This window comes from Denticeps clupeoides, unplaced genomic scaffold (assembly GCF_900700375.1).
Source record: "Denticeps clupeoides unplaced genomic scaffold, fDenClu1.1, whole genome shotgun sequence".
Classification (NCBI taxonomy): domain Eukaryota; kingdom Metazoa; phylum Chordata; class Actinopteri; order Clupeiformes; family Denticipitidae; genus Denticeps; species Denticeps clupeoides.
In genome coordinates, this window is record NW_021629705.1 from 86,272 (window position 1) to 158,360 (window position 72,089).

The 72,089-nt window shown below is 42.9% G+C and overlaps 1 protein-coding gene and 2 long non-coding RNA genes across 5 annotated transcripts; all 3 read right to left on the reverse strand.

The window, feature by feature from the left end:
• Positions 1-9,555: 9,555 nt before the first annotated feature.
• Positions 9,556-13,708, reverse strand: LOC114772235 (uncharacterized). Of its 3 annotated transcripts, none has more exons than XR_003743924.1 (3): positions 13,680-13,708; positions 12,052-12,188; positions 9,556-9,626 (listed from the first exon to the last, which is right to left on the reverse strand). It is a non-coding gene; the product is annotated as an uncharacterized LOC114772235 (long non-coding RNA). The 3 variants fall into 3 exon arrangements; XR_003743925.1 differs by lacking the exon at positions 9,556-9,626 and adding an exon at positions 11,199-11,216; XR_003743923.1 differs by lacking the exon at positions 9,556-9,626 and adding an exon at positions 11,367-11,392.
• A 21,932-nt stretch (positions 13,709-35,640) lies between these two features.
• LOC114772234 (uncharacterized) lies at positions 35,641-52,905 on the reverse strand. The gene is made up of 4 exons (XR_003743922.1): positions 52,894-52,905; positions 38,242-38,265; positions 36,630-36,766; positions 35,641-35,790 (listed from the first exon to the last, which is right to left on the reverse strand). It is a non-coding gene; the product is annotated as an uncharacterized LOC114772234 (long non-coding RNA).
• A 17,237-nt stretch (positions 52,906-70,142) lies between these two features.
• Positions 70,143-71,172, reverse strand: LOC114772233 (cadherin-18-like). Its single transcript, XM_028965237.1, has 2 exons — positions 70,938-71,172; positions 70,143-70,721 (listed from the first exon to the last, which is right to left on the reverse strand). Exons 1-2 carry the CDS (start codon positions 71,170-71,172, stop codon positions 70,213-70,215), a joined length of 744 nt encoding a protein of 247 aa, XP_028821070.1. The 3' UTR covers positions 70,143-70,212.
• Positions 71,173-72,089: the final 917 nt, after the last annotated feature.

Sequence of the window (72,089 nt, forward strand, 5' to 3'; positions counted from 1 at the left end):
GATGAAGTATGAAAAATCAAACTTGATAGTTTAAAATACCCAGTTCCCCCGTTTGTAACAGCATTTGAAATACAAGAACATTTAAACATTTTTTAAATCATGCTGTTTATTTATATATTTTATTGTGCTGGCTGTCATATAATGTGTCATATAAAAATATTGGCCTTATACCTACTAAGTTTGTTTTTGTATTCAATAGAATGTATTGAAGTCCAACACCTGTCTAAACTGGATGAAGTGTCATAATAAACGTCCTGAGTGGAAACGTCACAACAGTCATAACTAAAATCCCAAACAGGGAGAATGCACAACACTGTGCTTTAATCGCTGTGCTGTAATAAATGAAAATATAGAAGACAAACCCTTTCTGTGGCTCACATTGTTTTTAGCTGGAACACAACTCTTACCTCGGCAATGCAGACGTTGCATTGGTCCACCATCTTCTAATAGGGGGGAGCTGACCTTGTCCAGGGTGCTACTGCAACAACGCAAGGTGAACCTTCTCTATGCAATCCTGACTTTTGGCCCTTTTTAAGGTATTTATAAAAAAATAAATAAAAAAGTGTAAAAATAACACCCAATTTATGTCATCTTATGCCTCATACAGTGAAAAAAAAGCACGCTGCAAAAGACCCAGTATGCAAAATAACTCATAATGGGCACAAAAGCAAGCACAAAGAGACAAAAAAAAAAAGAAAAGAAAGAAGGTGTAGACATTAAAAACACAAAATCTAGCCTCCCAAGATCATTTATCATTGTCTTGTATGTTGTATATTTTCAACCAAGTCCATTTTTCTGATCTGGCAGCGTTTTTTAAGAGGATCTGTGTCTGTGTCTTGAATATATCCATGAAAATATTGGCCAGTTCAGCATGTCTCTAACTCAAGTGGGGAACCTCAGCACCAGGGTTGAAGACATCAGAAAAAGGACAGACTGAAAATCCAGGGGACTTGGTGTAAATCTTGCACCGCACAGCACCACACAGCACCGCACCGCAACGCACCGCACCCATTTCCCAAAGCAGCAGGTCTCTAAGGGGAAATAAATTCTTAAAAATTCTTCTGAAATAAATATGCAAATAAAAATGGTGAAATATGAACCCGGATTAAAGTGACACCACATCAGGGTCATGTGTGCATCATGAGGCTTCAATACAGACAAAACAAAACAAAATGAGGGTCCTGCAGTGCAATCAGTTCCAGTCTCGATGCGGTGGGAAAACCTGACCTTGTAAATGAGTGAAAAAGAGGGGGGATCTTTACTGCCTTCTAGTGGACAGAAGGAATCATTGCAATGAAGAATTCTTAAAGTTGTACTTTCCCTCTATTAAACATTAAAAGGTAGATAATTGACAGATGATATTTCAAGAATGAATCTATGCAACCTCTAAAAATAATTAAAATGAATAAAATTGAGTTGCTAAAGGCTTGTTTAAGTTTTTGGCAAAAATAATTACTTTTTATTAATTTAATAATAATTTTACTCACAAATATATCAAACATGTATAGGCAAAGGTGCAAATATGAAAAAAAGTTTATGTTTAAAGAAATGTTTGTTTAAATATGTGGCTCCTGATTGGCTGCTCAGAGCTGCTACATATGAAGGTATGTTTATAACAGACTGTTGCTAAGCGACACAGAAAGTGACAGAAAGTGACATTTTCTGGACTCTTGCTTTTCTGTACTCTTGCTTTCTTCAGACGAAAAATTTAATTTTTCACCCCAAAAGCCTTTTTAAAGGCTAAATACTTTTACTGTTTTAGTGCTATTATTAATTGTTTTTACTGTTTAGACTTTATAACTAATTTAGTTTGTAGTTTCTGGTTGAGAGATTAGCTTAGCACCATTTAGCTTAGCATCATTTATTACCTGTAAAGCTTTCTTTTCAGGAGACAGAGAGAGAGATTTCTTTAAGAGAAGGATGGGCCGGCCTCGGAAGAAGCCCAAGGAGCCAACAGTCACCAGGAGGCCACTGCGCAAGATCCTCCCAAGGGTAGCAGGTCACACTGGTAAGACATTAAGAAATAATACAGTGTTTTCAGTATTCTACTGATTTCTTTATGTTTCTAATTTCTGAGAGGTTTGTTGTGAGTTTTTGATCACTCAAGATCAATTAAAAACCCAGAGGTGAAGCCCACTGTAAATCCAGTATAAACATATATGGTCAATTTTAAGGTATCACAGTCAGTAAATTAAAAAAAAAAAAATCTCAATGTATTCATGTCACTGTACTACTCAGGTATACCGTTGGCATGTGTGAGGGTCACCAACTCCCCTCCAGCTCTGCCGTGGAGCAGGCCCTGTATGCGGCAGGTGCAGGATGCTCCACAGGCACCCAATCAGGAAGCTAATCAGGAGATCAGACTTCCTGAGGACGCTGTAATGGAGCTGAGCTCCATTCCTGGCATCTGGGACCTGGCTGTGGAGATGGGCTTCCTGCCTCCATGCAGCAGGCAACAGGATGGTCTTGCCACACCTCTGCCCAGTGTGGTTCCAGTCACCTCCGTCACCGGCGCTCATCAGCCCTCCACCAGCACATCTGAGAGCGAAGAGGAGCGCTGGATTCTTCGGGTACGCCACCATCTTCAGGAGCCCTACTACAGAGAGGTGGCGCGAAGAACTGCACTTCAAAACCAGATGGAGGACAGTCCAGCAGCAGACAGTCCACAGGGACCCAATCAGGAAGCCAGTCAGGAGATTGGTCTTCCAGAAGACGTCATCGAGGAGCTGAACTCCATTCCTGGCATCTGGGACCTGGCTACGGAGATGTGCTTCCTCCTTCCACCTTACTAGTACCACTATTAGTAACACTAGCAGTACCAATAGTGATCACTAGTACAGGTAAGTATTAAGGTAAGTATTTAGTAATGGGCGACACAGTGACATTGTGGTTAGCACCTTGTCTCGCAGCAAGGAAATTTCCTTCTGTGTGGAGAATTGCCTGTATCTCCCCGTGCCAGCGTGGGTTTTCTCCGGGTTCTCCGGTTTCCCCCACAAAACAACTAGGCCAATTGGAGATGAATTGGACACAATTGGAATTAATTTAACCTGTAAATTGCCTGTATATGAGACGGGGCGTCTCTGTCATTTATCAAGAAAACCTCGCACATACACTACCTTTCCTCACACATCTACATACAAACCTCGCACATACGCCATATATTCCTCACGCTTCTACATGCAAACCTCACACATACGCCATATATTCCTGACGCTTCTACATGCAAACTTCGCACATACAAACATCTATTTTGTTGAAATATGTTCTAGGGGGCGCCTCATACTTAAATACTTAAATAATTAATAATAGTAGCAAAAAAAGCCAAAAAAAAAGGCTCTGGTGGTGGCACACCTGACTTTCATGATCAGGGCGGGGTTCAACTCCCTGTGGAGTCTGTTTTCAGAGTGGCTGTTTGCTAGTGTTTAATACGCAATTTAAAAAACACTTCCTGTTTACTTGCATTACATGAGGCTACTCCCTAATCCAGCATGATTTACCTTCAAAAACGATTCATACTGTCTCCTGTATCTGTGAAATTCTTTTACGGTGACATTAAACTTCACTCGCCCAAGCAGGTTGGTGGTCTATAAAACCAGCAGTTAATGGTAATAATGTTTCTCACTTGGAATGTTGATTTTATGTCCCTCTGACTCGTTTCAGTAGTTCTGGAGACAATCCTGGAGCGCTGTGGGGAGAGGACTCATCCCTGAGGACAGTCCATGTGCGAAACCTGGATCCTGATGGCCAGCAAAGGTTTTGAAGGTGGAAGAGGAGATGCAGTCTGGATGTCCTGTTTGTGGAAGACATAACATCTAAATTAAAAATTAAATCTTTAAATGTCTGTTGTCTTTCACTATGTGGACAAACAACTGTTAGATGATGAGCAAAAATGAAGATAATTGCATTTAAATTAAAGTAGTTAAAAATAAAGAAATAAAGAGCCTCCTTAAAGAGACCTATGGGCTCCAGTTCAGCATTCAAAACCATCATCCCCCCAAAACTGTTTGAGAAACTCAGCAAGATGACGTTAGTGGCGTTTCCCTCCCTCTTTCTAATTGTTCACGTTCCTGACCTAGACCAGGACGTAACAGTGCATTAGCGAATAGCAGCGTGCTAATCACTGTTATAATGTACGGATTTTGTGTTTATAATTTTTCTTTATGTTTGCTGATTTACATTTTTGTCTATTTATCTTAGTTCTCAGGACATACTGAAGATGCAATAAATGGCTGTTAAAAAGGGAATTGCTTGTGTCTCGTGATTAACTGAGCAGAGTTACAGGCCCCGTAATTATAAGGCTGCAAGTTCAAATCCTGAACCGCCAAGGTGACACTGATGTGCAACTGAGCAAAGCACCGTCCCCACAACTGCTCCCAGGGTGCCTTTCATGGCTGCCCATTGCTCACTAAGTGTGATGGTTCAAAGCAGTGGACACATTTCATTGTGTCACCATGTGCTGTGCTGTGTAACATGGGTGGAGGTGTTTCCTGCAAAGCGTGCCATGGGTGGGCAGTAGCAAAGGCTTTAATCAATGAAATTATCCCTTGGTGGGGCATTATTTCAAGCGACATTTTGTTAATGAGGCCTTAAATGAACTAAGTGCCATGTTGGGGTTCAAGTTGAAAACACACTGTGCATCCACAGTCTGGGGGTGGATCTTTTTCAATAAACTCTTTTCAATAAACTCATCTGGAAACTTCTTCCGCGGTCCACACCTTCCTTCCTTGTGTGGTGAAAATTTTCTTCTACATGTGTCAGGAATGGATGTCACTAGACTTAAGAGCATAGCCTCTGATTTTGTCAGGTTGATTCTATATCCAGAGAACAAACTAAATAATAAAAATATTCAGTAAAACGAGGGATAGATATTCATGGTTGGGACAGAAGTAGCAATATGTCGTCCAATTACAATGATATCTTGGGCATCCTTTCATTAATCTGGGAATTAATCAGGAATTAGTGCATCCACTCTTATGACCTGCGCTAGTGGTTCAATAGTCAAAGAGAAGAGGGCTGAGAAGATCATCCTGCCTATTTCCACGGTTGAGAGCAAAACTACTGGATTGTAGTTCAAACTGCTGCAACTGGCCTATTATACAGAACTTAAATCTATTTAATAAAATTCTCCCCCAAATCAAATTGTTTAAAAGCAAGAACATGTAAGACCATTCAACTCGGTCAAATGCCTTCTCTACATCAAGGGAAAAAACCAAACCAAGGCCAGGTCCCTGTAACTCTGTGAGACCTGAAGAATATTTAGAAGTCCTCCTCTTTTATCGTAGAAACTGAAAATAAATAAAATAAATTTGAATTTTTAATAAATCCATCTGATCTTGTGGGGTAGCACTTTCTCCATCCAAATAGCTAGTATTTGAGAGCAGCTTCTGATCTGTATTTAGGAGAGCTATTGGCCTTTTCTTAAATAAGAGAGCTATTAGGCCTTTTCAAATAGATCTCTTTTCTTAAGAGATATATTTGCCTCCCTGAGGGTTGGGTGTAAGATTCCACTTTCAAATGATTGATTCATAATGGCCACAGGGGTTCCAAGAGGACAGTATTAAACCTTTATAAATCTCGCACCAAAATCCATCCTGCCCCGGGGTCCTGCCTGAAGACCTGGCATTCAATGTGGGCATTCAGTCAGTTTTTGGGCCTCAGTGACCTTGGTAATTTTAAATTTTAAATGCCTTGGTAAAAATAAAGCTCTCCATTAGAGTGGAACTTAGCCATCTGAATTAGTGATAGAAGTAATATTTTGAGAATCTGCCCTTCTTCTACAGATATGGACCTGGTTTATTCCCAGACTCATATAACTTCTGCCTAGCAAATCTAAATTGTGCTCTGAGTTCTGAATGAAGAGTGTGTTCAAAGCATCACAAGTGTCTTTCAATTCCTTAAATAAAATTAGGGTTGTGGCTGTTATATGTTCCTTCTGTAATTTGGCTGTCAGGGTCTTGTATTGTTCATTGTTTGTGCTTTCTGGCCGCTTGTCACGATTAGGTGAAGCTGGAGACTCACCTGCCACCAATCTGCATGACACCAGGGCGGTTATAAGGCGCTTCTGAGCAGCCATTCGGGGCTGTGACATTTTATGTGGACCGTGCAACGTATTATTAGGTTGTTTTCAGTTCCGCAATCGCCACACCCCGCGGTTTGTTTTTGTTCTCCCCCTTAGTTTTCACTGTTTTAGGCCCTCGCGCCGTTTTCCTTTGTGTTTAATAAATCGCAGTATATTCCGCCTCTGCGCTTCCTTCCCCCGTCAGCTCGCGGACGTGTCACCGCCAAATAGGAAATGTCCAGACCCCAGGAAAAAGCCTTACAGGTCTCCCAAAGGATCATGGGATTATCAATCGATGACGAATTAATAGAATCCTAAATTTCAAATTAAAGTATGAGATAAATTTATCATCCTCTCTTCAGAGAATGAATTAATCAACTACAGGGGAGCATGATCACATGACATGACATTGCCAATAATACAGGAAAGATAAGCAAGCAGAAAGAGACAAAAAAAAAAAAAGAAAGACGGTGTAGACATTAAAAACACAAAATTTAGCATTCCAAGTTTTAATTATTTATCATTGTCTTGTATGTTGTATATTTACACCCATGTCCATTTTTCTGATCTGGCAGTGTTATTTAAGAGGATGTGTGTCTGTGTCTTGAATAAATCTATGAAAATATTGGCCAGTTCAGCATGTCTCTTACTCAAGTTGAGAACCTCAGGACCAGTGTGACATCAGAAAAAGGAAAGACTGAAAATCCGGTGGACTTGGTGTAAATCTTGCACAGCACATCACCGCACCACACCCATTTCCCATAGAAGCAGGTCTCTAAGAGGAACAGCTTCTGAAATAAATATGCAAATTAAAAATGGTAAAATATAAACCCGGATTAAAGTGACACCACGTCAGGGTCATGTGTGTATCATGAGGCTTCAATACAGACAAAAGAAAACAAAATGAGGGTCCTGCAGTGGCATCAGTGACTGCTGCTCCAGTCTCGATGCGGTGGGAAAACCTGACCTTGTAAATGAGTGAAAGAGAGGGGGATCTTTACTGCCATCTAGTGGACATAAGAAATCATTGCAATGAAAAATTCCTGAAGATGTACTTTTCCTCTATTAAACACTAAAAAGTAGATAATTGAAATATGATATTTCAAGAATGAATCTATGCAACCTCTAAAAATAATTAAAATGAATAAAATTGAGTTGCTAAAGGCTTGTTTAAGTTTTTGGAAAAAATAATTACTTTTATTAATTTCATAATAATTACAATCACAAATATATCAAACATGTATTTAGACCAAAAATCTTATTTTCAGTTCTGATAGGCAAAGGTGCAATTGTGAAATAGTTTAGGTTTAAAGAAATGTTTGTTTAAATATGTGGCTCCTGATTGGCTGCTCAGTGCTGTTACATATGAAGGTATGTTTATAACAGACTGTTGCTAAGCGACACAGAAAGTGACAGAAAGTGACATTTTCTAGACTCTTGCTTTTCTGTACTTCTGTGCTTTCTTAAGAAGAAAATATAACTTTTCACCACAAAAGCCTTTTTAAAGGCTAACTATTTTACTGTTTTACTGCTATTATTAATTATTTTACTTTTTAGACTTTATAACTAATTTAGTTTGTAGTTTCTGGTTGAGAGATTAGCTTAGCATAATTTAGCTTAGCATCATTTATTACCTGTAAAGCTTTCTTTTCAGGAGACGAGAGAGAGATTTCTTTAAGAGAAGGATGGGCCGGCCTCGGAAGAAGCCCAAGGAGCCAACAGTCACCAGGAGGCCACTGCGCAAGATCCTCCCAAGAGTAGCAGGTCACACTGGTAAGACATTAAGAAATAATACTGTGTTTTCAGTATTCTACTGATTTCTGATTCTAATTTCTAAAAAGTTTGTTGTGAGTTTTTGATCACTCAAGATCAATAAAAAGATTAAAAAAAATTTTAAAAATTAAAAACCCAGAGGTGTAGCCCACTGTAAATCCAATATAAACATACATGGTCAATTTGAAGGTATCAAAGTTAGTAAATAAAAAAAAAAATCTCAATGTATTCATGTCACTGTACTACTCAGGTATACCGTGGGCATGTGTGAGGGTCACCAACTCCCTTCCAGCTCTGCCGTGGAGCAGGCCATGTATGCGGCAGGTGCAAGATGCTCCACAGGCACCCAATCAGGAAGCTAATCAGGAGATCAGACTTCCTGAGGACGCTGTAATGGAGCTGAGCTCCATTCCTGGCATCCAGGACCTGGCTGTGGAGATGGGCTTCCTGCCTCCATGCAGCAGGCAACAGGATGGTCCTGCCATGCCTCTGCCCAGCGTGGTTCCAGTCACCTCCGTCACCGGCGCTCATCAGCCTTCCACCAGCACATCTGAGAGCGAAGAGGAGCGCTGGATTCTTCGGGTACGCCACCATCTTCAGGAGCCCTACTACAGAGAGGTGGCGCGAATAGCTGCACTTCAGAACCAGATGGAGGAAGAAATGATGAACAGCGACCCGGCAGCAGACAGTCCACAGGAATCCCAGGAGATTGGTCTTCCCGAAGACGTCATCGAGGAGCTGAACTCCATTCCTGGCATCTGGGACCTGGCTACGGAGATGTGCTTCCTTCCTTCACCTTACTAGTACCACTATTAGTAATACTAGCAGTACCAATAGTGATCACTAGTACAGGTAAGTATTAAGGTAAGTATTTAGTAACGGGCGACACGGTGACATTGTGGTTAGCACCTTGTCTCGCAGCAAGGAAATTTCCTTCTGTGTGGAGAATTGGCCTGTATCTCCCCGTGCCAGCGTGGGTTTTCTCCGGGTTCTCCGGTTTCCCCCCACAAAACACTAGGTCAATTGGAGATGAATTGGACACGATTTGGAATTCATCCTAACCTGTAAATTGCCTGTATATGAGGCGCCCCCTCTGTCATTTATCAAAGAAAACCTCGCACATACACTACCTTTCCTCTTACGTCTACATACAAACCTCGCACATACGCCATATATTCCTGACGCTTCTACATGCAAACTTCGCACATACAAACATCTATTTTCTTGAAATATGGTCTAGGGGGCGCCTCATACTTAACTTAAATACTTAAATAATTAACAGTGGTAGCAAAAAAAGCCAAAAAAAAAAAGGCTCCGGTGGTGGCACACCTGACCTTCATGATCAGGGCGGGGTTTCAACTCCCTGTGGAGTCTGTTTTTCAGAGTGGCTGTTTGCTAGTGTTTATATACGCAATTTAAAAACACTTCCTGTTTACTTGCATTACATGAGGCTAACTCCCTAATCCAGCATGATTTACGTTCAAAAACGATTCATACTGTCTCCTGTATCTGTGAAATTCTTTTACGGTGAACATTAAACTTCACTCGCCCAAGCAGGTTGGTGGTCTATTAAAACCAGCCGTTAATGGTAACTAATGTTTCTTCCACTTGGAATGTTGATTTTATGTCCCTCTGACTCGTTTCAGTAGTTCTGGAGACAATCCTGGAGCGGCTTGTGGGGGAGAGGACTCATCCCTGAGGACAGTCCATGTGCGAAACCTGGATCCTGATGGCCAGCAAAGGTTTTGAAGGTGGAAGAGGAGATGCAGTCTGGACCTGGTGCTTTCCTTGTGTCCTGTTTGTGGAAGACATAACATCTAAATAATGAAAAATTAAAAAATGAAATCTTTAAATGTCTGTTGTCTTTCACTATGTGGACAAACAACTGTTAGATGATGAGGCAAAAATTGAAGATAATTGCATTAAATTAAAGTAGTTAAAAATAAGAAATAAAAGACCTTCCTTAAAGAGACCGATGGGCTCCAGTTCAGCAATCAAAAACCATCATCCCCCCAAAACTGTTTGAGAAACTCAGCAAGATGACGTTAGTGGCGTTTCCCCCCCTCTTTCTAATTGTTCACGTTCCTGACCTAGACCAGGACGTAACAGTGCATTAGCGAATAGCAGCGTGCTAATCACTGTTATAATGTACGGATTTTTGTGTTTATAATTTTTCTTTATGTTTGCTGATTTAAATTTTGTCTATTTATCTTAGTTCTCAGGACATACTGAAGATGCACAAAATGCCTGTTAAAAAGGGAATTGCTTGTGTCTCGTGATTAACTGAGCAGAGTTACAGGCCCCGTAATCATAAGGCTGCAAGTTCAAATCCTGAACCGCCAAGGTGACACTGATGTGCAACTGAGCAAAGCACCGTCCCCACACACTGCTCCCAGGATGCCTTTCATGGCTGCCCATTGCTCACTAAGTGTGATGGTTCAAAGCAGAGGACACATTTCATTGTGTCACCATGTGCTGTGCTGTGTAACATGGGTGGAGGTGTTTTCCTGCAAAGCGTTGCCACGGGTGGGGCAGTAGCAAAGGCTTTAATCAATGAAATTATCCCTTGGTGGGTCATTATTTCAAGCGACATTTTGTTAATGAGGCCTCAAATGAACTAAGTGCCATGTTGGGGTTCAAGTTGAAAACACACTTGGCATCCACCAGTCTGGGGGTGGATCTTTTTCAATAAAATCTTTTTTCAATAAACTCATCTGGAAAACTTCTTCCGCGGTCCACACCTTCCTTCCTTGTGTGGTGAAAATTTTCTTCTACATGTGTCAGGAATGGATGTCACTAGACTTAAGAGCATAGCCTCTGATTTTGTCAGGTTGATTTTATATCAAGAGAACTCACTAAATAATAAAATGATTTCAGTAAAATGAGGGATAAATATTCGTGGTTGGGACAGAAACAAACAATATGTCGTCCACTATACAATGATATCTTGGGCATCCTTTCACTAATCTGAATACCAGGAATTCTAGTGCATCCGCTCTTATGGCCTGTGCTAGTGGTTCAATAGTGAAAGAGAAGAGGCTGAGAAGATCATCCTGCCTATTTCCACGGGTTGAGAGCAAAACTACTGGAATTGTAGTTCAAACTGCTGCAACTGGCCTATTATACAGAACTTAAATCTATTTAATAAATTCTCCCCCAAATCATCTGGCAGCATTATTTAAGAGGATGTGTGTCTGTGTCTTGAATAAATCCATGAAAATATTGGCCAGTTCAGCATGTCTCTTACTTAAGTGTGGAACCTCAGCACCAGGTTTGAAGACATCAGAAAAAGGAAAGACTAAAAAATCCGGGGGACCTTGGTGTAATCTTGCACCGCACCGCACCGCACCCATTTCCCATTGCAGCAGTCTAAGAGAAACAGCTTCTGAAATAAATATACAAATAAAAGTGGTGAAATATGAACCCGGATTAAAGTGACACCCACGTCAGGGTCATGTGTGCATCATGAGGCTTCAATACAGACAAAGGAAACAAAACGAGGGTCCTGCAGTGCCATCAGTGACTGCTGCCTCCAGTCTCGATGCGGTGGGAAAACCTGACCTTGTAAATGAGTGAAAGAGAGGGGATCTTTACTGCCATCTAGTGGACAGAAGAAATCATTGCAATGAAAAATTCCTAAAGATGTACTTTTCCTCTATTAAACACTAAAAAGTAGATAATTGAAATATGATATTTCAAGAATGAATCTATGCAACCTCTAAAAATAATTAAAATGAATAAAATCGAGTTGCTAAAGGCTTGTTTAAGTTTTGGAAAAAATAATTACTTTATTAATTTAAAAATAATTACACTCACAAATATATTAAACATGTATTTACACCAAAAAATCTTGATTTTCAGTTCTGATAGGCAACGGTGCAATTATGAAAAAGTTAGGTTTAAAGAATTGTTTGTTTAAATTTGTGGCTCTTGATTGGCTGCTCAGTGCTGTTACATATGAAGGTATGTTTATAACAGCCTGTTGCTAAGCGACACAAAAAGTGACAGAAAGTGACATTTTCTGGACTCTTGTTTTTTCTCTACTTCTGTGCTTTCTTCAGAAGAAAAATTGAACTTTTAACCCAAAAGCCTTTTTAAAGGCTAACTACTTTTTCTGTTTTACTGCTATTATTAATTATTTTACTGTTTAGACTTGATAACTAATTTAGTTTGTATTTTCTGCTTAGCTTAGCATAATTTAGCTTAGCATCATTTATTACCTGTAAAGCTTTCTTTTCAGGAGACGGAGAGAGAGATTTCTTTAAGAGAAGGATGGGCCGGCCTCGGAAGAAGCCCAAGGAGCCAACAGTCACCAGGAGGCCACTGCGCAAGATCCTCCCAAGGGTAGCAGGTCACACTGGTAAGACATTAAGAAATAATACTGTGTTTTCAGTATTCTACTGATTTCTGATTCTAATTTCTGAGAGGTTTGTTGTGAGTTTTTGATCACTCAAGATCAATAAAAAGAAAAATTAAAAACCCAGAGGTGTAGCCCACTGTAAATCCAGTATAAACATATATGGTCCATTTGAAGGTATCACAGTCAGTAAATTAAAACAAAATAAAAAATCTCAATGTATTCATGTCACTGTACTACTCAGGTATACCGTTGGCATGTGTGAGGGTCACTAACTCCCCTCCAGCTCTGCCGTGGAGCAGGCCATGTATGCGGCAGGTGCGGGATGCTCCACAGGCACCCAATCAGGAAGCTAATCAGGAGATCAGACTTCCTGAGGACGCTGTAATGGAGCTGAGCTCCATTCCTGGCATCCAGGACCTGGCTGTGGAGATGGGCTTCCTGCCTCCATGCAGCAGGCAACAGGATGGTCCTGCCATGCCTCTGCCCAGTGTGGTTCCAGTCACCTCCATCACCGGCGCTCATCAGCCCTCCACCAGCACATCTGAGAGCGAAGAGGAGCGCTGGATTCTTCGGGTACGCCACCATCTTCAGGAGCCCTACTACAGAGAGGTGGCGCGAAGAACTGCACTTCAAAACCAGATGGAGGACAGTCCAGCAGCAGACAGTCCACAGGGACCCAATCGGGAAGCCAGTCAGGAGATTGGTCTTCCAGAAGACGTCATCGAGGAGCTGAACTCCATTCCTGGCATCTGGGACCTGGCTACGGAGATGTGCTTCCTCCTTCCACCTTACTAGTACCACTATTAGTAATACTAGCAGTACCAATAGTGATCACTAGTACAGGTAAGTATTAAGGTAAGTATTTAGTAACGGGCGACACGGTGACATTGTGGTTAGCACCTTGTCTCGCAGCAAGGAAATTTCCTTCTGTGTGGAGAATTGCCTGTATCTCCCCGTGCCAGCGTGGGTTTTCTCCGGGTTCTCCGGTTTCCCCCACAAAACAACTAGGCCAATTGGAGATGAATTGGACACAATTTGGAATTAATTTAACCTGTACATTGCCTGTATATGAGGCGCCCCCTCTGTCATTTATCAAGAAAACCTCGCACATACACTATCTTTCCTCTTACATCTACATACAAACCTCACACATACACCATATATTCCTCACGCATCTACATACAAACCTCGCACATACGCCATATATTCCTGACGCTTCTACATGCAAACTTCGCACATACAAACATCTATTTTGTTGAAATATGTTCTAGGGGGCGCCTCATACTTAAATACTTAAATAATTAATAGTAGTAGCAAAAAAAGCCAAAAAAAAAGGCTCCGGTGGTGGCACACCTGACCTTCATGATCAGGGCGGGGTTCAACTCCCTGTGGAGTCTGTTTTCAGAGTGGCTGTTTGCTAGTGTTTAATACGCAATTTAAAAAACACTTCCTGTTTACTTGCATTACATGAGGCTACTCCCTAATCACTTGGAATGTTGATTTTATGTCCCTCTGACCAATTTCAGTAGTTCTGGAGCCGGTCCTGGAGCGCTGTGGGGAGAGGACTCATCCCTGAGGACAGTCCATGTGCGAAACCTGGATCCAGAAGGTTTTGAAGGAGGAAGAGGAGATGCAGTTTGGACCTGGTGCTTTCCTTGTCTCTTGTTTGTGGAAGACATAACATCTAAATAAGAAAAAAAAAATTATCTTTAAATGTCTGTTGTCTTTCACTATGTAGACAAAGGACTGTTAGATGATGAGCAAAAATGAAGATAATTGCATTTAAATTAAAGTAGTAAAAAACAAAGAAATAAAGACCCTCCTTAAAGAGACCTATGGGCTCCAACTCATCATTGCCCCAAAACTGTTTGAGAAACTCAGCAAGATGGGACTGAGCACCTCCCTCTGCAACTGGACACTGGATTTCTTGTCAGTCTCAGGAAGACTAACCCACCCACCCACACACCACTCAGCGTCCACTGTTCCATGGTAGAAACTGTAATCAGTACCTGGGAGTTCACATCTTACACAACCTCACCTGGACCACCAGCACCACCTCCATCGGCAAAAAAGCCCAACGGTGTCTGCACTTTTGCGGCCAACCTGCCTCCACACATCCTCACCGTGTATATCTAACTGTATCTCCGCGTGGCTGCCAAGGAACATCTCACCCTCTGCTACAGGACCTCTTCCACAAGAGCTGCATCAGTAAAACTTCCAGTTTATTTATTTTCTTATTCCATTATATCTATTTGTTTTCTGCATTAATGTAAGCGGAGCCTCATCATGTCATATCTCTATATGCTGTACAGTATAGAGCGGAAATGACAGTAAGGTTTACTTTGACTTCGACTTGAGAAATGTCAATGTAGAGCTCGCTGTCCTGGTCCAGGATTTGGGGAAGCAGCTAAATGAACTGACTGTAAAATTCCTACAGGGACAGCGTGTGGTTTTGGGGGAACAAGACAAGTTGGTGCTGTGGAACATTCATCACTGTGGAACTGACATCGCTGAATGTCTGCAGACGCTTTATCAGCCTGGCGGCTGGCAGATCCAGCTGGATGTTTCCAAAGTGCTGTATGAAGCTCAGATGAAAAGGCTGATGGCCAGAACCAGAGGGAAGGGCAATTTAGCACAGGAGGGACAGGTCAGCGGCACAAGTGGAGCTTGTGGGGACAACATGGTCAGACCAGCAGAAACAAGAATGTCACAGTAAGGCCTGGAGGGGAAATGTATCCAGACTAAAGGTCACAATGAAGAGCCTGATCCCTCCTCCGCAATACAAGAGTCCAGCCAGAGCAATGAGGTGTCCAATCCAGATGATCAGTCTGAAGAAGTGGAGCTGGACCCGGACCAGGCACGCGCTACAGAGATGATCGGTCACTGTGATCAACAGGAAAGGTGGCTGGGGCAAGACAACAGTGGTGAGTGAGGTGTTCCGTGTTCCAAATACAGGAGCGTCAGGAAGTGCTCGGCGCATGCCGTGATATCCAAAACTTGCAGCCCAATTCCTTGAGCAAGTGTCAGGTCGATCAGGTCGATGTAACTCACAAATAAATCACGCATTCTTTTCATGTTACGAAAACCGCCACCCATTCCTAAATTGATATTTTTTATCAAGGATTCATTTATCATTTATTACCTGAATTTTAAAACTAGTCAGACACACCTCAGTTTGTTTTGGATCACAGGATCATTTTGTGTTGAAGCTATTAATAAAATGTTTTTATAATTCTATTAATACAAAATAAGTGGTGCAGAAAACCCATTACAATTTAGGTGTGTCTGATTAGTCCCTTGCAGCAGCACAATTCTACGTTGGTTTTGGGTTACAGGGTCAGTTTATGTGGAAGCTATTGAAAGTTAAAAACAGAAGTCTTTGTGCTTATAGTGAATTTATGAATATCGGTCGAATATCCAACCTGGAATTAATTTCACCTCAATCGCTGAACAGGCAGCATCAATAAGTCCATGTGTTCAAGTAACTGAATACAGCACTCAAAGGAACGACAAAATTTAGAAAGTTAAATACTTCAGTCGTGGAACACGCTGCTCTGTCAAATAAACTAAAAATGAGCGTGAACTTACAACGTAGTCATAACATGTTAAAGTAACAGTAGCAGTAACATCTCACAGTCCAGAGTGGAAATGTTGCAACAGTCTGAAGAACACTGCACTTTAATTACTGTGCGGTAATAAATGAACACACAGAAGATCTAAAGACAAACCCCTTCAGTGGCTCACATACTTTTAAGCTTGAACACACCTCTTAACTCGACAATGCAGAGACAATAGGCTGCGGCCCACCATCTTCTAAAAGGAGCCTGCTGACTGAGTTCAGGATGCTCCTGCATCACAAGATGAACCTTCTTGAACCTTCTGCCTGATTCCCAAAGAAATTGTTTTTAATGCACTTTCCTCCAACCTTCCCCATGCCCCCTTACCAGAGGGCAGGACCTGGGGCGCAATCGCAAGGGCAGAACTGTCTGTGGAGAACCTATGGTCTATTGGAGCCACACGTCACTGCGGAGAAGACTGGCTGGAGAGGAGTCAGGCCAAAAGAGGTCGTACTGGGAGAACGAGGATTGTATGTGGTGCAGGAAAAGGCAACGAGTGTTGGGAGCGCAGGGGTCAAAGAGCATCGGTGTCAAACATGAACAGGTACGAAAAATACAAACTTACTCGGCTTGAGGCAGTATCAGTCAGAAAATCACTTACATCACACGGGAAATAAGCAGCGTGTTAGTTTGCATCTGGTGTTTGTTTATTCCACCATTTTATGGAGTGCCATCTTCATTGTGGACCTGGAGCGGTACTGGGGTTGGGGTGGCACGGGTGACAGCCATGAAACTCCTAAAGAAGCAAAAAGTGGTGCTAGAGAATATTCACCATCAGCAAATAATCACATAAAATATTTTAAGACAGTTCATTTTTAAAAAGTATAAATATAGCACCCAATCTACACCAGCTCCCCTTTTTAAGGAAAAAATAAAGCACGCTGCAAAAGATTCACACCACTTCTCATGGGGTGGGCTGCAAGGTAAGTTAAAAAAGAGAAGGGCGATTGTCTTAAAATACCACCAAAATAACTCATAACTGGGAGAAAAGCGAGCAAAAACAGACAAAAAACACAAAAGAAGGTGTACACGTTAAAAAAGCCAAGATGAGTCCTGATGTTATGTTGTTCTGCTTTATCTAACAGTCAGATGCTTTGGATGAGCGTTTGTAATGCCAGAGAGGGACAAGGAGAGAAGACGAGATGCAGAGATGCAGGACAGGAAAATGGTTAATTAAAGCCAATATCACATCACATTAAACATCACAAAACCTCTAGTCAGTCCAACATAAAAGGGAAGAAAAATGTCATTTTTATTAAATGGTAATTGACTAACCATTGACAAATTTTTAGTTAATTTGGCCTTTGGTCATTGGTTAACACACCTAGCACAGAGCAGCAAAATAGAAAACAGGCCAACAGGTTTCTTGTAACTCGCATAAGAAGTTAGAATGCTATATGCTTATGCTACCACATTAGCCTGCTTCTGAAGCAGGGCTATGTCTTCTAACATTTAGTTACTGGCTATGCTCTTTAGCTAGCAATTGCTAACATAGAATGGTTGGCTAAGGATAACTGATGAAGGTTAATGGGAAAAAAACAATAATGTTGGCTACAGGCTTTCTGTAGCCAGTTATCATTGGTGTTAATGATATTAGCATTTTAACTAAATAAATGCAACGCTAAACCGTAAACAGGATATCACGCTTGCAAGCATTCTTCCTCGCTAGTTCACAGTGACTTCCTGCTAGGCTGACACCTAGTGGGCTGGGGTAGTTATTACCCTGGTTGGATTTAGTTTGCTTCCGCTGTAAAAGGACCATTTTTTCTACATTTCTTTACTCCACCACAACAAACTAACTGGACTAAATAATTTCTATGAACTATACAGCTCAGCAGCGTGAGTGGCGCTCATACTAAAAATAAAATTAATTAATGCATCTTTGCCTGACGTGCTCTGAACTCAGCAGGCCAGATCACACACAGCCCTTCAATCTATTAAAACAGGCAGCGTTACCATAAGCAGTGTAATCGATTAAACACGCCCTGCACAGAATCCTACTGAGAATCACCACACGCAGTTGTTTAGGAGGGTGATGGCGAGGGGAAAAAAACTGTTCTTGTGTCGACTGGTCCTGGTCTGCAGATCTTCTGCCATAGGGCAGCAGATCAAAAAGTCTGTGTCCAGGGTGTGAGGCATTTGTGATGATCTTCCCTGCTTGTTTTCTGGTTCTTGAGAGGATCAGGTCCTGGATGGAGGCAACCTGTTCCTATGCTGTTGAGTGGCTGCTTCATACTAGACTGTGATGGAGGAGCAACAGGATGGACTCTGACTGCAGTGAACTGGATCAGCAGCGGAAGCAGTGGAAGACTGGATGTTCTCAGTTGTCTCAGGTACATCCTCTGCTGGGTCTTTTTCAGGATGGAGGAAATGTTGATCTCCCACTTCAGGTCCTGGGAGCTGGTGGTACCCAGGAACTTGAAGGTCTCCACAGAAGACACTGGGTTGTCTGATATGGTGAGGGGGAGCAGTGTTCAGGGACGTCTCCTGAAATTCACTGTCATCATGCAGAGGGAGTGTAGACTGAGACACGCATGGGCCAGAACCATTTATACATATCAGGTGAGAAAATTAACACACATTCAAAGAATTCAACTTGCAACACACACACACACACCCACACACACACACACACACCCACCCACAGATGATCTAATCTCCTTGTACTTTAGAAAAATCTTGCTTGTGCTAAACTTCTTAATTCACTTACAAGAGAAAAAAACATCTATGGGTGGCATTGTTAAGCACAACTGCAAACTTCTGGTCAAAAAGAAAAAAAATGTCCGCACCAGATTCCTTTTTTATTTAAATTGTCTTTAATCAAGAAATATGATTACATTTCTTCTCTTTCTTCTTTCCTTAATCATTTTCACTTGGTCTAAGATAAAAAAAGAAAAACTTGGAAAAAGAACATTCCTCCATGACAGAAATCGTATAGAGAAACTACACTGCCATGTACAGGCAAACAACTCAATGTATTAACTTGACAAATTCAGTAAATTATAAATGATCAGTTATTATTATAAATTCCAACTAAATATTCAACATCTTTCCCCATGAAGACCGTTCATAGGGGGCAGTGGGGACCTAGTGGGTAAGGAAGCGGACCTGAAGCAGTCCCAGAGAGCAGCCATTTGGCTTTTCTACCTGTAAAACCCACAGGACAGCCGATGGTCTGGAAGACTTTGAACTAATTTCCTTAATCACCTGTGAACAGATGCTTTAGTTATGTAAACAAGGCGGGGCCATGCTGAGCCACTCCAAGGACACTTGTGTTTCACTTTGATATCTTAGGGAGAAATGAACACACAGGGTTTTTTTCCTTTGTTGAAGAGGTTTATTGATAAAAACTGTACAAAATAAAAAACAAACCAACCATTTGTATTAATATTTACAAATAATAATAAAAAGTGAGTGAGTACATTTCAGCAATCACTCACAATCTTGGCACTGCCATGGCATCTCCCGTCTGCATTTACCACATGTGTATCTGTAGCAGTGAACACATCGCACAGTGGCATGATTGTTCTTGCACTGGTGTTTGACCTGGCACGTGGCTCTTTTTCCAGGGCCAGGTGTGGAGGGTTGTGTCCGAAGCAATTGTTCATTTCTTGCCTTCTTCGCCGCCATATGAGAGCTAGCCAACTCTCATGCAAGCTCCACCAGGAAGTCCACCCGTCTTTCCTGCTTCCCGGTGCATGCTTGATATAGCACATGTGCATTCAATGCTGCCATGTCAATCATATTATAGAACACGGCAACTGGCCAGCGGCGTGTTCCTCTGCGGACAGTGTACTCCCGCACCATCTGGTCCATCACATCCACGCCACACTTTGTGGTGTTGTAAAGGGTGACAGTGTTTGGCTTCCTTTTGGTGGTATTATCAGTCTGAACCACGCTGTGCATGCTGCTAAGAACATAGACGGTCTTCTTCCGTTTGGCCGAATACGGCGTCAGTGTGGCATCAGTGGTTGAAAAAACCTAATAAATAAGAAATTGTTATTTTCATAGCACTTTTACACACAATGACACACTTGGAGGTGTTGTTTCTAAAAACCACAAAAGACCTGCAACATACCTGAGTGGTGAATTCACTGCGATCTGTTTGTCTGGCGGATTGAGGAATTTCCCGGCCAATCTTGTTGACTGTGCCGAGGATGGTGGTTTTCCGGCGAAGCAGTTTTTGCGCAAGTGACAGCGATGTGAAGAAATTGTCCGTGGTAACATTTCTGGCCTTGTCTAGGAATGGTTCCATCAGCCTCATCACTACGTTTTCAGACAGTCTCTCCCCACTGGGACGACTGGGGTCCTCGCCAACATATGGGAGGACATTCCAAATGTACTTGGACCCAAAACTTGATCCCAAACTTATCAGGTTTAGTTGCAATATACTGCAGGAAACAGCAGCGAGTCTTTGACGGGAAAAGCTGTTCACCAACGGTGATATGTAGACCAGGGTTGTAGGACGTGATGCAGTTGGTGAAAAATGATCCCCACACACTGGAAATTGCAGCAAACTTGTCTGTCTTTGCTCGATCACTGCGGGTGGACCTGTCATCAAAGCGTAGGTGTCGCATGATGTCTTGGAAGCGGTTTCACGGCATAGTTCCAATGATCTGTGGGTTTCCCAGGTTTGCTGACCAGCAGTCACGTAGCAATGGAACCTTGGTAAGCCCCCGCAAGATGACAATTGCGATAAATGCCATTAGTTCAGGGAGGCCCATGAACCAATGAGCATGCTCGGTTTGCTGTACATGTTGGATCGTCCATTCTTGAATGCTACGAAGCATGTCAAGAGTGATGAAACACAGGAAGCTCTGAAGGCAACTCGAGATACTTCTTCTGGCCTTAGCCGTTGGCTCTCCATCTGCGGCGTATGCTTCTATTGGGGTGAAAGGGAGACGCGTCCCCACCTGTTCTTCACGCCACACTGTGCCATCTTTCGCTGTCTCTGTCAGGTCAGTCCCCAAACGAGCTCTCTTTTTAGGTTGAGAAGCAGTCTCCTCATCTGCAGTATGAACAAATTCAAATTGTGAGCAATGGGAAAGTCAAATGATATCACAAATGCATGCACAGATACTAATAATAATTCTGAAATATCTTACTAAATAAAAAGATACAACTAAAGCAGAAAAATGTCTTGCACTTCCGATGGCAGTGAATGTCTGCTAAGGTGCACAAACAAAAAAGTGGAAAATATAAAAAAGGCAGAGAAGATATTTCTGTCACTCTGCTCTGCTTTTTTGGTCTTTTCCACTTAACCTCCTGTGGAGAGGCCATCAGCTCCATCATCCTCCTGCTTTTGTTGTGCAAAAACACTAGTTACCTGTGAACCCTGGCATATTTACATTTCTTTACCCACATCACTGCTTCAAGACAGGCCAAAGCTACAGTATGTGTGTGACATTGAAACCTTCACAAAAGCTTACAAAATTATAGAAAATATCCCACACACTGACTGACCTGCAAGTATGAAATACACACATTCACAAAATATAGAAACACAAGTGTGTTTTATTTATTAAAATAGGATAAAATGAAAAGTTGCTAATAGAATGAAATGAATAGAATGAAAATGAATGAAAATGAACACATCAGTCTCCAATGAATATTTGTACAAAAATGTCATAAGCTGAGTGAAGTCATGGTCCATGGTTGATAACATGCTGTTGGGAAATGTATATAAGTTATCATGTTATTAACCTTTACTACCTTTTTGACATATATATCCCACATGTATTAAACTCTATTAATCCTTTTGACATATGTATATATCTCGCATACATTAAACTATATTAATCTTTTTAATATGCGCACTACATTGAATCATTAGTCTCTTCAGAAACTGGTGGGCTAAAGGCTGTTTGCAGAACAGAATGACCGCGACTTGATAAGAGGAGGCCTGCAGCTGCGGAGAAGCAAGAAAAACAAGAAGACCTTGGCGATGGAGCGTCTACCAAAGAGACAACCCTACATGCAAATTATAAGCTTATTTGGTGTGATCCTGTGATGAATGTACCGCCCTATTATTGAATAAAAAGAGAGGAAGCGGAAGAGACGGCAGAGCTTTTTGGAGGCTGCTGTATTGGTCGTCTCTGATCGCTCTCCTTGCAAGTAAAAGAGCTCAACTTCTTCGTGTCATTCTTCTCTGGTTTATAAGTGTTGGAACGGCGTACAACTCTAACACATGCTCATACCTGAGCAGAATCATGACTGAATTATAAAACAAAGAGTGAATTTTGTTTTTGTATGATCTCTACAATGGTCACTGGGTCTGCAAACACAGACTTTGAAACAGACAGACAGACACACTGCGTGGGATAGTAACCACTGATATGATGAATTGGAACTGAGAATTATTTTTTACTTTATTTATTTATTTGTTTATTTAGTTTTTATTATTTTTATTTGATTTTTTTTGTTTTATAATTCAGTGATGATTCATTACATGTATGAGCATGTTTATCAACCACGGACCATGACTTTTCAGTCTGTTTTTAATAAATAAAACACACCTGTATTTCTATATTTGGTGAATTTGTGTCTTTCATATTTGCAGGTCAGTCAGTGTGTGGGATATTTTGTATAGATATGGTAAGCTTTTGTGAAGGTGAATGTGAAGGTATCACAGGCAGCTACCGTACACTTAGTACACAACAGTGTTAGAGTACACTTCTTGGGGGGGGAGGGGAGTGACACATTCCAATCGGCCACACATTTACAAATGAATGGGAGCCATTTGTCAGTGATTGAGTTGTTAGTTTCAAACCAAGGGGCCATTTGGGCCACCTCTGGTAGGGCTGAGGGGGTCAGAAAAACCTGGGAGTTCTAGTGTTAAGTAGAATGCGTGTGCTCAGCTGAAATAAATATCAAGACAAAGTGTAAATGAAGAGATCTTATGAAGAGATGTTTCCTGTTTTCTCCCCTTGAGCTAACATGGCCAACGAGGTATGAGAAACTGTGTTATTATGCATGTAAAATTACCAAAAGTGTTACGTCCCGTGGTCATGTGATGTGCTGTCTGTGTTCTCTATCTTGTTTGTTTTCCTTTTTGTAGGAGGAGCCTGTAATTTTCGGAGCTCCTCCCATACCTGACTTTGATTGGTGCTCCCGTCGGAGTGAGGCCGTTAAAGATGGCGTGGGTCTGCTGCGACGGAAGGAAAGAGGAGAGAGGGGAGGAAAGGGAGAATGAGACAGATGCCCTGTTCACAGTAGTCAACCCTGTGCTTTTTCCTGGCCTGACTGTAGTCTTGTTTCAAGGCTCGACTTGTACTGTTTTCGATTTATTAAAATGACGTTAGTGGCGTTTCCCCCCCTCTTTCTAATTGTTCACGTTCCTGACCTAGACCAGGACGTAACAGTGCATTAGCGAATAGCAGTGTGCTAATTTTGTACGGATTTTGTGTTTAGAATTTTTCTTGTATGTTTGCTGATTTAAATTTTTGTCTATGCGTAGCGCCCCTAGCCCAGCCAGGGATACGCTCCCTGGGTTCCCTCTGAACCCCAGTATTTAACTTGTAAAACTAGTGTTAAATTTTGGATATGCTCATTTTCTCCCACTTCTTACCATTAAGGAAAACCACTAAATACACAAATTAACACACCACAAGTATTCTAACACACACAAATAATTTACTAAATATATTTACATATTACATTAATGATTAGAACATGAACAATTAGATAAAATAATATTTCACTCAACACATATATAACAACTCAAAAGTAAAAGTCCTCGAACTCTCAATAACTCAAAAAGTCGGATTCACCGCTCGGTTTTCGCGATCGTAATCTGTCTATAATATCCGCTGTCGTAATGGGTCACTATCCGTTTCCCACTAGCACAATATGTTCCGGAGGGTATAAATACATGTGCTATGTATATATTTCAACCGGACTCGCAGGTAACTTTACTGTACCTCGCGTCCGTCCTCCATCCTTCTCCTCTCCCTTCTCTTCCCGTCTCTCCAACCAATCACCCCCCCTCACACACAGTAGGCAGGTAGTACACACATTACCGAAAAGAAATACTTTACTTATATAAAAAGTTAATTAAATGCAAATACAACAATTATTCCTCCATACAATAAATAAACACCTTATCCAGGCATTTATCAGTTCTATAAAATAAATAAAATATCAACAGAATAAAATATCAGCAGGGCTACATATGTATCTTAGTTCTCAGGACATACTGAAGATTAAATAAATGCCTGTTAAAAATGGAATTGCTTGTGTCTCGTGATTAACTGAGGGGAGTTACAGGCCCCGTAATCATAAGGCTGCAAGTTCAAATCCTGAACCGCCAAGGTGACACTGATGTGCAACTGAGCAAATGGTTCAAAGCAGAGGACACATTTCATTGTGTCACCATGTGCTGTGCTGTGTAACATGGATGGAGGTTGTAAAAGAGACCGTGGTAGAGAGAGAACAGAGTGTAAAACTCCTTCTCCCTCCACACAAAAGCACTATATTCAACCACTCCAACTTGATGTTACCTGGCAGAAAGAGGCATGGCACAATAGAGGTTAAAAATGAACAGTTTCTAATTTATTAACACCGGTAAATAATTATTGTAGTTACATGTGAATATTGAATGTGAAAAGGTACCAAGATTACAGAGAAAACAAAAATGAGAAGAAAGAGTAAAGGGGGAGAGAGAGAGAGAGAAAGAGGCAGAGCCATGAGAAATAATGAGATGATAGAGCAGGCTCGAAAACCAGAAGATCCGGTTTCGATGGAAAGACAGCTGGGAAAGAAAAGAAAAGAAAAAAGAAAAGCCCCTTTGCCACATGTGAGCAGACCAGTATACCCCTGGCCTACAGGAAGTTGTCACAGACCAATCAGAACCTGTTGTTTCTGATGTCACGTCCCCCGGTGCCTCCCATCTGGGGAAGACAAAGAGAGTGGGCGGTCCTGACGGCCGACACCTCACACGTTGCCATCCGACAAAAGGCACGAAAAACAGAGGTGTTGAATCTTCATGCACAACAATTGGCACAGGAATGTCACATTTCTTCTTGTAGACGGTCGCTATGCAAAACAAAAGCATGATCCTGCGACGCCCAATCTTACAAGGTGTTTCCTGCAAAGCGTGCCACGGGTGGGCAGTAGCAAAGGCTTTAATCAATGAAATCATCCCTTGGTGGGGCATTATTTCAAGCGACAATGGGATACATTTTGTTAATGAGGCCTTAAACGAACTAAGTGCCATGTTGGGGTTTAAGTTGAAAACACACTGTGCATACCATCCACAGTCTGGGGGTGCGGTAGAGCGAGAAAATGGCACCCTGAAAAGCAAACTAATGAAATGCTGTGAATCGAGAGGACTACGCTGGACCGAGGCTCTTCCCTTGGTCCTGATGTTTCTGTGCTTTCTGGCCGCTTGTCACGATTAGGTGAAGCTGGAGACTCACCTGCCACCAATCTGCATGACACCAGGGCGGTTATAAGGCGCTTCTGAGCAGTCATTCGGGGCTGTGACATTTTATGTGGACCGCGCAACGTATTATTAGGGTTGTTTTCAGTTCTGGCAATCGCCACACGCCAGCGGGTTTGTTTTTGTTCTCCCCCTTAGTTTTCACTGTTTTAGGCCCTCGCGCCGTTTTCCTTTGTGTTTAATAAATCGCAGTATATTCCGCCTCTGCGCTTCCTTCCCCCGCCAGCTCACGGACGTGTCACCGCCAAATAGGAAATGTCCAGACCCCAGGAAAAAGCCTTACAGGTCTCCCAAAGGATCATGGGATTATCAATCGATGACGAATTAATAGAATCCTAAATTTCAAATTAAAGTATGAGATACATTTATCATCCTCTCTTCAGAGAATGAATTAATCAAGTACAGGGGAGCATGATCACATGACATGACATTGCCAATAATGCAGGAAAGATGGAATAAAGATAGTGAATAGTGAAAATTTAATATGATGCATATAAAAGGGTGAAGTCTAGGTCGATGGGGTGAAACTCCCTCCAAACATCAGAAAATCCAATGTCAGAGCATAAAGAATGTGCATTCTAGCCTGGCCTGAAGGAGGAGGAGGAGAACCCGGTGGGAGTTTGTCAAGAGAGGGATTGAGGTGATAGTTAATTCACCACCACAAAGCTTAATGATTACAAAATGGCCTTGATTGTCTTTAACACAGGTGAGGGATTGAAATTAAAGTTTTTACTGATCAAAATAGCCACACCCTTCCTGGAGGAGGAGTAAGAGGTTGCAAAAACCTGACCCACCCATCCGCTCAATTGAGAGGATTAGGATCTTGATTGAAATTCTAGTGCAAATCTTACAGACTGAGAATTTACAGAAAGGACAGATTACAATCCTACTGTTTAGCACCATTTTCTCGACTCTGCTGTTTTGTGTCTGCTGCACCAGGAACGACAATCTAAGTAAGAGGCCGTTTATCCAGTCTACGCCGCTGGAGAAAGGCAGGTCTGTAATGTCTGAACTGAGGCAGCAGAACAGCAACAATTCAGCAAAGTAAAATGAGAACCCACCAAAGAACCCTGAATAACGTTGACATCTTGTTCATCAAGAAGGTTTTTCGTTTACTTTTTTACCTAAAGGTTAAGTACAGCAGGTGTCTCTTTTCTGCTTAGACGGGTATTTTAACCAAGCTGATGGTTCGTAAGCTTTGTGTATGTGTAAGTTCAGGATAAGACCGAGGTGGATGAGTGAAGGGGAAAAGAGGCGCTACCTAACACTAGATGACCAAGATGGCAGGGAGTTGTGTCTGGACTACAGAGAACTGCAGAGGGAGTGTAGACTGAGACATGCATGGACCAGAACCATTCGTACAAATCTGGCGATTCAATTAACACACAAGAAACATGTGACTTCACAAAATGAACATGCAACACAGACGCACAGATGATCTAATCTTCTTCTAAATGAAAAAAACTTCTCAATTCTGTTATAATGATCTATGGGTGGCATTCATCACAAATTAAGATCAGATGAAGTATGAAAAATCAAACTTGATAGTTTAAAATACCCAGTTCCCCCGTTTGTAACAGCATTTGAAATACAAGAACATTTAAACATTTTTTAAATCATGCTGTTTATTTATATATTTTATTGTGCTGGCTGTCATATAATGTGTCATATAAAAATATTGGCCTTATACCTACTAAGTTTGTTTTTGTATTCAATAGAATTTATTGAAGTCCAACACCTGTCTAAACTGGATGAAGTGTCATAATAAACGTCCTGAGTGGAAACGTCACAACAGTCATAACTAAAATCCCAAACAGGGAGAATGCACAACACTGTGCTTTAATCGCTGTGCTGTAATAAATTAAAATATAGAAGACAAACCCTTTCTGTGGCTCACATTGTTTTTAGCTGGAACACAACTCTTACCTCGGCAATGCAGACGTTGCATTGGTCCACCATCTTCTAATAGGGGGGAGCTGACCTTGTCCAGGGTGCTACTGCAACAACGCAAGGTGAACCTTCTCTATGCAATCCTGACTTCTGGCCCTTTTTAAGGTATTTATAAAAAAACTAAATAAAAAAGTGTAAAAATAACACCCAATTTATGTCATCTTAGAGAGACAAAAAAAAAAGAAGAGACAAAAAAAAAAGAAAAGAAAGAAGGTGTAGACATTAAAAACACAAAATCTAGCCTCCCAAGATCATTTATCATTGTCTTGTATGTTGTATATTTTCAACCAAGTCCATTTTTCTGATCTGGCAGCGTTTTTTAAGAGGATCTGTGTCTGTGTCTTGAATATATCCATGAAAATATTGGCCAGTTCAGCATGTCTCTAACTCAAGTGGGGAACCTCAGCACCAGGGTTGAAGACATCAGAAAAAGGACAGACTGAAAATCCAGGGGACTTGGTGTAAATCTTGCACCGCACAGCACCGCACCGCACCGCACCCATTTCCCAAAGCAGCAGGTCTCTAAGGGGAAATAAATTCGGAAAAATTCTTCTGAAATAAATATGCAAATAAAAATGGTGAAATATGAACCCGGATTAAAGTGACACCACATCAGGGTCATGTGTGCATCATGAGGCTTCAATACAGACAAAACAAAACAAAATGAGGGTCCTGCAGTGCAATCAGTTCCAGTCTCGATGCGGTGGGAAAACCTGACCTTGTAAATGAGTGAAAGAGAGGGGGGATCTTTACTGCCTTCTAGTGGACAGAAGAAATCATTGCAATGAAGAATTCTTAAAGTTGTACTTTCCCTCTATTAAACATTAAAAAGTAGATAATTGACAGATGATATTTCAAGAATGAATCTATGCAACCTCTAAAAATAATTAAAATGAATAAAATTGAGTTGCTAAAGGCTTGTTTAAGTTTTTGGAAAAAATAATTACTTTTTATTAATTTAATAATAATTTTACTCACAAATATATCAAACATGTATAGGCAAAGGTGCAAATATGAAAAAAAGTTTATGTTTAAAGAAATGTTTGTTTAAATATGTGGCTCCTGATTGGCTGCTCAGTGCTGTTACATATGAAGGTATGTTTATAACAGACTGTTGCTAAGCGACACAGAAAGTGACAGAAAGTGACATTTTCTGGACTCTTGCTTTTCTGTACTCTTGCTTTCTTCAGACAAAAAATTTTACTTTTCACCCCAAAAGCCTTTTTAAAGGCTAAATACTTTTACTGTTTTAGTGCTATTATTAATTGTTTTTACTGTTTAGACTTTAGAACTAATTTAGTTTGTAGTTTCTGGTTGAGAGATTAGCTTAGCATAATTTAGCTTAGCATCATTTATTACCTGTAAAGCTTTCTTTTCAGGAGACAGAGAGAGAGATTTCTTTAAGAGAAGGATGGGCCGGCCTCGGAAGAAGCCCAAGGAGCCAACAGTCACCAGGAGGCCACTGCGCAAGATCCTCCCAAGGGTAGCAGGTCACACTGGTAAGACATTAAGAAACAATACTGTGTTTTCAGTATTCTACTGATTTCTTTATGTTTCTAATTTCTGAGAGGTTTGTTGTGAGTTTTTGATCACTCAAGATCAATAAAAAGAAAAAAAAAAAGAAAAAACCCAGAGGTGAAGCCCACTGTAAATCCAGTATAAACATATATGGTCCATTTTAAGGTATCACAGTCAGTAAATTAAAAAAAAAAAAAATCTCAATGTATTCATGTCACTGTACTACTGTCACATGATCCCATCATGTGACCGGGAGTAACACGGAAACGAGGTAACGTGACTCCTATATATTAGGCTGGAGAGCAGCTGCCAATTGCTCAGTCATTGAATGACGCACGCCATTCGACTCGGCTCCGAAAACCCGCTCCCAGTAAGACCGTACTTGTCCTCTCTGTTCTCCCGATACCCGAACTCCTTCCTGTCACCCTGTCCTGCCCTGTCTTGTGTCTTAATACGCGAACGACAACATCAGTGTGGTGTTGCGGCTTGCGCCGTCCCCGTTCGCAGATTAACGTGGAGGAACTTACCTGCCTCCCTGCGTCCCGCCGCACTGAGGTTTCTCGTTCCCTCCTACACGTCTCTCTCGTTCTGGTCCCGGTTCGCGTTATAGAATGAGTGAGCCAGAATTACGCGCTTCACAGCTCGCTGCTTTGTGCGATCGGATAGCGCGGCAGGAGAATCTTTTTGGAAGTCTGTCGCAGGAGGTTCGCTTCCTGCGGCAGCGCGTTCAGGAAGTGACCGCCGCGCACCGAGACCATGAAGCGGCGAGCGTGGCGCAGAGCCCTCGCCCCCCCCGCGGTTCCCGAACCCAGTTTGCCGCTCCCGGAGCGCTGGAACGGGACCGAGGGGAGCGGCGAGGTGCTCCTCACCGCTCTCTCGTTGATTTTCGAGCTACAGCCTAGCCGCTACCCCAGTGCCCGGTCCCGAATCGCCTTACTCCTAACCCGGCTCGGTGGTTCCGCCGCAGAGTGGGCGGCTGCGCGAATTAATTCCCCAAGTTCTGCGTCCCTCTCGTATGCCGAATTCGTGGAGGAATTAAAACTCACCTTCTGTCATCCGGACGGTGTGGAAGACGTCGCGTCACAGCTTTACCATCTGCGCCAGGGTACCTCATCGGTCAGCCAGTTTACCGCCAGATTCCGGACCCTGGCTGCAAAGACTCCGCTGGGCGACCACGCCCTCCGGATGATGTACTATGAGGGACTGGCCCCACGAATTCGGGGTGAGATGGTCAGTCAGGAGATGCCAGCAACGTATGAGGCCCTCATACAACTCGCAATGCGGATTGATCGCCATCTGCTGGCTCTCCCGAAAACTGCGGCCCCCACTCCGACCCTGCATCAGACCCCTCGACCGCCTCTATCACCACTTCAGCCCACCGTCACTCCTCCAGACCATAGGGGGGAACCCATGCAGCTGAGACGGACAACCCTCACGCCTGAAGAGAAGCAACGGCGTTTTCGGGAGGGTTTGTGTGCATACTGCGCTTCCCCCTCACACATCCGCCTGACCTGCCCTATTCGTCCGGGGAGACGGGACACCCAGCAGATCAGCACGGCACGGCCATCTAGGCCCCTTCCTCCACATCTGATGCCACCGACCTCCCGACTCACTCTCCCGGCCGTCCTGGAATGTAATCAGCGAAGCATCTCCACCACAGCCTTTGTGGACTCCGGGGCGGCTGGAAACTTCATAGACCACTCCTTCATCCGACAACATCACATTCCCCTGGAACTCCTCCCAAGTCCCCTCACAATCACCTCCGTGGATGGTCATCCTATCTCCGCAGGACCCATCATTCACCGTACGGTCCCTCTGCAACTCCGGCTGGACTCCCATGTGGAGAAAATCCAATTTCTGGTGACCAAGATCATCACCTCACCACTCCTCCTCGGGTTCCCCTGGTTGTCCCTACATGAACCCCATCTCTCCTGGTCGTCGGGCATGGTGTTGGAGTGGGGAGCGCACTGCCATCACCATTGCCTTCTGCCACAACCCTCCTCGTCTGTCTCCACGAACCCAGAACCGAGTCCTCGAGTCCAAATTTCTATCGTCGCTTCATCCGTGGCTACAGTACGGTCGCAGCACCCCTCACTGCTCTCACCAAACCGTCACCAGGTCCGTTTCGCCTAACCCCGGAGGCCATTCAAGCATTTAAATCTTTGTGTCATCATTTCACCACCGCCCCCATTCTTCAACACCCAGACCCTACCCTTCCGTTTGTTGTAGAAGTGGACGCGTCAGAGGTGGGTGCTGGCGCCGTCCTCTCTCAACGCGGTCCGGACCGGAAATTGCACCCGTGTTGCTTCTTCTCGCAGAAGTTCACCCCCACAGCAGCGATACGGGGTGGGGGACCGTGAGCTGCTGGCAGTCAGGTGGGCCCTCGAGGAGTGGCGGCACTGGCTGCAAGGCAGTGACACCCCCTTTCTGGTCTGGACCGATCACCAAAACCTAATCTCTATCAAAACCACCAAACAGCTCAATCCCCGCCAGGCGAGGTGGGCACTATTCTTTGAACAGTTCGACTTCCAACTCTCCTACCGTCCCGGCTCCAAAAACCAGAAAGCCGATGCCCTGTCCCGTCAACACTCCCCAGACTCACCATCCTCTGACCCCGAACCCGTTCTTCCTCCTCATCGCATCCTAGGCCCTCTCCGGTGGTCCCTCGAGACGAAGGTCCGGGCAGCACAGGCATCCGACCCTGGCCCAGACAACACCCCACCTGGGTGCCTGTACGTCCCAAATACCTGCCGGCCCGATGTACTGCATTGGGGCCATTCCTCCGTCCTCTCAGGCCATCCAGGACGCCAACGGACCCTCTCCTTCATTCGCCGAGCATTCTGGTGGCCTTCAGTACGACGGGACGTACAGGCCTACGTGGATGCATGTGATGTCTGTGCCCGGGCCAAGACTCCCAACACTCCGGCTGCTGGGCCCCTGCGTCCCCTTCCCATTCCTCATCGCCCCTGGACCCACCTCGCCTTGGACTTCATCACCGGCCTCCCTGAAGCTAGTGGTATGACCACCATCCTGACCATAGTGGATCGTTTCTCCAAAGCGGTCCACTTGGTCGCCCTGCCCGGCCTACCGTCCTTTGCCACAACCGCTGACCTCGTGCTTCAACACGTGGTCCGCCTCCATGGGTTCCCCCAAGACATCGTCTCTGATCGGGGACCCCAATTCGTCTCAGCTGTGTGGAAGGCGTTTTGTCGCCTTATCGGATCCACCTGCAGCCTCTCCTCTGGCTACCATCCCCAGACCAACGGTCAGGTGGAGAGGGCCAACCAACAGCTGGGACGATACCTGCGATGCTTCGCGTCCGAACACCAACGCACTTGGCCCGGGTTTCTCCTGTGGGCGGAGCTGGACCACAACCTGCAAATCTCCTCCGCCACCGGCCATAGTCCCTTTGAGATCTTCCATGGATATCAGCCCCCCATCTTCACGCACCAGGTGCCTGCAGGTGGGGTCCCCTCGGCCCGTCAGATGATCCGCGGTTGTCGAAAGGCCTGGAAATCGGCGCGGTCGGCCCTCCTCATCGCCTCCCGAAGGATGTCCACCCAGCACGATCGCCGGCACCCTCGTCGACTGCACTTCCGAGTGGGACAGAGGGTGTGGCTGTCCACCAAAGACCTACGTCTCAGGACTGAGTCACACAAGCTGTCCCCTCGATACATCGGACCATTCCGGATCCTCAGTCGGATCAACCCCCTCACATACCGTCTCCAACTCCCTCCTGCCATCCGTGTCCATCCAGTCTTCCATGTCAGTAAACTCAAACCCTTTGTCCGATCCTCGCTTCATCCTCCTGCTCCGGATCCGCCACCGCCTCGCATCGTCGACGGGGGACCCGCCTACACTGTGGAGCGCATCATTGCCTCGCGCCGCAGAGGTCGGGGGGTCCAGTACCTGGTGCATTGGACCGGCTATGGACCAGAAGAACGGTCTTGGATCCCGAGTCGTTTCATCCTGGACCCGTCTCTGGTGGCTGAGTACCGGCAGCGTACCGCCGCCGCTCCGGGGCCGTCGGGGGTCGGCCCTGGAGGGGGGGGTACTGTCACATGATCCCATCATGTGACCGGGAGTAACACGGAAACGAGGTAACGTGACTCCTATATATTAGGCTGGAGAGCAGCTGCCAATTGCTCAGTCATTGAATGACGCACGCCATTCGACTCGGCTCCGAAAACCCGCTCCCAGTAAGACCGTACCTGTCCTCACTGTCCTCCCTGTTCCTTGCGGCTCGCGCCGTCCCCGTTCGCAGATTAACGTGGAGGAACTTACCTGCCTCCCTGCGTCCCGCCGCACTGAGGTTTCTCGTTCCCTCCTACACGTCTCTCTCGTTCTGGTCCCGGTTTGCGTTACAACTACTCAGGTATACCATGGGCATGTGTGAGGGTCACCAACTCTCCTCCAGATCTGCCGTGGAGCAGGCCCTGTATGCGGCAGGTGCAGGATGCTCCACAGGCACCCAATCAGGAAGCTAATCAGGAGATCAGACTTCCTGAGGACGCTGTAATGGAGCTGAGCTCCATTCTTGGCGTCCAGGACCTGGCTGTGGAGATGGGCTTCCTGCCTCCATGCAGCAGGCAACAGGATGGTCCTGCCATGCCTCTGCCCAGTGTGGCTCCAGTCACCTCCATCACCGGCACTGATCAGCCCTCCACCAGCACATGTGAGAGCGAAGAGGAGCGCTGGATTCTTCGGGTACGCCACCATCTTCAGGAGCCCTACTACAGAGAGGTGGCGCGAAGAGGCACCCCCTCTGTCATTTATCAAGAAAACCTCGCACATACACTATCTTTCCTCTTACATCTACATACAAACCTCACACGTACGCCATATATTCCTCACGCATCTACATACAAACCTCGCACATACGCCATATATTCCTGACGCTTCTACATGCAAACTTCGCACATGCAAACATCTATTTTGTTGAAATATGTTCTAGGGGGCGCCTCATACTTAAATACTTAAATAATTAATAGTAGTAGCAAAAAAGCCAAAAAAAAAAGGCTCCGGTGGTGGCACACCTGACCTTCATGATCAGGGCGGGGTTCAACTCCCTGTGGAGTCTGTTTTCAGTGTGGCTGTTTGCTAGTGTTTAATATGCAATTTAAAAAACACTTCCTGTTTACTTGCATTACATGAGGCTACTCCCTAATCCAGCATGATTTACCTTCAAAAACGATTCATACTGTCTCCTGTATCTGTGAAATTCTTTTACGGTGACATTAAACTTCACTCGCCCAAGCAGGTTGGTGGTCTATAAAACCAGCAGTTAATGGTAATAATGTTTCTCACTTGGAATGTTGATTTTATGTCCCTCTGACTCGTTTCAGTAATTCTGGAGACAATCCTGGAGCGCTGTGGGGAGAGGACTCATCCCTGAGGACAGTCCATGTGCGAAACCTGGATCCTGATGGCCAGCAAAGGTTTTGAAGGTGGAAGAGGAGATGCAGTCTGGACCTGGTGCTTTCCTTGTGTCCTGTTTTATGGAAGACATAACATCTAAATAAGGAAAAATTAAAAAATGAAATCTTTAAATGTCTGTTGTCTTTCACTATGTGGACAAACAACTGTTAGATGATGAGCAAAAATGAAGATAATTGCATTTAAATTAAAGTAGTTAAAAATAAAGAAGTAAAGAGCCTCCTTAAAGAGACCTATGGGCTCCAGTTCAGCATTCAAAACCATCATCCCCCCAAAACTGTTTGAGAAACTCAGCAAGATGACGTTAGTGGCGTTTCCCTCCCTCTTTCTAATTGTTCACGTTCCTGACCTAGACCAGGACGTAACAGTGCATTAGCGAATAGCAGCGTGCTAATCACTGTTATAATGTACGGATTTTGTGTTTATAATTTTTCTTTATGTTTGCTGATTTAAATTTTTGTCTATTTATCTTAGTTCTCAGGACATACTGAAGATGCACAAAATGCCTGTTAAAAAGGGAATTGCTTGTGTCTCGTGATTAACTGAGCAGAGTTACAGGCCCCGTAATCATAAGGCTGCAAGTTCAAATCCTGAACCGCCAAGGTGACACTGATGTGCAACTGAGCAAAGCACCGTCCCCACACACTGCTCCCAGGGTGCCTTTCATGGCTGCCCATTGCTCACTAAGTGTGATGGTTCAAAGCAGAGGACACATTTCATTGTGTCACCATGTGCTGTGCTGTGTAACATGGGTGGAGGTGTTTCCTGCAAAGCGTGCCATGGGTGGGCAGTAGCAAAGGCTTTAATCAATGAAATTATCCCTTGGTGGGGCATTATTTCAAGCGACATTTTGTTAATGAGGCCTCAAATGAACTAAGTGCCATGTTGGGGTTCAAGTTGAAAGCACACTGTGCATCCACAGTCTGGGGGTGGATCTTTTTCAATAAACTCTTTTTCAATAAACTCATCTGGAAACTTCTTCCGCGGTCCACACCTTCCTTCCTTGTGTGGTGAAAATTTTCTTCTACATGTGTCAGGAATGAATGTCACTAGACTTAAGAGCATAGCCTCTGATTTTGTCAGGTTGATTTTATATCAAGAGAACTCACTAAATAATAAAATGATTTCAGTAAAATGAGGGATAAATATTCGTGGTTGGGACAGAAACAACAATATGTCGTCCAATTACAATGATATCTTGGGCATCCTTTCACTAATCTGAATACCAGGAATTAGTGCATCCGCTCTTATGGCCTGTGCTAGTGGTTCAATAGTGAAAGAGAAGAGGGCTGAGAAGATCATCCTGCCTATTTCCACGGTTGAGAGCAAAACTACTGGATTGTAGTTCAAACTGCTGCAACTGGCCTATTATACAGAACTTAAATCTATTTAATAAAATTCTCCCCCAAATCATCTGGCAGCATTATTTAAGAGGATGTGTGTCTGTGTCTTGAATAAATCCATGAAAATATTGGCCAGTTCAGCATGTCTCTTACTGAAGTGTGGAACCTCAGCACCAGGGTTGAAGACATCAGAAAAAGGAAAGACTAAAAATCCGGGGGACTTGGTGTAAATCTTGCACCGCACCGCACCGCACCGCACCCATTTCCCATTGCAGCAGGTCTAAGAGAAACAGCTTCTGAAATAAATATACAAATAAAAAGTGGTGAAATATGAACCCGGATTAAAGTGACACCACGTCAGGGTCATGTGTGCATCATGAGGCTTCAATACAGACAAAGGAAACAAAACGAGGGTCCTGCAGTGCCATCAGTGACTGCTGCTCCAGTCTCGATGCGGTGGGAAAACCTGACCTTGTAAATGAGTGAAAGAGAGGGGGATCTTTACTGCCATCTAGTGGACAGAAGAAATCATTGCAATGAAAAATTCCTAAAGATGTACTTTTCCTCTATTAAACACTAAAAAGTAGATAATTGAAATATGATATTTCAAGAATGAATCTATGCAACCTCTAAAAATAATTAAAATGAATAAAATCGAGTTGCTAAAGGCTTGTTTAAGTTTTTGGAAAAAATAATTACTTTTATTAATTTAATAATAATTACACTCACAAATATATTAAACATGTATTTACACCAAAAAATCTTGATTTTCAGTTCTGATAGGCAACGGTGCAATTATGAAAAAAGTTTAGGTTTAAAGAATTGTTTGTTTAAATTTGTGGCTCTTGATTGGCTGCTCAGTGCTGTTACATATGAAGGTATGTTTATAACAGCCTGTTGCTAAGCGACACAAAAAGTGACAGAAAGTGACATTTTCTGGACTCTTGCTTTTCTCTACTTCTGTGCTTTCTTCAGAAGAAAAATTGAACTTTTAACCCCAAAAGCCTTTTTAAAGGCTAACTACTTTTTCTGTTTTACTGCTATTATTAATTATTTTACTGTTTAGACTTGATAACTAATTTAGTTTGTATTTTCTGCTTAGCTTAGCATAATTTAGCTTAGCATCATTTATTACCTGTAAAGCTTTCTTTTCAGGAGACGGAGAGAGAGATTTCTTTAAGAGAAGGATGGGCCGGCCTCGGAAGAAGCCCAAGGAGCCAACAGTCACCAGGAGGCCACTGCGCAAGATCCTCCCAAGGGTAGCAGGTCACACTGGTAAGACATTAAGAAATAATACTGTGTTTTCAGTATTCTACTGATTTCTGATTCTAATTTCTGAGAGGTTTGTTGTGAGTTTTTGATCACTCAAGATCAATAAAAAGAAAAATTAAAAACCCAGAGGTGTAGCCCACTGTAAATCCAGTATAAACATATATGGTCCATTTGAAGGTATCACAGTCAGTAAATTTAAACAAAATAAAAAATCTCAATGTATTCATGTCACTGTACTACATGTGTGAGGGTCACCAACTCCCCTCCAGCTCTGCCGTCGAGCAGGCCATGTATGCGGCAGGTGCAGGATGCTCCACAGGCACCCAATCAGGAAGCTAATCAGGAGATCAGACTTCCTGAGGACGCTGTAATGGAGCTGAGCTGCATTCCTGGCATCCAGGACCTGGCTGTGGAGATGGGCTTCCTGCCTCCATGCAGCAGGCAACAGGATGGTCCTGCCATGCCTCTGCCCAGTGTGGTTCCAGTCACCTCCATCACCGGCACTGATCAGCCCTCCACCAGCACGTGTGAGAGCGAAGAGGAGCGCTGGATTCTTCGGGTACGCCACCATCTTCAGGAGCCCTACTACAGAGAGGTGGCGCGAAGAACTGCACTTCAAAACCAGATGGAGGACAGTCCAGCAGCAGACAGTCCACAGGGACCCAATCAGGAAGCCAGTCAGGAGATTGGTCTTCCAGAAGACGTCATCGAGGAGCTGAACTCCATTCCTGGCATCTGGGACCTGGCTACGGAGATGTGCTTCCTCCTTCCACCTTACTAGTACCACTATTAGTAATACTAGCAGTACCAATAGTGATCACTAGTACAGGTAAGTATTAAGGTAAGTATTTAGTAACGGGCGACACGGTGACATTGTGGTTAGCACCTTGTCTCGCAGCAAGGAAATTTCCTTCTGTGTGGAGAATTGCCTGTATCTCCCCGTGCCAGCGTGGGTTTTCTCCGGGTTCTCCGGTTTCCCCCACAAAACAACTAGGCCAATTGGAGATGAATTGGACACAATTTGGAATTAATTTAACCTGTAAATTGCCTGTATATGAGGCGCCCCCTCTGTCATTTATCAAGAAAACCTCGCACATACACTATCTTTCCTCTTACATCTACATACAAACCTCACACATACGCCATATATTCCTCACGCATCTACATACAAACCTCGCACATACGCCATATATTCCTGACGCTTCTACATGCAAACTTCGCACATACAAACATCTATTTTGTTGAAATATGTTCTAGGGGGCGCCTCATACTTAAATACTTAAATAATTAATAGTAGTAGCAAAAAAAGCCAAAAAAAAAAGGCTCCGGTGGTGGCACACCTGACCTTCATGATCAGGGCGGGGTTCAACTCCCTGTGGAGTCTGTTTTCAGAGTGGCTGTTTGCTAGTGTTTAATACGCAATTTAAAAAACACTTCCTGTTTACTTGCATTACATGAGGCTACTCCCTAATCACTTGGAATGTTGATTTTATGTCCCTCTGACCAATTTCAGTAGTTCTAGAGCCGGTCCTGGAGCGCTGTGGGGAAAGGACTCATCCCTGAGGAAAGTCCATGTGCGAAACCTGGATCCAGAAGGTTTTGAAGGAGGAAGAGGAGATGCAGTTTGGACCTGGTGCTTTCCTTGTCTCTTGTTTGTGGAAGACATAACATCTAAATAAGGAAAAAAAAAATGGTATCTTTAAATGTCTGTTGTCTTTCACTATGTAGACAAAGGACTGTTAGATGATGAGCAAAAATGAAGATAATTGCATTTAAATTAAAGTAGTAAAAATCAAAGAAATAAAGACCCTCCTTAAAGAGACCTATGGGCTCCAACTTATCATTCCCCCAAAACTGTTTGAGAAACTCAGCAAGATGGGACTGAGCACCTCCCTCTGCAACTGGATACTGGATTTCTTGTCAGTCTCAGGAAGACTAACCCACCCACCCACACACCACTCAGCGTCCACTGTTCCATGGTAGAAACTGTAATCAGTACCTGGGAGTTCACATCTTAGACAACCTCACCTGGACCACCAGCACCACCTCCATCGGCAAAAAAAGCCCAACGGTGTCTGCACTTTTGCGGCCAACCTGCCTCCACACATCCTCACCGTGTATATCTAACTGTATCTCCGCGTGGCTGCCAAGGAACATCTCACCCTCTGCTACAGGACCTCTTCCACAAGAGCTGCATCAGTAAAACTTCCAGTTTATTTATTTTCTTATTCCATTATATCTATTTGTTTTCTGCATTAATGTAAGCGGAGCCTCATCATGTCATATCTCTATATGCTGTACAGTATAGAGCAGAAATGACAGTAAGGTTTACTTTGACTTCGTCAATGTAGAGCTCACTGTTTTGGGATTTGGGGAAGCAGCTAAATGATTTGGGGAAGCAGCTAAATGAACTGACTGTAAAATTCCTACAGGGACAGCGTGTGGTTTTGGGGGAACAAGACAAGTTGGTGCTGTGGAACATTCATCACTGTGGAACTGACATCGCTGAATGTCTGCAGACGCTTTATCAGCCTGGCGGCAGTCAGATCCAGCTGGATGTTTCCAAAGTGCTGTATGAAGCTCAGATGAAAAGGCTGATGGCCAGAACCAGAGGGAAGGGCAATTTAGCACAGGAGGGACAGGTCAGCGGCACAAGTGGAGCTTGTGGGGACAACATGGTCAGACCAGCAGAAACAAGAATGTCACAGTAAGGCCTGGAGGGGAAATGTATCCAGACTAAAGGTCACAATGAAGAGCCTGATCCCTCCTCCGCAATACAAGAGACCAGCCAGAGCAATGAGGTGTCCAATCCAGATGATCAGTCTGAAGAAGTGGAGCTGGACCCGGACCAGGCACGCGCTACAGAGATGATCGGTCACTGTGATCAACAGGAAAGGTGGCTGGGGCAAGACAACAGTGGTGAGTGAGGTGTTCCGTGTTCCAAATACAGGAGCGTCAGGAAGTGCTCGGCGCATGCCGTGATATCCAAAACTTGCAGCCCAATTCCTTGAGCAAGTCTCAGGTCGATCAGGTCGATGTAACTCACAAATAAATCACGCATTCTTTTCATGTTACGAAAACCGCCACCCAAGGATTCATTTATCATTTATTACCTGAATTTTAAAACTAGTCAGACACACCTCAGTTTGTTTTGGATCACAGGATCATTTTGTGTTGAAGCTATTAATAAAATGTTTTTATAATTCTATTAATATAAAATAAGTGGTGCAGAAAACCCATTACAATTTAGGTGTGTCTGATTAGTCCCTTGCAGCAGCACAATTCTACGTTGGTTTTGGGTTACAGGGTCAGTTTATGTGGAAGCTATTGAAAGTTAAAAACAGAAGTCTTTGTGCTTATAGTGAATTTATGAATATCGGTCGAATATCCAACCTGGAATTAATTTCACCTCAATCGCTGACTCTACATGAACAGGCAGCATCAATAAGTCCATGTGTTCAAGTAACTGAATACAGCACTCAAAGGAACGACAAAATTTAGAAAGTTAAATACTTCAGTCGTGGAACACGCTGCTCTGTCAAATAAACTAAAAATGAGCGTGAACTTACAACGTAGTCATAACATGTTAAAGTAACAGTAGCAGTAACATCTCACAGTCCAGAGTGGAAATGTTGCAACAGTCTGAAGAACACTGCACTTTAATTACTGTGCGGTAATAAATGAACACACAGAAGATCTAAAGACAAACCCCTTCAGTGGCTCACATACTTTTAAGCTTGAACACACCTCTTAACTCGACAATGCAGAGACAATAGGCTGCGGCCCACCATCTTCTAAAAGGAGCCTGTTGACTTTGTTCAGGATGCTCCTGCATCACAAGATGAACCTTCTTTAACCTTCTGCCTGATTCCCAAAGAAAGTGTTTTTAATGCACTTTCCTCCAACCTTCCCCATGCCCCCTTACCAGAGGGCAGGACCTGGGGCGCAATCGCAAGGGCAGAACTGTCTGTGGAGAACCTATGGTCTATTGGAGCCACACGTCACTGCGGAGCAGACTGGCTGGAGAGGAGTCAGGCCAAAAGGGGTCGTACTGGGAGAACGAGGATTGTCTGTGGTGCAGGAAAAGGCAACGAGTGTTGGGAGCGCAGGGGTCAAAGAGCATCGGTGTCAAACATGAACAGGTACGAAATATACAAACTTACTCGGCTTGAGGCAGTATCAGTCAGAAAATCACTTACATCACACGGGAAATAAGCAGCGTGTTAGTTTGCATGTGGTGTTTGTTTATTCCACCATTTTATGGAGTGCCATCTTCATTGTGGACCTGGAGCGGTACTGGGGTTGGGGTGGCACGGGTGACAGCCATGAAACTCCTAAAGAAGCAAAAAGTGGTGCTAGAGAATATTCACCATCAGCAAATAATCACATAAAATATTTTAAGACAGTTCATTTTTAAAAAGTGTAAATATAGCACCCAATCTACACCAGCTCCCCTTTTTAAGGAAAAAATAAAGCACGCAGCAAAAGATTCACACCACTTCTCATGGGGTGGGCTGCAAGGTAAGTTAAAAAAGAGAAGGGCGATTGTCTTAAAATACCACCAAAATAACTCATAACTGGGAGAAAAGCGAGCAAAAACAGACAAAAAACACAAAAGAAGGTGTACACGTTTAAAAAAGCCAAGATGAGTCCTGATGTTATGTTGTTCTGCTTTATCTAACAGTCAGATGCTTTGGATGAGCGTTTGTAATGCCAGAGAGGGACAAGGAGAGAAGACGAGATGCAGAGATGCAGGACAGGAAAATGGTTCATTAAAGCCAATATCACATCACATTAAACATCACAAAACCTCTAGTCAGTCCAACATAAAAGGGAAGAAAAATGTCATTTTTATTAAATGGTAATTGACTAACCATTGACAAATTTTTAGTTAATTTGGCCTTTGGTTATTGGTTAACACACCTAGCACAGAGCAGCAAAATAGAAAACAGGCCAACAGGTTTCTAGTAACTCGCATAAGAAGTTAGAATGCTATATGCTTATGCTACCACATTAGCCTGCTTCTGAAGCAGGGCTATGTCTTCTAACATTTAGTTACTGGCTATGCTCTTTAGCTAGCAATTGCTAACATAGAATGGTTGGCTAAGGATAACTGATGAAGATTAATGGGCAAAAAACAATAATGTTGACTACAGGCTTTCTGTAGCCAGTTATCATTGGTGTTAATGATATTAGCATTTTAACTAAATAAATGCAACGCTAAACCGTAAACAGGATACCACGCTTGCAAGCATTCTTCCTCGCTAGTGTCACAGTGACTTTCTGCTAGGCTGACACCTAGTGGGCTGGGGTAGTTATTACCCTGGTTGGATTTAGTTTGCTTCCGCTGTAAAAGGACCATTTTCTTTACTCCAGCACAACAAACTAACTGGACTAAATAATTTCTATGAACTATACAGCTCAGCAGCGTGAGTGGCGCTCATACTAAAAATAAAATTAATTAATGCATCTGTGCCTGACGTGCTCTGAACTCAGCAGGCCAGATCACACACAGCCCTTCAATCTATTAAAACAGGCAGCGTTACCATAAGCAGTGTAACCGATTAAACACGCCCTGCACAGAATCCTACTGATAATCACCACACGCAGTTGTTTAGGAGGGTGATGGCGAGGGGAAAAAAACTGTTCCTGTGTCGACTGGTCCTGGTCTGCAGATCTTCTGCCATAGGGCAGCAGATCAAAAAGTCTGTGTCCAGGGTGTGAGGGATTTGTGATGATCTTCCCTGCTTGTTTTCTGGTTCTTGAGAGGATCAGGTCCTGGATGGAGGCAACCTGTTCCTGTGCTGTTGAGTGGCTGCTTCATACCAGACTGTGAAGGAGAAGCACCAGGATGGACTCTGACTGCAGTGAACTGGATCAGCAGCGGAAGCAGTGGAAGACTGGATGTTCTCAGTTGTCTCAGGTACATCCTCTGCTGGGTCTTTTTCAGGATGAAGGAGATGTTGGTCTCCCACTTCAGGTCCTGGGAGCTGGTGGTACCCAGGAACTTGAAGGTCTCCACAGAAGACACTGGGTTGTCTGATATGGTGAGGGGGAGCAGTGTTCAGGGACGTCTCCTGAAATTCACTGTCATCATGCAGAGGGAGTGTAGACTGAGACACGCATGGGCCAGAACCATTTATACATATCAGGTGAGAAAATTAACACACATTCAAAGAATTCAACTTGCAACACACACACACACACACCCACCCACAGATGATCTAATCTCCTTGTACTTTAGAAAAATCTTGCTTGTGCTAAACTTCTTAATTCACTTACAAGAGAAAAAAACATCTATGGGTGGCATTGTTAAGCACAACTGCAAACTTCTGGTCAAAAAGAAAATAAATGTCCGCACCAGATTCCTTTTTTATTTAAATTGTCTTTAATCAAGAAATGTGATTACATTTCTTCTCTTTCTCCTTTCCTTAATCATTTTCACTTGGTCCAAGATAAAAAAAGAAAAACATGGAAAAAGATCATTCCTCCATGACAGAAATCGTACAGAGAAACTACACTGCCATGTACAGGCAAACAACTCAATGTATTAACTTGACAAATTCAGTAAATTATAAATGATCAGTTATTATTATAAATTCCAACTAAATATTCAACATCTTTCCCCATGAAGACCGTTCATAGGGGGCAGTGGGGGCCTGGTGGGTAAGGAAGCGGACCTGAAGCGGTCCCAGAGAGCAGCCATTTGGCTTTTCTACCTGTAAAACCCACAGGACAGCCGATGGTCTGGAAGACTTTGAACTAATTTCCTTAATCACCTGTGAACAGATGCTTTAGTTATGTAAACAAGGCGGGGCCATGCTGAGCCACTCCAAGGACACTTGTGTTTCACTTTGATATCTTAGGGAGAAATGAACACACAGGGTTTTTTTCCTTTGTTGAAGAGGTTTATTGATAAAAACTGTACAAAATAAAAAACAAACCATTTGTATTAATATTTACAAATAATAATAAAAAAGTGAGTGAGTACATTTCAGCAATCACTCACAATCTTGGCACTGCCATGGCATCTCCCGTCTGCATTTACCACATGTGTATCTGTAGCAGTGAACACATCGCACAGTGGCATGATTGTTCTTGCACTGGTGTTTGACCTGGCACGTGGCTCTTTTTCCAGGGCCAGGTGTGGAGGGTTGTGTCCGAAGCAATTGTTCATTTCTTGCCTTCTTCGCCGCCATATGAGAGCTAGCCAACTCTCATGCAAGCTCCACCAGGAAGTCCACCTGTCTTTCCTGCTTCCCGGTGCATGCTTGATATAGCACATGTGCATTCAATGCTGCCATGTCAATCATATTATAGAACACGGCAACTGGCCAGCGGCGTGTTCCTCTGCGGACAGTGTACTCCCGCACCATCTGGTCCATCACATCCACGCCACACTTTGTGGTGTTGTAAAGGGTGACAGTGTTTGGCTTCCTTTTGGTGGTATTATCAGTCTGAACCACGCTGTGCATGCTGCTAAGAACATAGACGGTCTTCTTCCGTTTGGCCGAATACGCCGTCAGTGTGGCATCAGTGGTTGAAAACCACTGATGTTATTTTCATAGCACTTTTACACACAATGACACACTTGGAGGTGTTGTTTTTAAAAACCACAAAAGACCTGCAACATACCTGAGTGGTGAATTCACTGCGATCTGTTTGTCTGGCGGATTGAGGAATTTCCCGGCCAATCTTGTTGACTGTGCCGAGGATGGTGGTTTTCCGGCGAAGCAGTTTTTGCGCAAGTGACAGAGATGTGAAGAAATTGTCCGTGGTAACATTTCTGCCCTTGTCTAGGAATGGTTCCATCAGCCTCATCACTACGTTTTCAGACAGTCTCTCCCCACTGGGACGACTGGGGTCCTCACCAACATATGGGAGGACATTGCAAATGGACTTGGACCCAAAACTTGATCCCAAACTTATCAGGTTTAGTTGCAATATACTGCAGGAAACAGCAGCGAGTCTTTGACGGGAAAAGCTGTTCACCAACGGTGATATGTAGACCAGGGTTGTAGGACATGATGCAGTTGGTGAAAAATGATCCCCACACACTGGAAATTGCAGCGAACTTGTCTGTCTTTGCTCAATCACTGCGGGTGGACCTGTCATCAAAGCGTAGGTGTCGCATGATGTCTTGGAAGCGGTTTCACGGCATAGTTCCAATGATCTGTGGGTTTCCCAGGTTTGCTGACCAGCAGTCACGTAGCGATGGAACCTTGGTAAGCCCCCGCAAGATGACAATTGCGATAAATGCCATTAGTTCAGGGAGGCCCATGAACCAATGAGCATGCTCGGTTTGCTGTGCATGTTGGATCGTCCATTCTTGAATGCTACGAAGCATGTCAAGAGTGATGAAACACAGGAAGCTCTGAAGGCGACTCGGGATACTTCTTCTGGCCTTAGCCGTTGGCTCTCCATCTGCGGCTTACGCTTCTATTGTGGTGAAAGGGAGACGCGTCCCCACCTGTTCTTCACGCCACACTGTGCCGTCTTTCGCTGTCTCTGTCAGGTCAGTCCCCAAACGAGCTTTCTTTTTAGGTTGAGAAGCAGGCTCCTCATCTGCAGTATGAACAAATTCAAATTGTGAGCAATGGGAAAGTCAAATGATATCACAAATGCATGCACAGATACTAATAATAATTCTGAAATATCTTACTAAATAAAAAGATACAAGTAAAGCAGAAAAATGTCTTGCACTTCAGATGGCAGTGAATGTCTGCTAAGGTGCACAAACAAAAAAGTGGAAAATATAAAAAAGGCAGAGAAGATATTTCTGTCACTCTGCTCTGCTTTTTTGGTCTTTTCCACTTACTTGTTTGAAATGAAATAGGAAATAATATGAAATAAAAATTAACCTGAAGACTGATCAGACGGCTCCGAATCTGGCTGAAGTTCTATGTCTTCTCCATCCGAGTCACAAGGGTTTACTTCACTCAGGAGAATTTCCAAGGCCTGCTGAGTGGTGAGTCTTCTCTGCATGTTCTTTTTTTGGAGAGGAGGTTCGTACACCACAGAATTCTTGGTGGCACTGAAGTAGTAGGCTATGTGCAGTGAGATTTTATCCATTTCAGCACAAAAGGAAGTTCTCTGCTTTCAGCACCTTTAACCTCCTGTGGAGAGGCCATCAGCTCCATCATCCTCCTGCTTTTGTTGTGCCAAAACACTAGTTACCTGTGAACCCTGGCATATTTACATTTCTTTACCCACATCACTGCTTCAAGACAGGCCAAAGCTACAGTATGTGTGTGACATTGAAACCTTCACAAAAGCTTACAAAATTATACAAAATATCCCACACACTGACTGACCTGCAAGTAGGAAATACACACATTCACAAAATATAGAAACACAAGTGTGTTTTATTTATTAAAATAGGATAAAATGAAAAGTTGCTAATAGAATGAAATGAATAGAATGAAAATGAATGAAAATGAACACATCAGTCTCCAATGAATATTTGTACAAAAATGTCATAAGCTGAGTGAAGTCATGGTCCATGGTTGATAACATGCTCATACCTGAGCAGAATCATGACTGAATTATAAAACAAAGAGTGAATTTTGTTTTTGTATGATCTCTACAATGGTCACTGGGTCTGCAAACACAGACTTTGAAACAGACAGACAGACACACTGCGTGGGATAGTAACCACTGATATGATGAATTGGAACTGAGAATTATTTTTTACTTTATTTATTTATTTATTTAGTTTTTATAATTTTTATTTGATTTTTTTTTTGTTTTATAATTCAGTGATGATTCATTACATGTATGAGCATGTTTATCAGTCTGTTTTTAATAAATAAAACACACCTGTATTTCTATATTTGGTGAATTTGTGTCTTTCATATTTGCAGGTCAGTCAGTGTGTGGGATATTTTGTATAGATATGGTAAGCTTTTGTGAAGGTGAATGTGAAGGTATCACACACAGGCAGCTACAGTACACTTAGTACACGACAGTGTTAGAGTACACTTCTTAGGGGGAAGGGGAGTGACACATTCCAATCGGCCACACATTTACAAATGAATGGGGCCATTTGTCAGTGATTGAGTTGTTAGTTTCAAACCAAGGGGCCATTTGGGCCACCTCTGGTAGGGCTGAGGGGGTCAGAAAAACCTGGGAGTTCTAGTGTTAAGTAGAATGCGTGTGCTCAGCTGAAATTAATATCAAGGCAAAGTGTAAATGAAGAGATCTTATGAAGAGATGTTTCCTGTTTTCTCCCCTTGAGCTAACATGGCCAACGAGGTATGAGAAACTGTGTTATTATGCATGTAAAATGACCAAAAGTGTTACGTCCCGTGGTCATGTGATGTGCTGTCTGTGTTCTCTATCTTGTTTGTTTTCCTTTTTGTAGGAGGAGCCTGTAATTTTCGGAGCTCCTCCCATACCTGACTTTGATTGGTGCTCCCGTCGGAGTGAGGCCGTTAAAGATGGCGTGGGTCTGCTGCGACGGAAGGAAAGAGGAGAGAGGGGAGGAAAGGGAGAATGAGGAAATACGCCAGACAGATGCCCTGTTCACAGTAGTCAACCCTGTGCTTTTTCCTGGCCTGACTGTAGTCTTGTTTCAAGGCTCGACTTGTACTGTTTTCGATTTATTAAAATGACCTGTGGCGTTTCCCCCCCTCTTTCTAATTGTTCACGTTCCTGACCTAGACCAGGACGTAACAGTGCATTAGTGAATAGCAGTGTGCTAATCACTGTTATAATGTACGGATTTTGTGTTTAGAATTTTTCTTGTCTGTTTGCTGATTTAAATTTTTGTCTATGTGTAGCGCCCCTAGCCCAGCCAGGGATACACTCCCTGGGATCCCTCTGAACCCCAGTATTTAACTTGTAAAACTAGTGTTAAATTTTGGATATGCTCATTTTCTCCCACTTCTTACCATTAAGGAAAACCACTAAATACACAAATTAACACACCACAAGTATTCTAACACACACAAATAATTTACTAAATATATTTACATATTACATTAATGATTAGAACATGAACAATTAGATAAAATAATATTTCACTCAACACATATATAACAACTCAAAAGTAAAAGTCCTCGAACTCTCAATAACTCAAAAAGTCAATAGTTGAAATAACCCGGGTACCCCACACTACTCGTTGCAGGCCTGAGTCGCTGCTCGGGTGCGTGGTAGCCGAAACAGAAAATGGCTGCTTCACTCGCGTAGAGCAATAAACCAAAAAATACCAGGTACCTCCTTACTCCGTCATCCACTGAACGGCATGAAGGAGCCTTCTCAGGATCGGTCCTGGTGTCCAGCAGAGCTCGCTCGGTCCTGGCCTCCGCGTTGGCGACCTGACGTCCGCGTCTTCCCTTCCGTGACCCGCGTACCGCGTCAGATTCACCGCTTGGTTTTTGCGATCGTAATCTGTCTATAATATCCGCTATCGTAATGGGTCACTATCCGTTTCCCACTAGCACAATATGTTCCGGAGGGTATAAATACATGTGCTATGTATATATTTCAACCGGACTCGCAGGTAACTTTACTGCACCTGTTACGTCCTGTTATTTTGGGTGTGTTTCTGTTCTGTGTTTTGTGCTGTTTGCAGGTGCCTGGTGATTGTAAATTGAGCCCACCTGTACCTGCTGTGGGACAGACAGAATAAAAGGAGCCTCAGTCTCCTTTTTCGGGGCTGCGCTTGCCGTGCCATCCACCCACCTGCCTTCCTACCCTTTCCCTTTGACATCACTTCCGGTTTCCCCTGCGCTTCCCCTAGGAGGCGACGCAACTTGTTGTGTCGGCCTGCTTCGGTGTTTGTCTGTTTTTCTCTGTTTTCCTGTTTTGTTTGCTGTTATTCGTTGTAATTCGTTTTGTATGTATTTCTCCTTTATTTATATATTTAGTAGTTAATAAAATACTTGTTAAAACTATCCGTTTCGTCTTAGTAGGTTTACGTTTGTGTCCTTTCTTTTGTTACGGGCCGGATCCCCTAGACTGGTTCGTAACAAAATTGGGGGCTCGTCCGGGATTTGTTCTGTTTTTTTTTTCTCAGGACAAATTTGATTTATCTTCGGGACATCTGTATTTTTGGGGAAGACTCGCGTTCGACGTTCGTTTGGAACTCTGGTAAGTTAGGCGTCTCCAGCCGGATTTTCGTAATCCCTCCATCGGAGCGCATTTGTTGTTTTGTTGGTTTGTGTTTGGGGATTTTATTTGGGTGGTGTTTTGAAGAGCAACCCCGGGAGGAGCTTCGCGGTTTGTCTCCTGACTGACCACGAACCTTCAATTGGTAACGCTCTTTGAAGAAGCGAAGGTTTATTTAGTGGGAGAGTTAGGCAGGTTTAGGGATCAGAGTTCCCTCACGAATACGTTGTTGCGGTGGAGAAATCGCACGTTTCGCTCCGTTCGCAGTCGGATTTTTTTTGTGGTGCTGCATCTCGTGTCTCTTGGCAACATGTCGTTGGCAGACGAGTTTATTCAGAGCCCTTCGTACGAACTCCTGTCGCGTTGAACTAAAGACAATTTGTTGTACATTGCAGAAAACTACGCGATTGAATTAACAAGCGAAGATAAAAAGTTGAAGGAATCTCTTTTTAAAGCCGTAGAACGCGCTTTATTGGGCAGTAATGTACTTGCGGCGCGGACCGAGGGTCCGGCGTCCCCGCAATCTGCAGCCGGTAGCGTCTCTGAAACGGAATTAAAGATGCGCGAATATTCTTTTCGGGAGCGGCAGATGCAATACGAAGCAGCGAAGTGGAGATCTGAACGTGACAGCCGTGCTGTGCGGGAGAAGGAAATTGAGAAGGAGTTGCAGATTCGTAAAATGGAAATCGAATTAGAAGTAAAACGACTCGAGTGTGAGGAACGCGAGAGAGAGCGGAACCGGGAATATGAAAGTCAGCGCGAAAGGGAAGAGCGGGATTTTGTTTTAAAGAAATTAGAATTAGAATTGTCCGCTAGAAAAGACGCCGTAGTTCCGGCGGTGGCCTCTGTTCCTCCCGTGTCGCTGTTACCTCCTGGCTCTGTGTCTCCTCCTCACGTCCCTCCGGTGGACCAGACTTCTTCTGATCCAGGTGATTATGGGTTTGATGTGTCCCGTAATATTCGTCTCGTCCCTCCGTTCAACGAACGAGAGGTCGAGAAGTATTTTAGTCATTTTGAGAGAGTTGCCATTACATTAAAATGGCCAACTTCTGTCTGGAGTCTTTTATTACAGTGTGTGTTGTCTGGTAAAGCTCAGGAAGTTTACTCTGCCCTCACAGTTGAGCAGAGTTCAGACTACAGTACTGTTAAAACTGCGATTTTAAACGCATATGAACTAGTACCTGAAGCATACAGACAAAAATTCCGTCGACTGAGTAAAACTGACCGAATTACATATGTTGAATTTGCACGTGAGAAGGAGAACCTGTTCGACCGCTGGTGTACATCAGAGCACGTTACATCCCGCGAACAGTTGAGAGAGTTAGTACTGTTGGAGGAGTTTAAAAACTGTGTTCCTGATGCTGTCGCTACCTATCTGCATGATAGACAGGTTACCACCTTGGCTCAAGCTGCTGTTTGTGCTGATCAGTATGCTCTGACACATAAAAATGTCTTTGTCCCGTTCTCTTCGTCTCCCTCACGATGCATTCGTTCGCCACCTTCCAGCCCGAAACAGAGCTGGAGGAATTCCAGAAAATCTTCACCCCCCAAAGACCCTCGTGGGTGTTTTTATTGTCATGAGCTGGGTCATTTAATTGCTTCATGTCCTCAGTTGCAGAAAAAGAATCTAGCATCGTCCAAATCACTCCCAAAGAAAGTTGGGCTGGTGCACACGTTCACTTCGGAGAACATTATCGATGAGGTTGATCCTGGCTATGAGCCATTTATATTAAATGGAACGGTGTCTCTTACTGGTCGTGTGGAAGATGATGTTGCTATTAAAATTCTGCGTGATACTGGTGCTGCACAATCGTTCGTTTTAGATTCGGTTCTCCCATTCTCTACGGAGAGTTGTTGTGATTCCGATGTGCTGGTGCAGGGAATTGAAATGGGGTTCGCGAGAGTCCCATTGCACACTCTGCACTTAAAAAGTGAATTGGTCTCGGGTGTTTTTAGGATTGCGGTTTGTTCTCAGCTTCCAGTGAAAGGGGTTTCCTTTCTTTTGGGAAATGATGTCGCTGGAGGAAAAGTCCTTCCAGTTCCGGAGGTTGTAGACGTACCGATGTTGGTTATGGATGTGGACTCAAGTCTGGCTTCAGTCTACCCTGCGTGTGTTGTTACGCGAGCGCAAGCTCGTAGGTATCAAGATGAAGTTGGGTTATCTGATACTTTTATGTCGTTCGACCCTTCGCCTGTGATTTCTGCGCATGTATCTGAGGAGATGTCCACATGCGGTGATGCTGCAGCTGCTGATGACGTGTGGCTGAGCGTAGATAAAAAGATGATTGCTGATGAACAGAAGAATGATCCTTCTCTGGCCTGGTGCCGTACTGCTGCCAGAGAAGGAGGTGTAGTTAACACATCATCGTCATTTTACTGGGAAGATGGATTTTTAATGCGGAAGTGGATTCCACCACACAGTGAAGATTTGGGGTGGAATGCGGTTATTCAGCTTGTGGTTCCTGCTAAATTTAGAGGTCAGGTACTGGCCGTCGGGCACGACCATGACTTTGCTGGTCATTTGGGGGTAAATAAGACATACCACCGTATTTTACGTCACTTCTTTTGGCCAGGTTTAAAATCTGATGTGGTTAAATACTGCCGGTCATGCCATCGCTGTCAAATAGCAGGAAAACCAAATCAGGTGATTCCCCCTGCTCCGCTCCGTCCCATCCCAGTAATTTCTGAGCCATTTGAGAGAATTATTTTAGATTGTGTAGGCCCATTGCCTACGACAAAGTCTGGGCATCGATATTTGCTGACTATTATGTGTGCTGCAACACGCTATCCTGAAGCCGTCCCATTACGTTCACTCAAAGCTAAACCTGTTTTACGTGCACTGATCCGGTTCTTTTCTACGTTTGGACTGCCAAAGGTAGTACAGATAGATCAGGGCTCTAACTTTCTATCACGCCTGTTTAAGGAAGTGTTGAGTGAGTTGTCCATTAAGCATGTGGTGTCTAGTGCTTATCATCCAGAGTCTCAAGGAGCCTTGGAAAGATTTCATCAGACGCTGAAGACCATGTTTCGTACGTACAGTGATGACACTAACGAGTGGGATGATGGGTTGCCACTCTTATTGTTCGCTGTTCGTGAAACACCCCAAGAGTCACTTGGTTTTAGTCCTGCGGATTTGATCTTTGGCCACACCATCCGGGGCCCATTGAAACTTTTGCGTGAGAAGTGGGGATCTCACGGCAAAGATAATCCACAGAACATTCTTGATTTTGTGAGTTCATTTCGTGAGCGTTTGCATCGAGCATGTGAGTGTGCACGCAACGCTTTAGTAAAATCTCAGTTAAAGATGAAGGGGCGTTATGATCGTAAGGCTGTGAGTCGGGAGTTCCAGCCTGGTGAAAAAGTGCTTGTGCTCTTGCCTGTTGTAGGATCTGCGTTACAAGCAAGGTTTTCTGGCCCTTATGAAGTTGTGTCTAAACTGAGTGAAACAGATTATGTCATTCGTACGCCTGATAGACGGCGTAAAACTAGAGTGTGTCACATTAATATGCTCAAGTCTTATGTTACCAGGGATGTGGAGAAAGTAGCTGCTGGAGCCGTTCCAGTCGCAGCCATATCCACTGCGGTGATTCCCTGTTACAGTCCTGAGGAGGACGGCCTTACTCTGCGAGACGTTCCTGTGACTTGTGCCCGTCTCCAGAATTCTGAGATCATGTCTGATCTGGACTCGTTTCTGTCACATCTCTCTGATCAGCATGCTTGTGAGATTAAAAATGTAATAGGCCTCTTTCCTTCTTTGTTTTCAGATGTGCCATCTTGTTGTAATGTCCTGTGCCATGACATTGACGTGGGTGACCATGCTCCCATAAAGCAGCATGCATACCGCCTCAATCCCACAAGGAGGGCTGCGATGGCAGCTGAGGTGGCCTATCTTGCTGATTATGGATTAGCAGTGCCCAGTTCTAGTGCCTGGAGTTCTCCGTGCATTCTGGTTCCTAAACCAGATGGAACTCATCGGTTCTGCACTGACTATCGTAAAGTGAATGCAGTCACACGACCTGACTCGTTTCCACTGCCTCGTATGGAGGATTGCGTCGACCGTGTGGGCTCAGCTAGCTTTGTCAGTAAGCTGGACTTGTTGAAAGGCTATTGGCAGGTGCCACTGACACCTAGAGCTGCTGAGGTCTCAGCATTCGTGACGCCAGATAGTTTTATGCAGTATTCTGTAATGGCATTCGGGTTGCGGAATGCACCAGCAACCTTTCAGCGTCTTATGACTACAGTGTTGGCAGGAGTGCCAAATTGTGAGGCGTACCTCGATGATGTAGTCATTCATTCGTCTACCTGGTCTGACCATGTGCAGTCACTCCACACTGTGTTTGACCGCTTGTGTAAAGCTTCGCTCACCCTAAACTTGGCGAAGTGTGAGTTTGCGAAAGCGACTGTGAGTTATTTGGGTAAACAAGTTGGTCAGGGACAAGTTCGTCCCCTTGCAGCTAAAGTAAGTAGCCATCTTTGACTTTCCCGTACCAACCACTCAGCGAGAGCTGCGTAGGTCCTTGGGATGATTGGGTACTACCCGTATTTTTTTGTAAAAACTTCTCTGATGTAGTGTTGCCACTGCACGAATCTGCTCCGTAAAAACACTGTCTTTGTTTGGTCTGCAGATTGCCAGGACAGGGCATTTGCACATGCCAAAGCCATTGCTTTGTAGTTTCTCCAGTTCTTGCTGCCTCCAAACTTTAATGTTTTTAGTGGTGGGGGTGTTACGTCCTGGTATTTTGGGGTGTGTTTTGTTCTGTGTTTTGTGCTGTTTGCAGGTGCCTGGTGATTGTAAATTGAGTCCACCTGTACCTGCTGTGGGACAGACAGAATAAAAGGAGCCTCAGTCTCCTTTTACGGGGCTGCGCTTGCCGTGCCATCCACCCACCCGCCTTCCTACCATTTCCCTTTGACATCACTTCCGGTTTCCCCTGCGCTTCCCCTAGGAGGCGACGCAACTTGTTGTGTCGGCCTGCTTCGGTGTTTGTTTTTCTCTGTTTTCCTGTTTTGTTTGCTGTTATTCGTTGTAATTCGTTTGTATGTATTTCTTCTTTATTTATATATTTAGTAGTTAATAAAATACTTGTTAAAATTATCCGTTTCGTCATAGTAGGTTTACGTTTGTGTCCTTTCTTTTGTTACGGGCCAGAGCCCCTAGACCGGTTCGTAACACCAGGGACAAGGCGGCTGTCGTCGTCCACCCAGCGAGTCGCGGCACCTTGGATCTCAGCGGGACGGCGTCGGCTGCGTCCAGATGTGGTCACGTCTTTCTGTCACAACCATCTGGCATGACGAGGCAGGTGAACTGAGACGGTGACAAACTAGACGAGAAGGACGCATTCACATGACGTCATGATACAGAGGTTTTAATTTGTGATGAACAGGACAGGGGAGACATCTGGTGAACATGTAACATAACAAAGACCCGACGGAGAACAGACACGAGCAGGGCAGCTTTATATGAAAATTTTGGAAGCTCCTAGTCACATCCTGGCACACAGTTTGAGCGGTCTGACTCCAAGATCGAGACAGGAGATTTATCCTGTACCTTTATACAAGGAAGATTTTCAAGTTCACTAAAAGTGCCCTAAAATTGTCTGCCTCATCAGCTTTCTGGTTGGACTCATGCATACAGCAAGATCTCCTCCACAATTATGAATTGCATTTAGGTGCCTGGAATGTGTACATTCCTGTGAGCAGCAGAGAGATAAACCAGAGTGGCAGAAGAAGGACATCTGATGGAGGAAATGGAAGGATATATATTCTTCTGGAAAGAAAAACCTGCTATTGACCTATGGATACTGAGGTTGGACTGGGAGGACTGGAGAATCAGGATTGAGACGATTATGGTGCAGCAGACAGGAGAGACGTGGAGCATGGTCAAAGAACAAAGTTGTCAAAATGAAACTTTTACTCAGGTAAAAGGCTTGCAGCAAACAACAATGAGCTTGCAATGAACAATATGGCTGCTGAATATCTTATGTCCCTCACCTTGTTATAGATAATCCCCCAAGTGGATGGCCTGTGCCAAGGACACCAAGAGCAGGGTGAGAAGGACTGTGGACTGTGACAGTACTTGCCAGACACCCCACAGTACTGCTCCAGCAGTGAGACAGACTACCTCTGGGACTCGGCAGCACCAGGGAGAGTGATTGTCAAATTTCAGCACTGACGACCAACATCAGCCTAGTGGCTGCTGGACCCACCTCCGCAGCTCCTGTACGGTTCAGCAAACTCTTTATCATGCAAACAAATCAGCTGATTCAAGACATTATTTTATTATCATGGTTCCAATTCATAATGCAAGTGGGCACAACTTTTGTATTCCAGGTTTTCCTAATGATTTTTATTTCATTATTTCATATGGTTTTTATGGTTTAAATGTGAAGCACTTTTATTTTACAAATGAAAGAATGTGAAACAAATGTGAATAGGTCTCCCACCTTATACCTTGTCATCAGCACAACATATGCCTGATAAACAATAAAAAAAACTTCCCATTACCCCAGTTTGTTTATACATCATTTCTCCATGCAGGATAACCCACAGCCTGCAACTAGCAACTTTACGCCAGTGTCCTGACCTATCCTTAACCATGTGTTTAGCCTTCCCCAATCCCTCTCTCCTATTGCTCATAGAGCCTCAATGTGCTTGAACCCTGATCTGGCACAAGAGAAATGGAAACAGGGATTGAATACACTTCACAACTTCTCACTCCCTGATGACACTAACCTCCCCTTTTTTTTGTGTGTCACCTCCAAGTACATAAAAACATACAAATATCCAGTTGATGTTGAGTCATGGTTTACTGAACTAATGAAAGTCGGCATTAGATTATCTGGTATTATGTAGGATGAATTACAGTGTTCCCGCATTGTCCCTCACATCAACACATCTCTTCAAATCTAGGCTTCTCCTCTCTTCTGCAGCTAATACTTTAATTAAATATTTCTATTTTTTTGCTACTGATTCTGTCATTAAACTATAAGTCTTTGCATAAAGTTCATTAGAAGGCCATGGTTTCCATAGAATACTTCACAATGCTGAGGATTTGTAATGCTACTGAACTGAACCAGACAAGTTGGCGATCAAATGAAACTCAAGACATTTAATTCAAACAATAACATCCCCATACTGTATTAATGACAAAATCACACATTGCATTATCTCAGTTGTCTAAGACAGGATATAGGTCATGCAGAAGTACCCTACAAAGTTTCAAGGCTGTCAAGATGTTTATATGCGAAAAGGATTTGATTTAGAGGAGAAAAGGGAGCAAATACAAACAGCCCAAATCTGATATGACACTGATGTTGAAGTGAGAATTGACTCTCAGTGTTTCCTCTACTTGTGCTGCATAATAAGCAGTGAGTTCTCACACATTTAATATTTCTAATAACAAAGAACATCATGGTGGTCAGTACATCATAAATGTATATGTAGTTAGTCTTTAGAATCCACTGACTATGTAGATGGTCCTTAGAATATACCAGTAAATAAACAGATAAAGGATAATATTCCTTTAACGGTGTGATCTATATGGCATTTACATATAATAAGAAATCTAAAGATTCATGCAATTTAGTATTCGTGGAGGGGGGTGTCCTGGAATCAATCCCCCTGTGGAAATCGAGGAATGAGTGTCCTCTATACTCAATTCAGACTGTGACCACTGATTAGAATGCTTGAAGCCCAGACTACAGAAATCTTTGATATTTTTGAGGAGTCATAAGGGAATCCATTGTAATCACAATTCATCACCAAGGATGCCTTCATAACTCACTATCTACACTCACCATTTAATAAATGCCATTTATTTCTTCTTTTCTAAGACGATAACATTTTGCCATATAAGCTGAACAATCAGGAAATTTTGTGTGCCAATTATGACTGATTATCAGGCTGATGTGAATGCCACTTCATTATTTTCTGTTCTCCGGGGAATATGAAAATGTGACAGATGTCACCTCAAATAGACACCAATGAATAAAAAATATATGCAGAGCTGGCACTGTTTTCAAAACTTTTGCATATGAAACATATTTTGCATTAAACAGGAGAAGGTTCAGGCTGAAGTTCTTAGTATCGTACCTGGAGTTCCCTCCCAGACAGAATGTTTTTATTCCTGCATTCGGTGCTTTCAACTGCAACTTCCATATTGGTGATTAATTGCCTGATCTTAATTAAAACACTATCCAGGAACAGTAATGGGAAGTTGCTGAAGCTGTTATGTTCATACTGTAAGGGTTCTGTATAGAGGTTGTAAAAAATGTTTACATCATAGTGCACTTTGTGATGAATACTTATTTACATTTATTATTAATTAGACTATTTGCTTCAGCTGTAATCAGACACAAGACAAGAAACTCCAATTTGACTCAAATATAGCTAGTCAGGTAATTCACTCAAATAGATAAATAGACGATAGGGTGGTAGTAGCCTAGTGGGTAACACACTCGCCTGTGAACCAGAAGACCCAGGTTCAAATCCCACTTACTACCATTGTGTCCCTGAGCAAGACACTTAACCCTAAATTGCTCCAGGGGGACTGTCCCCTGTAACTAGTCGCTCTGGATAAGGGCGTCTGATAAATGCCATAAATGTAGACGAAAGACAATAGGGAATGGATGATTTAAAAGGTACTAAAGACACTGTGAATTTGTATCAGCGTTACCAAGTCCAATCAATAAACAGTGGCCAAATTTGATTAATAACAGAACTCATTACCCTGTGGATTTGCACCATCTTACAAAAGGCTGATCACATACCGGATAGTTATGGTTCACATCTTGTGGCCATATTACTAGAAAGTTTCCACTATAACCAACAACTTTAGTTAAAAGGATCTTCTATTTTAAGACCTGAGATTAAATATATCAATATTCACATTATGATACAAAATCTTTTTACCGATATGATAAATATAATTCCTAATTGTCCAAACATGAGGTCTTACACATTGTCATAGGTCAAGATCAAAATCAATCCAACATAGCAAGCCGATGTTACACACATCACTGGATAAAAAGACTGGTTGCAGAATTCTAAATAACCATTGTGGGAGAGATTGAATGCAGAGACTCCCTGAGTGGCCCATAACCTTCCCTTTTGTATTCTGTTTGGAGACTTTTCATCTTGCTATGGTTTAGGGTTCTGGCTTTTACATCCTCTTCTCATAACAGGTATGAGTTTAATTTTATGTGACTGGAGCCAATGAGTGACACCAAAAACACATAGTGCTGTCATGAAGATTGGTGCGTCTCCAGGTGCACCCAATCGTGACAGAGGAATGTGTGAAACCGGCCTAGGAAAGGTGCAGCAAAGGCTGTGAATACTTATATACATGTTCTTTCTCATTTTTTTTAAATCAATTTGCCAAACCTCAAATAATATTTTTTTCATGTTTATATTTACATTTACATTTACGGCATTTGGCAGACGCCCTTATCCAGAGCGACTTACAACGTGCTTTCAAGTTACCACAATTCCGGCTCACTAGGATCCCCAACTATGAATATTCACTCTGTTGTAGATTCTGTACACAAGTTCGACAATAACAAAGTTACACGTTAATCTAGATATTCTTTAAAGAGGAAGGTCTTGAGCTGTCGTTTGAAAATACTCAGTGACTGAGCTGTTCTGACCTCGAGGGGAAGTTCATTCCACCACCGAGGGGCCAAGACGGAGAAGAGGAGGACCTAGCACCGAGCCTTGAGGGACCCCAGTGGAGAGTCTACGTGAGGTAGAGGTGGATCTTTTCCAAGTCACTTGGTAAGATCGCCCATCAAGGTAGGAAGCAAACCACTGCCATGCTGAGCCCTGAATTCCAAGCCTCTTCAGGATTGACAAGAGAGTCTTGTGGTTAACGGTGTTAAATGCTGCAGAGAGGTCGAGGAGAATAAGTACAGATGACAGTTTTGCCAATCTGGCCGCATGTAGCTGCTTAGTAATAGCCAGAAGGGCCGTCTCAGTAGAATGAGCTGTTCTGAAGCCAGACTGGTTAGGATCCAGGAGGTTGTTCTGTGATAGATGAAGTGATAGCTGATTGTAGACTCAGCGCTCAAGGATTTTGGATAGAAATGAGAGGAGGGAAACTGGTCTGTAATTGTTAATGTCTGTAGGATCAGCAGTGGGTTTCTTTAGGATTGGAAGAACCCTGGCTGTTTTAAGGCGGATGGTACATGGCCAGATGACATTGAGCTGTTTATAATATAAGAAATGAAAGGAATGAGGTCAGGGAGATAGTTTGAAGCATTGCATAAGGGATTGGATCTAGTGGACAGGTGGTTGGGTTGCCTGTAGATATGATCTGAATGATTTCATCAGATGTGAGTTTAGAAAATTGATTTAGAGCAGTGTAGGAGTAGTAGGATTTGTGGTGGAAAATGTCTCAGATTTTGTCTTCCATTTTTTCAATGTGAAGAAGTTGGCAAAATCACTGGCTGTTAGGGAAGACGGGGCAGTGGGAGTCAGAGGGTTGAGTAGGGATAAGAAGATGTTGTGGAGTTTTTGAGGGTTGTGGGCAGAGGTTTCTAGTTTTGTTTTGTAGAAAGCAGTCTTAGCAGAAGTGAGGTTAGTGGAAAATTTGCACAGAAGATTCTGGTAATACAGTAGGTCTGAGTCAAGTTGAGATTTCTTGTATTTTCTCTCCGCTGCTCGAAGAACTCTTCGATTGCTGCGCAATGTATCGGAGCCAGGGTGCAGGGGGAGAAGTCTTTTTGGGTTTTGTTGATAGAGGACAGAGTTGATCCATGGAAAGGGAAAGTGAGGTGAGGAGAGAGTTAGAAGGACATTCCCTCCTTTGTGTGAGATGTTGCTGTTGGTCAAGGAAAAAGAGTGGAGAAGGGGAAGAAGGCAGGATGAATGGAGTTTGGCTGATGGAAGGTTGAAGCCACCAAGGAGAGAGAAAATGCTGAGGAGAGTGTCCAATTCATCTATAAAAGGTCCCAAGTGGCCCTGGAGGACAATATAAGACAATGAGAAGGATGTTCACAGGAGAAGAAACTGAGACTGCATGGAATTCGAAAGAAGAGATGTGGGAGAGGCATTGGTGTGAAGGACCAATTTCTTGATATTAAAAGGCCAGTACCCCCTCCTCTCCCAGTTTTTCTAGGAGTGAGGGAGAACGTGTAGGCAGAAGAGGGGCAGCAGGTGTAGCTGTGTTCTGAGGGGATATCCAGGTCTCTGTTAGAGCCAGGAAATCTAGGGAGTGGAGAATAGTGAGACCAGAGATAAAGTCAGCTTTTTTAACAGCGGATTGACAGTTCCAGAGCCTACCTACCACACTTGGTACCACTAATGTTGTCATTATGGGCTGTTGTGTGTAGGATTAAGAAAAAAAAAATGCATTCAAATATATTTGTAATAAGGCTGTAACATGACAAAATGTGAAAAAAGTGAATACTTTCCAGATGCACTGTAATAAAATGATGCAAAATACTGGAAATGCACAAACTATAACTCTTAACATGTTCTATATAACAAAAAAAAAGACACAAATGTAGCTGTACCGATGACACTGTGCTGACACTGTACTGAAAAAATGCTAAATGAAGTACAACTACAGTACACAAACACAAGCATAAATGTATCAGCAGAGTGAACATGATACTGTAGTACAATGATGTAGTGGTGTCATGATCCGGACCGGCAGGGGTTTCTCCGGATCTGGAGTCCGGACCGGAGTTTCATGTTAGTCCTGTGTAATGTTCCCTGATCGTGTTCACCTGCTGTCTATTTATATAATTGTATAAAACTATCCTGTTCGTGTCTATTCGCCGTCGGGTCATTGTGCATGTTCATGTTCCCCTGTCTTGTGAAGTTTGTATTAAACCCCTGTCCTGTGATCGTGCGAATGCGTCCTCCTTCATGCCATGTCCAGCCCACCCGTGACAAGTGGTAATACAACAGTGGGGGGGTCAATGGAAAAAGCGAGGGACCCATGAAATGTGTAATGCTGAGTAAGAAGGTCGGGTGGGAGATTAACTGCCCACAGAATTTTTTTCCATAGTCTGTAGACTCAGTAGCCACAGAATCAGATCCAAACACCGTCACTTCTGAACAGATGAACAGCCCCAAGTAAGTATAATGAGTTAATTAGTCCATTAAGGTACTGTTGACTGTGTGCTTGCACCAACCATATAACATTCTTGATATGTTTTTCGTAAAATGTATTAAATGTATTTTTAGTAAGGTTGTACTATAATGACATGAGCTATACATTTGACATGAATAATTAATATAAGATGGACGTACTGTACTGGTATTAAAATCAAAATTATATTATTGTATTCTATTGTTATTGTATATTATCAGCAGTTGCAAAACTAATAACAGTTCTGCAATATCGCACACATCTTTTTTGTTCATCTTACCAGAACTTTTATCACTGCTTACTTTATTTACTTGTCAATATGTTAGATGGTATCTTCTATTTAATTTGACTTATTTTACTATCTTTGATTGAAACAATAGTTTAATGTGCATGTGCGGGTCTGCTCCTAATGTTATCTTGCTGTACTATATAGTATAGAATTCTACCTATATTTTAAACATTTAAACAAGATTATCTGAGCCCACCATGGTTGGTAGGGGGATGCAGAAAGATTGTATGGTGTCTTGCTCAGGGACCCAATGGTAGTAAGTGGGTTTGAACGTAGGTCTTCTGGTTCATAAGCGATCGTGTTACCCACAAGGCTTCTACTACCCATAAGGTGCCTAGCACTGGTGGACTACTTGATCACCCGCTAGTTAAATACCCATCTACCATGTCTAGCAGCGTCAGATCTGGTTGTGTAAAATTCAAAGTGCTGTTACAAGCAGACCAGAAGATCATTTTGGAGTGTTCCCCAAGTTGTTTAATTATCATAATGTGAAAAGTAAATTGGAACAATTATAATTGTATGACTAAGAATTGAAAAGTTTTGACTGTGGAAATTTGATTTTGTTACAGTTCATTATGTTCACAATTTTTATTTACTTCTTTATTTAATTCTTTTAACTATTTGTCATTTCCTATGACTCTAGACTCATCTATATATACACATATTTAAATAACATCTAAATATAAGCTGTCTCAATATTAAAATATATAGAGAGAACAGATAGTTCTCACATAGTACATAATGACACAGTTCCAGAGACATTTTTGTTTTGCAGGTCTTTCACTGCCAGAAAAGAAGTCTCATCCACTTTGTCAGAATGTTTACTGAATAAAATGAAAGCAGTGTTGCAGTATGGTAGAAACCAAGTGCTTTTCATGTGAGATGCAAGCCTCATCCCATTTCTGCTTTTAATCTCAAATACGCTATAGTTATAATGCCAGGGGCTCCATAGAATGACGGAAATGGGTCAGGCAGGTCTTTGTATTTTACTCATCTGACTCACCCTCTCAGCTGAGCCCTGTCTGGTCTGTGAGCATCGTTACAACTTAGCCTTTCTGACAAGACTCCTCACTACAGTATGATCTTGTAAATATCATAAATATCTACAGTAAATAACCGTATATATTCTGGCATATCGATTCATGTTAGCACTAACAATATCTGACTATTCCAGTCGGAAATAACTAAAATAATTTAATAAATACTTGAAAACGATATCAGATAATTAATCTTCTCTGGCCCACTACCCTAGTTTCATGGTAGCAGGCTCCTAGATATAAATCGCTGGTTGTTGGAGTGGTGTCCAAAAAATAAAGTGGGTTTTATTAATAACTGGCCAACATTTCTGGGGGAGTTCCCCCAAAACTGGTAGGACGCCACTCAGTTATCTAAAAATCTTAGATAACTAAGAATCAAGAGTCTTAGAACCAACATTTTTGACTGGCTCGCCACAGCTGAGACCAGGTGGCGTGAGGATCTGCCATTTGATAGAGCTGCCACCCACTTTGTGCACTATTGACACTGTCTGTACCTCTCTCTTTTAAAACAAGAGCTCCTACAACAACATTATTAATATAACACATAAATAACCACACTGTGTCTGTTCCCCAGACTGGGTGGGTGTCTGTTTCAGCATCATTTCTACTGAGTGTACTACCAGCACCTCTGATGTAAGAAAAGGATTATTATATGTTATATCTCTCACATCTAAAACGCTCATTGTTAATTAAATTATTGCAGATTAGGGGTTGATGTACTGTGCCTGACCAAAACATTTTTAAAACAAAATTTAAAGTCTAGCTTTCCTGCATACAATTATGTACACCAACCTTACAAAACCTATCCTTTAAATGATTAATTTGTCGCTTAGCACTGGCAACGTATCAAGTTCGTTCAAGGGAGCAGTCAATCATACCCATGATTACAAAACAGATCTTCATCGATCAATAGACCAATATCCACCCTCCTTTTATATAAAATTTTTTAGAAAAATTGTATATCAACACAGCAACAGCATTCATGAATTATCAGTTGGGATTTAGACCTCATCATCGTACTGACTAAAGTGGTTAATGACCTGCAGTTGGCATTTGATCAGGGCCACATCTCACCTCTTGTCTTGCTTGACCTTAGTGCAACGTTTTACACTACTGACAATGCTATTCTATCCTGGTCCAGGTCATATTTGACTGATCAGTATCAGTTTTGTGGACATTAATGGTGATTCATGTTCACATAGCAAATTGGTAGTTTGCTGTTCCACAAGGTTCCATCGTCAGTTGCTTTTTTCCTTATACATGTTACCTTTAATTCACATTACCTTTAGTTCATTAACTTTCACTGCTATGCCGGCGACACAGAGCTGTATATTTCAACAATGCCAGATGAGAGGCAGCATGCTGAGCAGAATAAGGAATTGTCTAAAGGACATTAGACAGTGGATGCTCACCAACTTCTTCTGTTAAATCCTGATAAGCTCTTGTAATTGGGCCTTATGCAGCCAGATGTAAGCTATATATCACATCCTTATTTTTTCACATCTAAATAATTTCACTAAGCGTTCTTTCACCTTAGAAATATTGCAAAAATAAGAAATATAATCTCAATGCATGATGCAGAAAGTTATTTATCACATCAAGGTTAGATTACTGCAACACATTACTGTCTGGATGTTTCTACTAGGTGCATGAGCAAACTCCAGCTAGTTTAGAATGCTGCAGCAAGAGTTTTACCTAGACCAGAAAATATGACCATATCACTCAGGTCTTCCCTTCACTGCACTGGCTACCTTAGGTTTGACCACAAAATCCTATTCTTGACCTATAAAGCACTTAATGGTCTCACCCCACAGTACCCGAGTGAGCTTTTAGTTATTTACGATACAGCATGGCACCTGCGTTTGAAGGGTGCGGATCACTTTGCACTTTGGACTTTCCTACCACTACACCTATAGCACCATTTTTTCTTGGACAAATCATACCAACCCTGCACTGACACCAATTGCTGGCTCACTCTACCTAAGGGGGTCCCTCTCTGACTCACTCCTTCCCAAGATTTCTTTCTTTTCTTGTTTTCTCTCTCCCAGAATTTTTTTTAGTGGCGCTTTTCCTTGTGTGCAGATGTGTCAGTTGTTGGGTCTGTCAAAGCCCATTCTGTATGTGAGTTTTTTTGTTTGGGAAATTAGGTAGAAAATGGTTTTGTGAAGTGTGGGGGGTGTAACATCTTCGCTTTGAGCACACTGCCCATTGCCATAAAGAAAAATGATTGTTGATTGTTGTCTATCATTTGCAAACAAAGCAGCACTTTGCTTTTCGTTGGTGTAATTGTTGGGCGAAGGATCATATTTCTGGTTTATTTGTTAATAGTAAGAGTAGAACAATATTTTTTGCAGATTCACAGACATCCACAGATTACTGGATACCAGAATACAATTCACAGTCTGCCACCCACTTTGGATGGTGGGAGGAAATTGGAGAAGTTGGAGGAAACCTGAGCAAATACAGGGAGAGTCTGAAAATTAAACACACTGCACATGAAAAAGCATACCACGGTAGATCTGACCAGGCATGTTAATTGTGGCATAATTATAATGGTATACCTCAGCCTTAAGTATATAATTGCATGTTAATCCAGAAAGGAGAACCTTTTGCAAACCTGAATTCTCTGCAGAGTCTGCCAACATGCTCTAATGACCCACCCGCTGTCATTCAGTTCTGCCGCTCAAAATCCATCTTGAAAATACTCACTTTAAAAGCTTACCTTTCTTCCTAATATGACATATGCTTCGCTGTATAATCGCCAGACACACATTTGAATGGATTAGCACTGGTGCAAGGCCCATGATTTCATGGCCTAATATTTGTGAAGGCGAATCTGTGTTTAATTTGTGCGCTGAAGCACTCTGGTTTAGGATTACTCAGCTGAACTCCTTGCTCTTGGCTTTGGCTGTAAAGCTTTGGTCAAATGGATGAATGGAAACAAACATTCACTTACCTGTGAGGAGCCAGTTCCAAGAGCTTTATATCTCAAAGAGCTTAGTCAGAAAAAAAGTGGGAGCACTACACTCAGCCTACAGTTACTGCATTAAGAGCATCTTGTAACCTCTGGTGCACGCACAACTTTGGTCCAGGAAGATCGCCACTCTCTCAAACAAAACTTAAACAACTTTCATTTTAGGGCATATTATCTAAAGTCCATTAAGAGCAATGGTTTTCTAACCCTACGTATCCTAGACAAGGTTGTGGGCAAAAAGCCAGACAGAGAGTGCTCAGGTTTAAGAAATACATGTAGGCAGTGATATTATGTTCTTACACATTTGGTGCTGGTTGTGTTCTTTTTATATGATTCAAATGAGCAAGCATATAATCATTCTCAAAGGGTTGACATTTTATTTACTGACTGCAACCATTATGATTATACATTTGTTCTTTCTATCCCGAAGACCAGAAGCAAGACTAAATGTGTAATATCATTGTCATTACCATTGCAGAGATGGAGGAAGCATAACTTCTTGTCTATATTTCTTCAAAATGTCAAAACATAAGTAATTGTTCTTGGTGGCCAAAATGAAACATAACCAAGGCCCTGGACAACAAATGCATACTCTGTCCTTCAAAGGTTGCAGCACCCAAGAATTGTTCTATGTGGTGGTTTAGCTTCAGATAATTTCCTATTTTTGTCTGTCACCAGTGCCCGACGAGTTTCAGGATTTAAGATTCATCAAGGAGTCTTTCAAATGCAACAGCCATTGAATTGGGGTGTATAACACTGTGCAAGAGTTTTTAATCCCAGCCACCGGGAATGCACACAACAGTGTATTTTTTGGTGCTGTTCTCAAGCTCAAATAAAGAGGGTTTCACCAGAAATTGTATCCGACATGTTAACATGGACAACCGGTTGACGTTCTGCATAAAAAACATTTGAAAAGCTGCAAGATGGGAGTCCTTGACCCCCAGTTTGTCTCCAAGCTGTGGCCTCACCGTCATGGGCAATGACTGTCACCAGGGTGCAACAAATGGCCGGAAGTGCCAAGATGGGAGAGTTTTGGGGGGAAGGGGGGTGGGGGTGACCACTGTATTCCTGTATCAGGTTTTTCTGGATAAAGCGGATACATAAAAGGGCAATCTTTACTTTACTTAGCAGACGCTTTTATCCAAAGCTACTTACAATCTGATTGGTTTGTGGTAACCTTTTGGGAGCCAAATGTCTAGTTTTCAGACCTATGTGACAAGATTCTTTTCACAGCTCCTCTATTCCCTTTTCCCTCTTGTTTCCAGGCTCCAGTTTGGCTCTTTGCAATTTCTCTCTCTTTTCCTTTGCATCTCTTTTCCATTTCACTAATGTTTCTGTTTTATTGGTACATTTTACATACAATAACTTTACATAAAATAGTAATCAACTGCATTAATACATTAGAAACATCAGATTAGTTAGAGAATACATTGCTTATAATTATTGGAGTCAGATTATCAAGGTCAACGCAATCTCTGACGTCCACCCTTCATTGCAGAGTTGAATTAAATTTTCGGGCCAACTGGCAGGGTGTTTTAAAAATCTAAATAAAGGTTTTCCCCATTTTTTCAGGAAAGGCAATGGAAGGGTACTAAAGGTATAGAACACACAGATAATAATTAAGATGTGAAAGTGGCAATAATTTAATTTTAGAAAAACATGTTTATCTACAGATTTACTACTAAGAACTCAGGATTGGTTCTCCCAAGTCTACACATGGAGGATGATATTGTATTGCTGCTCAATAGAACAATAGAACAATAGGAGTCTCTTTTACTCTAGGAAATTTAGCAAACAAACTTTTCAGGTAAACCGATTTTCGATCAATGTTTGATTATTGGATAATGTTTGTTGCTGACACACTTTCAGCCTGTTCACCTGAATTCTGAGCACCTGCAACTCTCTGCACCCCCCCAGAGATCGGAGCAGTTGACCATTCTTGAGCCCATCTGTCGTGTGTTTGCTTAGCATAACATCTAATGATTCTAAACTCTGTGTAACTTTTCCCAATCTAGGGGAGACGTAACAATGGCGTGGAGAGGGAGCAGTGTTGACACACCCAAAAGGCTATGACTAAAGGTACAATTAAGTGCTCTTTAATTATCCGTGAATAACACATCACAAACAACAGGGACAAGAGAAGAACAAACAAACAGATGTTAGGCAGCGGTTGGGAGAGCCAGAAGAGACAAAAAAAAGTGGCGAAGCTAAACACACAGGCGGCGACTCTAACACTCAGGGAGCAGTAGATCCCTACCAAAACTCCCAAAACATGGACCGAGGTCTTCTTAAATATCCAGCCAGTATTCATGTTGCATTTACACTCAAATGCATGGCTGCGCACAAATACAAACATGATCAAAGACAATGGTGGGTGCCTAGCAGTTAAGGAAGTGGCCCTGTAATCAGAAGGTTATTGGTTCGAATCCCGATCCGTCAAGGTACCACTGAGCAAAGCACCGTCCCCACACACTGCTCCCCGGGTGCCTTTCATGGCTGCCCACTGCTCACCAAGGGTAATTTCTGAAGGTTTCATTCTGCCTTGATTTAAGCTAACAAATGCAAATGTGCCAGGCTTCACAGGTAATGGGTGTGTTTTCAGAACAAAAGCAAGATAACAATGGAGCGCAGCAGGATGCCAGTAGGTGTGAGGTCCTGGGAATTTGTGCAGGCTTAGTAAATCTAGTGTTAAAAGGAGAGGACACATTTTGTTGTGTCACCGTGTGCTTTGCTGCAGTGTATCACAATGACAATCCCTTCACTTTTACTTCACATGACATTGGCTGGCATGTGTTCTGGACTACAGATAGCAGGCTGTCTGTTTTTTTCACACAACTCAAGAAGCATCCATTACATTTTAGAGAGGATCCATGTCAAAGGGACAGATTCAACATTTTAGTTCAGGTTTTTCAGTATGTGGAATTTAGCCTTGGCAGAACTGCATGTGACTACATATAGCCCTAAAAATGTCAAAAACACAGCTGAATACTTCTGAATACCTTCAATTAAGGGTCGTCACAGCGGATAAACCAGTCTGGTTGTCCAGACAATTTGCCAGGCTGAAGATTAATGCTGGATTCCCTTCCTTAAGCAACCCTCCCCATTTACCCTGAATTTGGGCCTGGGTTAACTGAAATCCTCCACATTCTTATATGAAATCGGAGTACAAGGTGCTTTGATATTATTTGATGATTATTAGGATAATAATTGTTGTTGTCATCCTGTCATCCTGCTTGTGCACTCTGTTTGACAGAAGACTCGCCAACTTTCCTGATCCCTGAGTTTAGGTCAAGCTAAATTGCACAGTTGCTGAAAGTAGCTGAGTGTTTTAAGGGCTTTTTAATGAAGACAAATTCTCAGTTTTCTGAATGTCACTTGCCAGTGAGGCACATTAAATATTCACAACAGCCACATTGGACGAGGATTAAGTTGTCCAGTTTTGGCACAGCTTTCTACAAACCAACTCCGGTCTCAAGAGAAGCCCTTACAATACTTTGCATCATTCTTGTCCAAATACTGTCAGATTCCAAGGTATCAGTGCGAAGCAAATCATCATTAAAAAGGTAAAGTTTACTTAGTATAAGAAATGTTTAATAGCCTCATGTCATGTCTACGAGGCTCCCAAAAGTCATCATTGTGCTAATCATTTCTCAGCATATTAAAGCAGTCTCCAGGCTCTTTTTATTTATATGCTCAGGGTTTCATGGGAGTTGATCAGGACTGGATTGCAACACAGACTATTCACACTTGATTTATAAGTCCTGGAAAAGTAATAAAAGCTGCCCACTCAAGCATTTGAATCCAATTATCTTTCATGGAATACTGGTGTTATCCAATTAAAACTCCCTGTGCTCTTGAGAATTATAATAAGTTATTATTATTATTTATATATTTTGGGGGGGCTTTTGACAGGGATGATGTATAGAGACTTCTGTACAGCTTGTTCAGACAAGGATAACTGAATGTAAAAAGTGAGAGAAAGAATGTAATGTCAAATAGTTTCTAGGTTAGATCATCCATATTCGGAGGACATTCGGGAAGGTTTATTCCCGCAGTTTTTAATCAGCGATGACTAGAAAATCGGTGCTTTGTTTGAGTCCCATCGACTTCAGGCTTACTTGTTTAGACTGGTTGAAGTTGAGATGATCCCTGTTACCCTGACTCCTAGCTGCCTTATCGCTTCCCTTCCACTGGTGGTGTCCAAGCGTTCATATAATAAAACCAAACTTACCTGCTTAATTGTGTGTATCTGCATTTGGGTTCACCTACTTTCACAACACTCGCTGCTCCGTGGCTGTGTAATCTTTCGCCCTGTGACGTTTTTTGTTCTTGAGAAAAATTATGTTCACTTTACATATCAAAATGGATGGAACATAACACAATATTGATTAAAAATCATATCCATAAATTGTTACTGTTTTAAATGTCCATGGCAACTCCAAATGGATTATAAATTTAAATGTAGAGAAGCCCATTATCTGGACGTCTGTCAATTTAAAAGGTTAATTGAGTACTACAAACCACTTTTGGAATGATCTTAGTACAGCTGGAACAGTTGTCAATGACTATTCCTTTTTCATTTTGTAATATGTTCTATTCAAAATCATTTCCCTTTTAATTGAAAACAAGGACATATAAATAAGAAATAAATGTACCACAATAAATATAATAACATCTGGAATCATGAGCTTTATTCAGCAATATAAAATATACACCAGGGAAAATAGTTTCCTCTATCAATCATATATTTTTTAAATATTTATTTGTTTTAATCCAAAAATCATCTTACTTTGCCCACTTGCAGATCCCAGTGAAAAGAACAGTCAAATTCCACACCACACAGTTCACAGAGTTAAAAAAAGAGTTTTTTTTGTGTTTGTATCAATCTGGAATTGAGGATAAATGGGTTAGGTGAGGATTCTCTTAAATCCTCACATCCATTTATTGGGACTGTTTGGACTCTGACTCTCGAAAGAGTCTGGCCAGTGTGTGAACCTCCGGTCCCCATTCATCCAGGTCACTGGAGTCAAACTCAGATTGGGCGGCAGGGAGATCCAGGGAGCTAATGGATCCGGTGGGAGATCCATGGCCCTCGTAGGCATAGGTCTGCAGGGAGTCATATGGGGGTCCCCTGGTGTCCCGGTCAGCCACCGCCACCCTCTGTTTGATTATTTCATTGATATCCTCATCAGCCAGGGCCAAAGAGACACAGCTAGCCCCAACAGCAGCCCCTGCTTCCCAAGCCTGGAACAAGACGTCTCTCCGGAGCTTCATTTCCCCGACAGCTGAAGGGTTCCTCAGTGCTGTGATGTCAAAGGCCTCTGTGTCTTCCTCGCCGCCTCCCTCATCGTCGTATGTTACAACATTCTCCCGAACGTCCTCTTCCGAAATGATAAGCGGCTCTTTCTTGGTCTTCTTGCTCCGGAGAGTGACAAACAGCACCACGATGGCTAAAACCCAAAGCAGAAAACCCCTATTTAACCCTGTTTTGTTGTCCTTGCATCACTTCTGTACTTTACAAAGCAAAATCAGATATTCTGCATTAAAGTAGTAGAAACTGTTTTGGCAGTGAAGTCATGCTCTATAATTGGAAACTGATAGCTGAAGTACCAGTGGTTTTAACACATGCTGCAGGTATGCAATCGGTTCTCACGTCTGTCTCTTACCCAGGAGGATGATTATGCATAGCAGGATGGCAACTAGGGCTCCAGTGCTGAGGCCGGCCGAAGACAGGAAAGCCTGGGCTTGGCAGACACGTGCCCGGCCACCTCTCTGGCAGGGGCAGACCCTGAGGGTAAGGGTGCTGGTGCTGCTGAGCAGTGGCTCGCCCCCATCCCCGACCTCCACGGCCAGCTGGTACACCTCCTGCTCCGCCTGACTGAAGCCCCGCCTCCGAGACATTATACTGGCACTGTTATCTGCATGAGGAAAGAGCAAAAGATGTTTTTTCTTGGTGGGAAATGCATTATGCAAACAAGCGCAGCCTGAGTGCACTGGGGACTCCAGAGAAGGATAAGCAGCATCTGCTGATTGGCTATCTGCACTTTCATTTTCGGCTGTGCGCTTTTCTCTTTCTGATGATTACAGTGTTGGAACACATAGTCTGTGCCCCTGGAAAAATGTTCCCATATAGTGTGGTATAAATCATTGCATTTGAAAAAAAAATAAAAACAGTGGTTCTTGTTTCTCTGACTGAACCGGTCTGAGCCAGTAAAAGAAAAACAGGCTTGTAGAGGGGTCAGGAACATGGTGCCTTATTAAGTCTTCCCCATTATACAACTTTTCTCATTCTGAAGAGGCCTGGGCAGAGGGTACAGATGCATGTCTCCAACTCCCCCAGATCAGCATTTGCAATCACGGCCCACCACTTCAACATGCAGATTCCACAGGCCTCCCTGGGAACCTCTGTGGTGTCCAGCATCCCAGGCAGCAGAAGGAGCAAGATGGGCTCTCTTCAAGCCAGGAGCCTCTCACATGCAGGGGGGCAGTGACCCTATAGGTGTGGGGCTTTCTATTACTAGACCAAGGGACTGTGAAGCACGGCAACACGTAAGGAGCGGACATTTGTTTTGGTGCCATCGCCAACAGTCAGTCTTGCTTACACTGCATATTTTGACTCATCCTGTTATCCTCATTAGGCAAATCAGCAAACCCTTCACTGTTTTTAGATTCACGCAGGTGAGACCAGATTGTTGGCTTGAACCTCTTAAGAATAAACTGCACAAGGCAATATGATTAGAAGCCTATTTCAGAGACTTAACAGATGTGCTAATAATCACAAGGTAGCTATCAAATTAATTAAAAATTACTGAAAATGT

What these genes read in the sequence shown, in the direction of transcription:
- LOC114772233 (XM_028965237.1), bottom strand. Translation starts at nt 71,172, where the DNA reads ATGTCTCGGAGGCGGGGCTTCAGTCAGGCGGAGCAGGAGGTGTACCAG. An exon ending in ATGCATAATCATCCTCCTGG is followed by an intron (nt 70,722 to 70,937) that starts GTAAGAGACAGA and finishes TTTGGGTTTTAG; the next exon opens with CCATCGTGGTGCTGTTTGTC.